The following is a 71,661-nucleotide window of genomic DNA, read 5'->3' as shown; positions in this document are numbered from 1 at the left end:
TTATGTAAATAATGGTTATTATTTATTATATACCAGGTACTGTGCTAAGTACTGCACACACATTATCCCACCAAACAGTATTAATAACCCTCTGAGAGAGCTATAAGCATCCTCATTATATAGCTAAAGAAATAGAAACTATAAAAGATGAAGTAACTTGCAAAAGGGTCTCACAGGCAGTAAGTTAGGTAAATAGGACTCGACCCCAAGCAGTCTCATTCCAGAGCCTCAAAAAGGATGGGATCCAGAATCCTGTGAGATTCTTTTAGATGGAACATGGATGAACTTTAAAATTCTTCCAGCACAGTAGTTTCTCCTTATCTGAGTTTTTGATTTTCTCAGTTTCAGTTACCCATGGTTAACCAGAATCCAGATACATTACAAGGAAAATTCCAGAAATAAACAATTCATAGGTTTTAAATTGCAGGACCTTCTGAGTAGCATGATGAAATCTCTCAATAGTCTGGCTCCTCCCCACCCAGAACAAAAATCATCCCTTTGTCCAGCGTATCCATCCTGTATATGCTACCTGCTCCTTAGTTTAGGAAAAAACATGGTATATATAGGTTTCGGTACTACCCTCGGTTTCAGACATCCACTGTAATGGGGGACCACTGTAGCTGCATATTTATTTATTTACTATTATAGTTAATTACAACATAACATAAAATTTCCCATTTTAACCGTTTTTAAATGTACAGTTCAGTGGCATTAAGTACATTCACATTGTGGTGCAACTCTCACCACCATGTCACTGTCTTTTGACTTTCTATGGTGGGTTTTCCATGCAGAACATTTTTATGTCATTGAATTTATGAATATGAAGGGAAAGCCAGAATAAGGTAATGATTTTGGAGAGACTCAGATTATGGATTTTATGTGTTGTGTCATACTTAGAAAGACCTTCCTCACTCTGAGATTATATCTTTAAAAATTCTCTGAGATCTCTTCTCGTACGTCTATGCCTTTTTTTTTTTTTTTTTTTTTTTTTCCACTCTTTAATTCTTGAGGAATTTATCTGGTATGAAGTGGGAGATAAGGATCCCGCTTGATTTATTTATTTTAACACAACAGGAACTTGCAACTAGACAAAATTCATTTTAAATCCATCAGGGTTGGGGGGTGGTGGGGAGGAGAGGCAAGCAAAGAAGCCAGGAAAATTCTGAAAAAGAGAAGAGTAAAGGTACCGGTTGGGGTGTGGAGGATTAGTGCTATGAGTAATTGTAACTATTCTAAACTTACAGTAATTAAAGTAAAATGGTCCTCAGTGTTTAAACTGATTGAACAATGGAACAAAATAGGATGATCAGATTTAGAATTTAGTGCAAAGGTACAAATTTAATTTCAAAGGTATACATTTATTGCCTTCTTTATCATTTTGCATATACCTATCCAAAAACAGAGCACACCTTTTCATTCGTTCCAATCTTCTAATAGAGGTGCAATCATAGCATGAGAAACCGCTCCATCTCCCCACCACCTTCCTCTCTGCTGACAGGTGCTACTTACTGAAAAGTTACTCATGGAGACTTTGTTCGGGATCTAAATTTTGTTTCCAGAGTCATTCCTAACATATCGGTTCTCCCAGGTTCTCTACAGAAACGTGGAAAGCTGTGATCAAGTCTGATTTAATCAGACAGAGCTGTACCATATTTCCATGGGCTGGACCCAAAACACGTACTATGTGTTACAGATTAAACCATAGGTGTTAGGTGTTGGTAGAATTCTTTAAGGGTTCCTGAGGCTGAGTTTGGGCCTTGATTTAACTTGAGAACTTAGGATGGCAGCTACAAGTTATCAGCTACTCCTCGGTATTATCAGCCACCAATCTCAAAGATGGGGCTTCGAGTCACCATGGGTGCTGGTCTAGAACAGCAACGTCCAAATAGAAGTATATAATGCGAGTCACATCTATAAATTAAAACTGTCTAGGGACTTCCCTGGAGGGTCGGTGGTTAAGACTCTGAGCTTCCACTGCAGGGGGCATGGGTTCAATCCCTGGTTGGGGAACTAAGATCCCACATGCCGGAAGGCAGGGCCAAAAAATTAAAAAGATAGAATAAAAATAAAATCATGTTTGAGTTTTTTTTTTTAATTGCCTAGTAACCACACTAAAAAAAAAGTTAAAAAGAAACAGATGAAATTAAATTTAATATTTTTAACCCAATAACCAAAAATATGGTTATTTCAACATGTAATCAATATAAAAATTATTAATGAGATATTTAACACTCTTTTTCATACTAATTCTTGGAAACCCTGAGTATATTTCACACATAGCACATCTCAATTTGGACTAGTCACATTCAAGTGCTTGATAGCCACATATGGCTTCTGGATACTGGATAGCATAGCATATCCAGATATGCTGGACATGGATAGCATACTGGATAGCACAACTCTAGAAAATGGTAATGAGCAAGGCAAATGGCTTGATTTAGTAGATATCCAGAAACTCCAAGTTTGCAAATACAGTATCTCAAGGGTCTGGAACACACTTTCAAAATCACTAGTCCTAATATTCACTTGATATTTGAATCTTTTCTACAATTTCCCTATTAAGGGGTCATCCAGACTAGTGCTTGACTGGCATTTCCAGGAATTAGGACATCACTGCTTCCTGAGGCTAGCCAGTCCATTGGGGGACAATCTTAACTCCCAAAAGTCCTTGCTAAGGGCACAAGCAGGTTGGATTATGGTGGTCTGAGGAGCCTGGCTGGTTTGGGCTAACCTTAAGGGGTTAGTTGGGTTAGGAAGTATTGGGGGAGTTTAGTACTAAAAAATGGACTGTAGGTTGGACAGGATAGGAACCGTTAGACTGAAGGCTGGGTCTGGACATCTGGTTAAAATCGTCAGCCACACTGCAACAAGAGTAACGGACCCAAAAAAACTGTACATATGCTAACTTCACTAATCTGGAGATTCAGTGATTTGGAGAATAATTCGAATTATCATAAACTTTTAAAATTTTCACAGTAAAGTGAAACATAACTGGGTTATAAATTCAGGAAGGATATCACTTGTATTAGACCTGTATTACAAATAACATTATCCTAAATGGTAAAGTACTGTATCAAAAGAATCAATTTCAGACCCAGAAATCAGAGGCACTTTCAAAGTCTTAATCCCTATCTCGATTTTATTTTAACATTCTCCTTACTCAAAAACACCCTGGAAATCAGAGACAGAAAACTTTTTTTTTTTTAATTCAGTAAAAATGATACTGACTGCCTGATTTTGAAGGATTCTGACTGGGTGACCTTTGAAATAATACATTTTTGCTATAATTGTATTTCTTCTGTTTCTTTTTTCCCTTGGAAATGAGACAGTGTTCTTTTCCGGGCTACCTTCACCCTCCCGCCCTGCCCAGTTCTACCTTTCCAAGGCAGGGGAAAGGTGCATCCTCGCCAGGGCTCCTGCCAGCGCCTCCTAGTACCTCTGGCCAGCAGCCGGTGAAGCGACGCGCCCTGGACGTCCAGTAACGTTTTATCCTACACTCTGCCCCCGCCGGAGCTTCTCTAGATTGTACACCGAGGCCTCAGGTCCCCCCCCACACACGCCCGCACACTGTCTACCGCTCTTCGGGATAAAATTTGGGAACGGAAGCCCCGCCCACCCTCCTCCCTCCTGCCTTCACAAAACCAGCTACAACACCGCACCTCGGGCCGCCGAAGTAGATTTCGCCACACGAGCTGGGGCACCGTCTTTTTTACGAGAAAACAAGCATCCAAAAGAAAAAAAAAAAAAATTCAAACTGCTCTCGCGGGCCAATGGGGAAGAAGCGGGAGGGGGGCGGAGCCAGCGCGCGACGGGCGGGGCGGGCGCGGGGGCTGGTACCGCAGGGGATTCGTAAAAACGCGGCGGGCGCACGGTTTGGGTTTTTTTTTTTTTTTTTTTTTCCTCCAAAACTAGCTAAAGCTCGAGACTCCGCCTGAAGCTGCAGCTTCTCGGATCCACCTTAAATCTTCAGTGGACTCGGCGCAGGGGTCAGTGGGTGCAGCCAATGCCAATCAAGTTTACAACCACCAGCACGGGAGGGAAAAAAGAGAGGAAAAAAAAAATCTTCAAGTTCTCTGGTCCGCGCACACACTTACACGGACGCACGCACACACACACGTCCACAGGCACACAAAAGGAAGGAGGGGGTGGGGGACAGGCGCTCGAGAGAGAAGGGGGACATGTTTGCAGAACGCTCGCTCGAGGCTCAGTGCCCGTGGCCAGAGCGCTCGGGGAAGGCGCACGGGAAGCGCGGCCCGGCCCGAGCGCCATGATGGTGGCCGCGGTTCGGAGCCCATTTTCTGGAGGGGGAGCTGCAATGATGCAATCCCCCGGCCCCGCGTCCCGGCTGCGCGCCCTTCTCCCTGCCTTTTCTTCACGTTCGTTTTGAGGCGCGTCGACGTTTGGCTCCCAGCACGCCTCGATTCCTTTTTGTATTTTTCAATTGGGGATTCCTGCCTCCTCTGTGTGTGTCCCCACGCGAGACAGGCCCGGGACGCGGATGGCCGCACGGGGACTTGAGTGTACGTGTAAATGCTACACTTTCGGTTCTGCGGGGTCTGGCTGGCGCTGACCCACCCCGCCCTACCCCCCTGCGAGCCGAGATCCAGGGGGTGCCACCAACCCCCCCTCCCCGGGGGAGGAGAGGGTCTAGCGTGACCGTGGAACCTCTGACCCAGCCCCCCGCCCAGCTCTGCTCGCAGAATTTTTACCTTAATTTTGGCCGGGAGGGAGGGGAGCGAACGTAGGGTGTGGCCCAGGTGAAAGAGATGGCAAACTTAAAAAAAAAAAAAAATTCGTACTCTGAAAAACAGATCGCAGATCCTAGACGAGCTTCCAAAACACCTTTCTTTCAATTCAAAAAAGCTTCGGAAGAGCAAGTGTCTACGCTAACGAGGGTGAAGATGAAATGGCGAAGGCAGCGTTCCTCGGCAGCCCGGAAAGGTCCCGGCGCGCGGCCGGTGGGCACACCGTGGCCTGAAAGGCCGCCCGCCCCGCTCCCCTCCTGTTGATTTCCACGGTCCCCTCCGTCCCCAGTTATATGCCCCTGGACCCATAGTTTCCTAGTTCTTCCCTGCCCTGGTCCCCCGCACTGGGCAGCGGGGATGCAACCGGGGGACTTGGCAGAGCGGGTGTAAGGGAGGAAGCGACCCCCGCGAGCGGCAGTGGCGCGCGGCCCCTCCTGCGCGCGGCTGCGGCCCTCCTGGGCCGCCGGCGAGCCGAGAAGCCTTTCGAAATGCGCGGGGCTGCGGATCATTGGAGCCTTGGGTGGGGGTGGGAGCGGGCTGCTGCCCTGGAGGGTCCACGAATTCGGAAAGGTTCTCCCCTCCGCTCATATCTTCCCAGCGCCCTGGAGTTGGCGGGGTACTGATGTGCAGGGTCTGATTGTGGAAAGGAATGGGGGTTTTCGCTTCTTTCTTAGCCCAGAGGAGAGATGATGAGGGAGGCCAAGTTTCGGAGAAACCGCCCAGCCCAGCTGCGGGGGCCGAGGCGCAGCCGCCCTCCATGGCCTGCGGGCGCCCGGGGCGCGGGAACTGCGCGCAGCGATCCGGGCGGTGCGGGAGCCGCCAGCTGCAGACGAGGAGCTAGACTTGATAGCCTTTTCGTCCCGAGGCTCCAGCCAGCCTGACCCCGCAACTACCGCGGCGGGCCGGCGCGGGGCTGCGGGGCAGGGTGGAGAGACGACGGCGCAGTGGCCGGGGTAGCGGGGTAGGGGGTGGCTGGCGCCGGCGGCCGCATCCCCTCGGAGGGACGCCCGCGGTGGACCCTGCAGTCCGGGGTCGGGGAGAGGACGCTCCGAATCCCGGGGACACGTTTGGAGACTTGACATAGAACGCGTGAAGGACCGACACGGTGACTTTAGGGGCTGCGTTCCTGTGAACGTGCCTGGCGCGGCGAGCATCCACTTCTTCCTGGCCCAGCACTCCTAAAACGCAATCTCTAAAAATTCACATTAAAGATGGCTCTTCGGGAAAGAAACAGGGGTTATAAGCAGCAATTAGAAGAGGACTTTTCCCCCTATCTGTTAGAGACACTTTTTAAAGTATCCTTTTTGGCTCAGTGAGAATTTATTTCATTATTTCCTGACTCTCCACTCCTTCCTCCCCATTTTGAATTGTTTTTCTTGCTTTCTCAGTCTCTTCCTGAAAAACACCCTGCCTTCGTGTTTTGAATAGAATCACAAAAACACCTTTAGTCTTTAATTAAAATAATACCAACTTGGAAGATGTGGCCCAGCCACCAAAGGACCTACTTTTCCCTTCCTGGCAGTCGAAGAGACTCAACCCTGTTTTTTTTTTTTTTTTTTTTTTTTGATAAGCAATTTCGGGTCAAAATAAGCTGAAATTATCTTGTTTAGAGCCCCTTTTGGGGTGCAATAAATTAAATCCAAGTATTTGAGAGAAACAATTCAACCCAAATCCAGATTTTTGCATTTAACCATTTGCAGATTCCTAGAAAAAATAATTCACTCTTACACCTTAGCCACATTTTATGAGAATTTCAAATTGCAGGGATTATCTTAATAAATCTGACTTTAAAATGTCGTGTTTAATTTTTTTTCTTATTTAAATAAAAAATATTCTTGCTCTGTGGATATGGGATCCTCAAACCCTCAAATCCGGTATTCAGATTAACCAGTTTTAGGTTGTGTATATTATAACCAGGAAATTTAGAAATTGAGGAATTCGTGTGTGATGACCAGTTCAATTTGAAGAATACCTGTTCTATCTAAATTAGTGTGGAATGCACACCCATTTCTAAAGGACCTATATATCTGAATATTTTGGATGAGAGGTGTAGATTAGATGGTCTGAACAATCGCTCTAATTCCTCACAACACTGCATGTGTAAATACAGAATTTAGAGAAGTCACCATGTTAGTTTCATTTTCAATCCTGCAAACGTGTGATCGGTCTACACTTATGTAACGATTTTTGGTTCTGACACATTCATATCCTAGAGACATAAATATTTGAACTAAGGGAGACTTTGACCATCTTATTAATATGAAAATGTGGCTTGCCTACTTTCCACTTCTAAAGCTTTGTCCACCCATACAGAACTAAGTGGAAAAGAGTGACTGCTACATTCGGTCCTACATAAACATCTGAGTGGTGGGCCTGAATTATCTAGGTGTTTGCCACTTCATATTATATTTGTGGAAATATGACTACAAAGCTAGGTCAAATACCTCAAGCTTAATAGTAAGGTACATTACATACAGTTCAAGTCAACAAATAGCTATGGAAGTTTTCTTTATTGACTACTTGATGTGTAACAATAATTGGCATCTTTTTCACACATTACAAAAAATTATACCTGGCTCAGTATGCAACCTTTTAAGCACAGCCATATTATTTAAAAGAAGAAGGGGGAAAACCTAGTCTACCCAATACAGCATTTACAAATGCACAAAACATGCCGCTTTGGCTTGTATATTGTCTAGATTAAAAAAAAAAAAATCTCTTTTTAACATAAATAAGTTAGTATAATTTTCAGTGTCTTTACAGAGTTATGTACACAGGTACACTTCAAATGGTTTTGTTTCATACATACACAGGCAATGTAAAAATACTGTTTAAAGATGTAGTATCCATTTCACCTATCCACGGGTACTTTTCTCTATACGCACTTTCCTTTAAAAAACACCACTTTCCTTTGGGCAAATTAACAAATAGAATGAGCAGCTGTAAATTAAACATTATTTCATTATTTTTTATGTCAGGTTACTTACAGATCTTTAAAAATATCCAAGGATTTAGAATTATTTTGACTGTGTCTACACACCCTGAAGTGAAAAGAAAATTAAGAAATTTTCTCAACAAATCTGATAAAAATTAAATGGTCAATTCTGAGCATTCAGAACTCCCCCCATACATGCCAGATTTTTGCCCAGAGGTACCTGGAGTGATTACCAAACAGCTAAATACTTTAACTGGTAAATTCCAATTTTAAGGGAGACTGGGGAAGCGGGGGAGCACTGAGTAGAGTTTTGTTTAAAAAAAAAAAAAAGCCATTTGCTGCTACATAACGGAATCATCAGAGCTCCTAAATGAGAAAAAACTCCATGTAAAAATAAGTATCAATTATCTGCAGCCAGTGTTCAAATTTGGATGATTTTTTTAAATGAAGTATCAATTCTCACTGAAAGGGACGTTACATCTTTAGAGAAAACAAAACCTTCCCCCAAACTGCTTCTCTTAGTGCAAGTCAAATATTTTTCTCCTTGCTCTAAATCAAAGCAAGCTCTTCATACCCCACCCCCCATGCCAATTCCTCAGCCCCCCCCCCCCCCCCGCCGCCCTCCCTTCCCCAAAGTTTATGTGCTACATAAAAGGTAAAAACTATATACACAGGTAGTACAATGAAGCAAATAAGGAAAAACCTAATTGCACAATGCTACATCCAATGCTTTTAGAGGCAGATGATTTAAGAGTGCCTAAAACTTTAGTGTTATTGGGTTGTTGCTGTTCAGTGCTTATAAGGGATGTCCACTCCGTGGAGTCAGCGATATGTATTCAAAATTTTTAATTTATATCTTCCTTGCTTCATCAAGCAGTGATGTATCCGATAAACAAGGAAACATACTCTCAATTCTGCAAAAGAAACAAGAATTAGGAGAAACACACTAGAATAACATTGTCAATATATTACGGGAATTATTTTGTTACTGTCTTTGTTGGGAAATATCTGAGCAATGGGAAAGAAAGAACGTACTAAAAGTTGGTGCTGAGAGTCATCTCCATCCAACATCTCCTTCACTGGATTTTTACTCTCCCCTGTGCTGTGGACTTTTGTCTAGAGCAGTGGTTCTCAACAGTGGGTAATTCTGCCTCCCCCTCCACCCCCGGGGGACATTTGGCAATGTTTGGAGACATTTTTGGTTGTCACACTGGGTGGGGAGGGGGTGCTACTGGCATCTGCTGGGAGAGGTCAGGGATGCTGCCAAAACATTCTACAATGCGCAGGACCGCCTCCCACGACAAAGAATTATTCGGGCCCCAAATGTCAACAGTACAGAGGTTGAGAAACCCTGGTCTGGAGAATCGGGGGTCAAAGATAGTGAGAAAGGACAGACACAGGAAAATTCAGAAACTATAACACTTAAGAGTAGCAAAATTTTCTAAGTTTGAAAAATAATTGGAAATCACACTTATGAAGACTATCCAAAGAAAATTCTATTCCCTTTTTTTTTTCTCAAAATATTTTAGTCTTAGTCATATATAGAATATACACACGAATGCTTATGAATAGGTCCTTACTACTATTTCCTGTATTCTCTGAACTGGCAATATTTACTAACAAATGCTTCTCTGTATGTCAGAATGGGGCCAGATCAAAATCCAGTAGGTCTGATTTGCTGTGGCTCTTCTGATGAGCTAGGCCACAAGTCACAAACCAACAAGAGCTGCAGGTGGTAAGGCTGCTTCAGAAAATTTTTTCAACCAATTTACTCACTTCATATACAAGCTGTGATGGAGAGGTTCAATAGCGCCGTTTTGTATAAGCTCTGAAAAATATGTATGTAATGAAATCCTATATATGACGCTGATTTAAAAATTCAACAAACTTGAACCCCACCTTCATCCCTTTTTTTAAAAATTTTTATAGATGAAGATTTTAAAAGTTAATATCAACATCTCTTAGGATCTCTTTATATGCTAGGCTATGAGGGTGTTTTGGAAAAAAAAAAAAGAGGACACGGTCGTTGTCTGTAAGAAGTTTACAAACTATTAATATATGTAGTTTGATCATTATGGAGACCAATCCACGTAAAGCTGGGGGCTGAATTATTCAAATTAGCTTTTCATGTTGATCATATTTTAGTAGATGGCAAAAATCTCCACTTCCCTTGTTTGGGGTACACCTACCCCTGCCAGCCCTGATATCTACTATCCATTTCCCCTACAAATATCCAAATTCCCCTGTTATAGCACGATTGGCATACACATGCTGACGTGTTCCTGGATTGCTTACTCTGGCAGTTACTTTAACTTTTGCTTTGCAACTTCAGTGTTATCAGAAATTCCGTCGGAACCTTAGGATTTTTGAGCCTTCCATTTTGGTTTTTTTAAATACACACGTTCCTTCTCCATCCCCCAAACTTATCAGAAGACAGGGAAAGTGAGAGTTTGTGAAAATGATAAAAACCAAAGGAAGTCACATACCTCTCTTGTCACGTTTCTAACCATTTGAACAACCAGCTATGACCCATATGTGCCTCACTTTTCCCTCAAAGTTTGAATTAAATCATTTATTTGAATTAAATCATTTTTCCATGTACGGCTCAAAATCTGAGTCAACCTGGTCTTCTGGGAGATGAATTCTCATGAAGTGGGATGGAGGCAGACCCCCGCTCTTGTTCAGATGGAAAAAGAACCTATTGTTCCCAACATGTTTTGATGGGACTCTCAGAGAACTGACCTTCCTCCCCACAGGGCCTTGGTTACAAGTACTTGCCTGGGACACTTGCTCTAATCATTTGGTACTTCAAAGGAAAATGATCTCAGGACGTAGAAACTGGGAAGAATTACAGTACCTCCACACTAATTCCCAGTCTTCCCTATTCCTACTTTTTTTGACCTCCAAAATATAAACCAAACAAACACCCACAAGCTCTAATCTGCCAGCCACCACTGAGATCGGGTTATCTTGGGGCTTGAAAGCCCACGAGTTCCTGCAGCCCAATTCGGGTGTCACTTCTTTGCTCCTAGTAATCAACCCACCGAGTACTTTACGTTTGACGCCTTCTGAGGCCGGGCTTCTTGGGCGTCTGCTCCACTGAACCCGCGTTCGGGGAACCGTCTGAAACATTTTCTTCTGTTCTGTTTGCTCTTTTGTTTTGAGGAGAGGAATCTAAGGGCAGGAGGGAATTTTAAAAAGAACACACAAACAATCTTTATTAGAAAAAACAATGGCTGACAGAAGTGGACCCAAGAATCAGAGGACGAAAAACCCACCACCTACACCCACAATCCTGGATCCGTCATTCCCAGTGGCCTTTATGGGCACAAAATGAGGTTGTTTTCACATAACAGAAAGTATATTCTACGCCCCCAAAGCTCTCTCTCCAAAGCGAAGAGGGAGGCCGTTGATAAACATCCCAACGTTGTCACATACCTACCGCTGGCGAGCGGGGAGGAGCCGCGATGCTTTCAGTTAGAAAAATTACCAGATAACACAGTCTCAGGCTTCTGACTTAAAAGTCATAAACAGACAAGCAGTCAGCTAAATAAATAGCATTTAAAACCTAAGATTAAGAAAGTGCGCTCCCCCAAAGCTAAATCAGAATGCGCTGAAAACAAAGCTGAGGTTAAAGAGCCTCAGGCAGGCAAAGCAGTGCCGCCAACACAGACACACAGAAAGACATTTCACTCATTTGAAAGGGTCATTACCGTCTGTGGCAGGTCGCTTCCTTATCCCAGTGCACTGCTCCGCTAACCCCGTCTGGCTGTCCGGTGCATCAGTCTTCTGGTCTACCAAATGCGTGTCCTCTGAGTTTGCCTGAGACCCAATTAAAGGCACCGCCTGGCGGGTCCCACTGACATCCTGGCCCTCCTGCGCCGGCACCTTGCAGGCGCCTTTGGGTGGCCGCGGGGGTCTGTAGTAGAACTCGGGCAAGTTGCCCTTTTCCACCTCTTGCCACTCGTACTTGCCCTCCAGGGGCTTGTGATTCTGAAAATCAAAATTCCACTTGCGCTGGCTGGCCTCTTCCATGTCTCTGCAGTGCTTCTCCAAGTCCCGGGTTAACTCTTCGTGATTGACCGGGCCGAAGAGGTTTCTGCAGGCCGAGGGCTTGGGGTACTCCGCCTGTCTGGCGTCCATCCGCTCCAGGCTCGGGCTCCCGTTAGACACTCGCACGTTTGACATCTTCCTCCCCGGGCTCGGCGACCGCCTCTCTTGCGCTCTCGCAAAACAAAACGAACAAAACAAAACGCCCCGACCCAGCCCGAGCCCCTCTTATAAGCCCTGCGACTGCCCTCCGAGCCAAGAGAAACAAACACGGACGAGTAAGTGCCCGAGCGTCAGGAGCGCGCGGGGCTGGGGGAGGGGGCGAGGGGCAGCCCCGGCCAGGCAGCCCCGAGTCCCCGCCGATCAAGTGGACAGGCGAGCGGGAGGCGGGGAGGGGAGAGGAGCGCAGCGGAGAGAGGAGGGGGCAGAGCCAGTCCGAGTCCGGGCAGCAGCGAGCCCGCGGGTCCCGCCGACCGAGCGGATCTCCAAACCTTGCCGGCGTCGGAGTCGCGGAGCGGCGAGAGAGTGGGGACAGGGGAGGGGGAGAAAAACACCCCGAAAAGACGAGCCCCCTTTTTTTAGTTGCCCAATATGGCGGTGGAAGGGAGGCTGACGAAGAAGAAGATGATTGACACCGCAAGTCTATTTAAACAGAGGAGGAGATCATTGGTCGCGGCGCCGGGAGCCGCCCCGCCGAGGCTGGCGAGCGCGGCCTTAAGGTGGCCCGGGCGCGGCCGCGAGGCCTCCCCGCCTCCCGAGCGCGCCGCCGCCGAGCGCGCGCCCCGGAGATGGGCTGGTCGCGTGACTGCTGGAGGCGCACGGCTGCCAGCAAACCTGCTCCGGCTGGCCTCGGAGAAATTAAAAATAAGACAAACAAGCTCGCCAAACGGCCGGGGAGCCGGGGAGGGGCCTGTGCAGCGGGGCCGGCGGGGCGGCGGGTTCTGGTCCCGGCGCTGCGCGGGCCGGCGCGCGGCTGCTCCGGAGCCCCGACCTCCCGCTCCTCGCCCGGGAAAGCTGGGGAGCTCGAAGGTTGCCGGCAGCTGGTTGTGCGCCTCGCTGGCGATCTTGTTTTCCCCGCACTCGCCCAGCGGGGGATGGGGGCGGGGGCGGGCAGCTGGGGGGAGGAGGTGGATGGTGGGAGCTCGGCCCCCAGCTGAGCTCTCCCCCGGGGCCCCAGCCGCTCGCACGGCGGGGGAGGCGGGGAGCCCCTCGGCCTGGTGCCTTACTTAGGTGGGGGTGAGCAGTGGTTAGCTCACCCTTAACCTAGAAGTCTGTGCTGTTCTAGCGGGGGCAGGGGGCTTAGGGGAGAAGCCACGGCGAACGTCTTTCTAGAAATTAGCCTGGAATAGACGCAGCACTTCTAATGTATTCTGAACCCAAGCTCTCCCTCAGTAAAAATAAGAAAGGATTTCCAGATCAAAAAGTCGACTTGTCTCTCAAGTCCCCAATAAACTTTGTAACTGTCTTAGACACATTTAGTTTCAAAACAGCGAGATTACACCCCTGGCCCAGGTTCTTGCTTCCCAGTCACAGTTAAGGCCACTGACACGGGCTGCGTGTGGGAACTCGTCTTCTCTTTGTATTTTTCAATTCTTTGCCGGGTTGTAGCAGTTTCCTCAACCTGAGTCCCGCCGCCAAATACAACAGTTCCTTCCTTCCTCCACCTTTCTCTCCCACCAGACTCACTTCTCGGAACCCACCCAGAACACCATTCAGATGCAAGTGACGTCTTTAGAGGGCTGCAGGTCGTCGAAGAGTGAAAGTAACCGGAAAGTCCGGATTGTGAAGTGATGTATAAAACCACCACCACCGTGTTCTCACGTCTGATATGATTACTTAGGCATTTCTCTGCTCCCCTTTGCAACTTGAAATTTACCTAAGCAATATGATCTTGAGCAAGGTGATGGACGTTAAAACAGGATGGACAGGGCTGTCATATCTGAAACAGAGCTCAGAGTCTTTAACTGCCTCCCCCCAACCCCCGTATATGATCTTGGTCTGGGTCAAAGTTACACACTTTACTGGAAACTAATCTCCAGTTCTAACAGTACACAACAGCAATTGTACACAACAGTCTTCTCGGGCATATATGCTACAAATGAGTTTGACTTTTAACTTGTTTTCTTAACCACGTATTATTCGTCCACTTTGTGTGCCTGCCTTGCTTCATACACTCCAGAATGTAAGAGCTGGGGGGGGGGGGTACCTTGGGAACCCTGTGGTTCAACCCTCTCTTTTTTACCACTGAGGAAATAGAGACCGAGAGGATTCCTGTCCAGGGACACATAACCAGTTGGTAGCAGACTAGAGGCAGGTCTCCTGGTTCATTTTCTGTTCCTTTCCCTCCTGATAACCCCAACTGGTTTGGGTTTTCGTCTGGATTCGCCTATGTCCCTCTCCTACAAATGATTCAAAATGGCTCCTTTTCATGACCTGGGCTGCCTGCAGATGTTTCCTTGACGCGGCCTGTGGTCCCTGATATTTTAATACAGCTGTCACTGGCCTTTGGTATGACCTTGGCACTAATTTGACTAAAATGCAGATGCCAAAAGGGCAGGGTGAGACCCAGAGAGCAGTGAGGGAGGCAGTGCCCAAAAGTTGTTTCAAGGTCGGGACTTCCTACCTGACTGACAAAAAATATTTCACCTGGGATCAAAGTAAAAGGTCTCATCTTTATTTTTTTACATTGAATGCCCCACTTAGTTTGCTGAGTTGGAGAAGAGGGGGAGAGGGACAGGAAAATTAGGGTAGGTCTCAATACCATAATTTATACCCTATTCCTGAAATTAGATCATTGTTGTTGAAATTTTTACACAATTGCTAGACTACACCGGAATTCTATATTATATATAAGCGTCAATTCAGATGCATAAATACATAAACTACCACCATATATAAATGGAGATATTCTAGAGTATTGCACCTTGCCACAGATGTTTGATTTTATTCATGGAATTAATATCTTACAGAAAAGTTAAAAATGAATACTTCTATCCCCTCCACAACCTGAATATTTCTTCAACTAATATGTAGGACCACCATTTTGTCGCTTTGTTAATCTTGAAAAGTAAACGAGTCACAGTCACGCCACCTTAAGACGTCTGGCTGCCAGCAGAAAGGCTGTGCTTACTCCGACCTTTCTATGATCTAAAGTGTTTTGTTTACAGTCAAGGCACCGGAGATCTGCACAGCAAATAATGAGAAGGCAGGCGTCTGCTGTAGTAGCGACGAAGCGTGAAAAAATACTATGGAGTCCCCGGGGGAAGAGGGAACTGGGAGCTCAGAGCGCCATCCTCCTGCGGAAAGTAGGCGGCGGCTTTAAAAGACTGAGCGGGGGAGAAGAATTTCCAATAAACAGCGTAAAGGCGGAGCCTGGGTAGAAGACAGAAAGTTCCACTGGCACTGCTCTAAAAAGGGCTCTGCTGGCCCAAGACCCAAAATCTAGTCCTGGGTGATGTTTTTCCTGTCATTTTCACTCCTGGTAGTTTTCTCCTTAGAGCTGAGAAGTGTCCCATAAGCCACCCAAGATTGCGTGTCCTTCACCAGCTGAGCGCGAGGAAGACCAAAATAACTTAAAAGAAAACACCTGTGTCCCGGCGGGGCGGCAGGGCAAGCTCGCCTCCCAGGTGTGGTCCTCGCAGGGGGGAAGTCAGGCAGCCCCAAATTTCTGCGAAGGCGCGGGTTTCCTTGCTCTGTTGCCCCTCCCACCACAAGCACACAATTTTAATCCTTCCTCCAGGATGTTTACGGTGAGGCAACGTTAACTCAATTTCACTATTCTTCTAAACCGACATATTTTTAGAGTTTGGAAATTTCACAGTCGTCTGTTTCTGACACTTTTCATTCAATTTACTAAATATTTATTGAGCATCTTCTATTAATTTGCTTATTCCTTCTTTCAACAAATATTTGTTGAGTGCCTTTGATATCCGAGGCCCTGGGGATACAGAAGTAAACAAACAGATTTAAACTAGGATGAAGTTTACACTCTAGTAGGGGGAGAGGAGACAGATGATACACAATAATACATGAGTGAAATATATACACTGTGTAAGGAGGTGATACATATTATGGAGAAACAACAAGCAGGGGAGGGAGAGAGTGTCGTGAGGTCCCAGTGGGACTAGAGTGGTTGGGGAAGGCTTCATTGAGGAAGTGGCCTTGGAGAGATGCCCCGAGGACTCAAGAGAGAGCAGCCATGCGGTATCTGGGGAGAGTGTCCCGATAAAGGGAACAGCAAACACAAAAGCTCTGAAGTGTGGTCTTGTGTGATGTGTTCAAGGAACATCAAGGAGCAAGGGGAGAGTAGCAGCTGAAACATCTGCTCATACAAGACCATGCAGGCCTCTGGAGGGTTTTTATCAATGACTGAGTGATAGGGGAAGCCACTGAAGCATTAGGAGGTTCTAAGCAGTGGAATGATGCGCTCTTACCATGTGTAAGGTGTTCCCCTAGGCGCTCTTCTCAGCAGCCTAAGGATGACGAAGTCACAGTCCCTGCCTTTAGGGAGAATACCTCCTAGATGGGGAGACCACCATGTGCACAAAAACCCCCGAGATAGAAAGCAAAACCTGGAAGAATGTGGTCCAAAGATAGAGTACAAAGGAGGGAGAAAGAGGAAGCCTTCAAGGATGTGATATGAGTCAGGTCTTGAAGAATGAGAAAAATGTCAAGAAAATTATAAAGATGTATTGGCAGGGGTGGTAATTGGCGGATGGGATCAGACAGTGGCAGGCGTATGGATGACATGCTAAAAAAAAAATGTTTTATTCAGTAAGCAATGGAGCGTTTGGTGAAAAGAATATCGTGATCACTGTCCAAACTTGTCTCTTGACCCGGAGCAAGCCTGGGCCCTGAGAGACAGTGTCTAGGGACAGAGCTAAACGAAAGCTGGGTGGACTGTCCCATTATGGTCTTAATCCAAAGGGAGCTGGTTGTTGGACAGAGTACGGGTGTGAGGCAAGAGGGTAGGAGCACGAGCCACGAGACCACAATAAGAGGGTTTGGAACAGAGAATAGGAGACTGTCTTGTGTGAGCTACTGAGCTACAAAGGCACAGCTGCAGATGCTTTGTATGTGGTGCACACAGCCTTGACGGGAAGCGGAGGCAACTGTTAAGAAGCCCACGCCATGTTGGACAATCAGATGTTTGTGTTCGGGAGTGGCATCTGACAGCAGAGTAGAGGATGGGTGTGATGAGCCTGGAGGGGCTGACACAGGGAGGTGACTTTGCGGGCTGATTGCAGTTGCTCAAGCAAGAGATACAATGGCCTTAAGCTGTACTGCAGAGGAGGGAATGGAAAACTAGGAATGAATGTGGGCTTGCTTAGGTAGTCAGAACAGATACAGGGGCTGGAGAAAGATGGAGAAATGGAGGATGGCTTTAAGGACTCACGCTTGGGTATTTGAGAGAATAATGCCATTAAGAGAAGTAACACAGAGAGGATGTCATACAGAATGCTAGTTGTCCACCAAATTCCATTCTCACCTTCCTCAGTATCAGAATTGTAACTGGGCATATATAGCTGCCCAGCTACTCTAAATTTCCCAGCCTCCTTTGCAGTTGCATGTGGCCTGGTGCTAGGTGTTTTCCAACAGAATGTAAGTAAAAGTGATATGTGTCTTTCAGGCCTAGTGCATAAAACCTATCACATGACTCCTTCCCTTCTGCTTCTCTCTTCCCCCTCCCATGGGCTGTAAGGTGAATATTACTGTAACCTTGGAAGGCACATGTTGAAGATGATAGGGCCACCATCAACCTGAGTCCCTGACCTGACCCAAGAGAAAAAATGAATTTCTATTTTGTTGAACTGTGATATTTTGGAGGTCCATTTGTTATAACATTTTAATAGTCAATCCGAACTACTACAGAGGGAAAAGTTTGGGAGATAGGGAATAAGGAAGATTAAGAATTTGATTTGATGCAGACAGTATATGCATTGAAATTAACTAGATCCCTGAGGGAAAAAAGAATAAGAGGTTATGTTCCTTAAGAGGGCAACTGAGACAATACTGGAGACATGAATCTGACACATAATGTGAAAGGATGCTATGGTGGGCGGGGCTCTCTGAGACCTGTCCATATTTACAAATGTGCCAGTAATCATATGGCCAGATCAGATCCTGAGTAGATTAAAGCTTTCAAAAGTGTGGGAATAAGGATGTGTGTGGTGTTCTCGATATTTTTCATCACACTTGAGCTGTGTAACACTTATTGTTTCTTCACTGCCCCATCCTCCCTTCTCAGAAAGTCTGCTCCCTTAGGCTCTTCTGCTGAGAGATTATATCCCATCGTTCCCATTCTCTAGATTTTTTTTTTTTTTTTTTTTGCCAAGCCACATGGCTTGCAGGATCTCAGTTCCCAGACCAGGGATTGAACCCGGGCCACGGCAGTGAAGGCCCAGAATCCTAACCACTAGGCCACCGGGGAACTCCCCCCTTTCTCTTTCTGAAGGTGACCAGAGGAGGGGAGAGGCTGTATCTATCTGACCCGAATTTGGCCAACCAAATTCTCTCTTCTGAAAATTTGAAACCAGGTCTCAGAAACTTCAATTAGTAAACCGTAAATTAGAGATTAATAAGGGAATGTAGATTTGGAATTCAAAGAGCAGTTTTAAGAAAGCTATCTTTGGCCCATGTGTGATGGAGATGCAGATTAAGATTGCCTGCAGTGTCAGAAGAAAGAAAGGGACATTCAAAGTGGGGCAGAGAAGAGAGACCACAGGTTTTAGAAAGACAGGTAACACTTAGCGCCCCCAAACTCCCCAGTTTCTGGATCCTGCCGCTCAGGAGGTCCAACTCCCTGGATTTCAGTTCTGTGGGACAGCCTGTGTTTGTAAAACAATCCCCCTCATTTTGCTCCAAGCTAGTTTGTTACTGGTTTCTATTAGAACCCAAGACATCCCTGATTAACACAATACTTTACATACTTGAAAGCAGCTTCTCTGGTGTCATCACATTTGACCCTCACAAGACCAGGGTTGCCAGACGAATGCTATTATCCTCTCTTGCAGATGAGGTCCTGAGATAGAGAAGGCTGAGTGCTCCAAAGCCACAAAAAAGAGCAGACAAGGCGCTAGGACCAGTATGCCTGCTCTTCGGAAGCTGAGTCCAGAGTCCACTGTTATGACTCTTGAAGAGGTAATGACGTGGTGGGTTTGTAAATTTCATCACTGAGGCTCATTGGCTTAAATTACCCACAGTGCACTATTCATAAAAAGAAGGTTCTGGGGAAAATGAGATTCAAATTCCTAAAAAGAAAAATAGCATCTTCGAAAGAAACTGGACTCAGAAAGGGTTTGAAACTGATCCAGTGGGGTCAGACTTTAAAGAAAAAAATGCATCAGGCAATTTTAATTAGAGAAAAATCTTCATTTTCAAGTAAAATGTAGTAAGCAAATGCAGTATTGCTGGTTTCATAAGAATGGGAAATAAATAGCAAACCCTGGATCCATGACCTTAATTTCCATGACTGAAACATAAGTGGACAACCTCTGTGGGTAGAATATGGAATTTGGAACAAAAGAACATATTCACCACCAACTCACCATTTTCAACTACATTCACTGAGAAGATACAAAGGGGAAAACCTCCCTCAATTATGATCTCAGTCTTCAATTTACGCAAACTTATACCTAAAAAAAAAACTGGGGGCTTCCCTGGTGGCGCAGTGGTTGAGAATCTGCCTGCTAATGCAGGGGACACGGGTTCGAGCCCTGGTGTGGGAAGATCCCACATGCCGCGGAGCAACTGGGCCCGTGAGCCACAACTACTGAGCCTGCGCGTCTGGAGCCTGTGCCCTGCAACGGGAGGGGCCCTGATAGTGAGAGGCCCGCGCACCGCGATGAAGAGTGGCCCCCGCACCACGATGAAGAGTGGCCCCCGCTTGCCGCAACTAGAGAAAGCCCTCGCACGAAACGAAGACCCAACACAGCTAAAAATAAATAAATAAATAAATAAATAAATAAATAAATAAATAGAGTAGCTATTAATTAAAAAAAAAAAAAAAAAAAACTGGAAAGTGCTCATTTTTTGCTCCGGACCACTCTCTGAATAACTGTTCACATGAATATTTGTTCATTCCTTCATTCACTAAATTTTTAATGAGCTCTTAGCAGATGCCAGACACTCTGGGGACACAGCAGAAAAAAAAGATAGCCAAAGTCCTGCTTTATGGAATGGAGTTTACACTCAAGTGTGGAAGGCAGACAAGACACAAATAAATAAGCATAGTATGTCATGTTGTTATAGGTGCTAAAAAAAAAAAACAACTAGTGTAGTTGAGGATGCAGAGAGTAATGAAGGCAGATGCTGTATTAACAAGGAAGGATTCTTTGATTAACTGACATTTGAATAGAGACCTGAATGAAATGAGGGCATGGACTATGTCATTTTCCGTGTTCCAGGCAGAGGAAATAGCAAATCCAAGAGCCCTGAGGAATGTGCCTGGGATGGCTAAAGAGTAGTAAGGGAACTAGTAAGCCAGACACAGTATGTAGGGGCTGGGAGGTAGGAGATGAGATCAGAGAGAAAGTAGAGGTCCGGATCATGTATATTATATAAGACATGATAAAGACGTTTGATTTTATTCCAAATGAGGTAAGCCACCTTTGAGCAAAGAGTTTTGATCAGCTAACTTTGGTCACTTTCCTGAGTGGGAAGTACTTCAAAAAAGCAAGAGAGAAGTAGGGAGACCATTTGGCAGACCATTGCAGTAATCCAAACCATACTGGTTCAGACCAGGGTGGTAGCAATGTACGTAGAAAAAGGGGTAGAGTTATTAATAGATGTGTTTTTAAAGATACAGCCAACAGGATTTGCTGAAGGATTGGAAATGGAATGTGTGTATGGGAGAGAGGAGTCCGTAATGATTCCAAGGCTTTTTCGCCTAAGCAACTGAAGAAGGTTTGGCCATTTACCGAAATGGGGTTGACTGAGGGAGGAACAAATTTTGCTTTGAATGTGTTAAGTTTGAGATATCCATGGACATCCAAGTGGAGATGCTGAGTGAGCAGTTGTATATATGAGTCTCTCTTAGGGGAGAGAGGTTTGTGCTGGAGATACAAATTTGTAAATTTTCAGCATTTAGATGACATTAAAGCCATGGGACTAGATAAGATCACAAAGGGAATGAGTTTAGACAGGGAAGAGGCCTGGCCATTACAACTTTTAGAAATCAAAAAGATGGAAAGGCTCTAGACAAAGGAGAATATAAAGGCGCCACTGATGGAGTGAAGGAGAGCCAAGGAGAGGTGACTCAGAGGCCAAGTAAAAGAAAGTATTTCAAGGACGAGAGAGAGATCAGATGGTTCAAATGCTGCTGATAAGTCAAGTAAGATGAGGACTGAAAACTGACCATTGGATTTGGCCATGAAGGTCATTGGTGATCTCGATAAGAGTAGTATTGGCCAAGTAGAGGATATGAAAGCCTGACTGGAGTGGACTAAAAGGAAAGTCACGTACATACATGCTGTAAACCCACATGAACAAAATGTGCACACATACACCTTGTCTAAGCGGAGGGTGGCTAGGTTCTAATATCAGGGAGCCAGTCTGGAAGCAGGCCTGGGGTGGGGTCTGTGCGCTGGCAGATGAGGAAGTAAGCATGTGAAGAAGGTGCCACCCATTGACTACCTTAACTTGTTTCACTGTATGCTTTCACATTCTATGGTTCCTTCAATATCTTTTCTTAACTTTCCTAAGAATTGTCATGTTGACAAATTACCTTAAACCTCTTTGAAAGGAATCCCTTTTGGAGACGATGCTAAGAGAGTTAGCACAGAATGAGCTTTGCTTGTGAGTCTCGTATTTCACCCAGCTAAGAAATAGAAAATCATCACAGAACAGCAAATTCTCTTCCCACAATAATAGACTGTCCTATTTAGCAAATTAAGAGTGTAAGGCTTGATTGTAAATTCTTAGCATAATAAAAGGACATTGAGTTGCATTTCTATTTATTCTTGACAAAAAGCCTTTCCTGACGTTGTCATAATGGTATTCTTCTCCGAACCTCAATAATCTGCTTAAGATCTTCCTGTATCAGTGGACCAATTATACAACAAGTGTCTAGTGCAATTTGAAATTTGTTGCCTTTTTCCTTAACTTGGGATTTGATTCTCTGACCTAGAATGTTTCAGAGTAGTTTTCCATTCTCTTCCTTTACCGTAGAAACAGAAACATCCAGAATAGTTAGGCCCTCTGTGGCCACATGAGGACAGAAGAGGGTAAGTAATAAGATAGAATTCCCCCGCGGAGCATTCATGAAGCAGGAATGTAATCGACCTGCTGAGCTGTTTAAACAGCAGAGGAGGGCAGCACAAGGCCAGAACTGTTGGCCCCAATCTGGCAAATATTCCAAACCACAACCATACTTATGGTCTACTTTTCTGAATGCATACACAAGAGTTTTAATCCCCACCAAATTTAACTGAACTCTAAATCTGTATAGACTCTACCTATTAAACATTTTCAGATCATTTTCATACATTATTCACATAATAATCTGAATTTAACATTTATGTATTTTACCGTAGCAGAGTGTTTTAATAATTGTCTGTGCAGTCAAGGTAAGTGTTACAATCCTTAACAAGTGAGGAAGTAGAAATAAAGATAAAAGGTGATTTGTCTATGGTCATACACAATTAGGTGCAAAGATAACAACCTAAGCCTGATCCTTTTCCACTAAACTTAGCTCTTCAGAAAGATACTCCTCCATCCCCCAAACACACACGGATACATTCCACTGCCTTCATGACATCTTCACTTTGACTTCAGATATAAATCTACAGTCTTTAACCTTTTCTGTATCCTCCAATGAGGCCAATTTCCATCCCCTAAACAAAATAAATACAAAGTAGGTAGCACCTAATAGATATTACTGGCAAATATACACAGTTGCAGTGAAGCTCAAAGAGACATCCCCTAGTGAAGTCTTTTAGGTCCTCGATATGGCAGTCATGGAACCCATCAAATCTACAGCTCCTTCCAAGAGCAAATGCCCCACCCCTAGCATGGGCCACGGCATGGGCTCCTGACCAAGAACTGTGGTTTATGATAGGGCCTGGCATGGACACCTCTGCCCAAAAGGAAGATGATTATTAGCTAATCCAATCTTAAACTCTCACTCAAGAATTAGAACTGGGAGGTATAGTAAAAACCAGAAGGTCACAGTGAAAAGAGCATAGGCTGATGCAGAGAGAAGACATGTAGGGACATAGAGTCACTATGTGCTGGACTCATAGGCCATGGACGTCTATGGCAAAGATGTCTAGCGCTCCCAACACTCCAAATGAACTTATAATTCCTGTTTACATGTGACTCTTTCAAGGCCCCATAGTTTGGGTTTCCATGTTCTAAGGACTTGGCAGTATGGCTAAGATTCCCATCACACATGTGAACACACATTCACACACTATTCAAGGGAACAAATGAGACTGTTCCTTACAACCAAAAGAACTTAGCCAACCACCACCCATAGATAACACTCCATAACCAAAATAAGCAACATTTAATCACAACGAAGCTCACATGGAACATACGATTGTTTGATCAAAGCTGTACTTCATTCACTCATTATGTATCTATTGATTACCTATGTGTCAGGCATTAGGTGGGAGCTGGAGTTATAGAGACAAATAAGCAAGAGACAAATAAGACAAGGTCTCTGTATTTGAGGGGTTCCCACCTCAGTGGGAAAGGCATCATACAAGAATGGAAACAAATTGAGAAAATTTAGGGAAACTGTATACTGATGGCGTACATGGTAGATCCTTTTTTGCTTGTAAGTCATTCTAAAAGAGCTCTTCTAGCGAAGTCCAGTTTATCAGTCAACATGAGATTTGTGTCAGCATACTGTATACCCAAGTGAAAAGATGAGAACAGAATCATATCATCATTCTTGAGTGCCCTGATGACTGGGATGTACAATGGTGTAACTAGATGGACAGGGTTAATAATTACCACATTCATCATGACCATTGCTTCCTGCTGGCTTCTCAGGACTTTAAATGTGGTTATGATGTTTTAGACTTAAAAGTTAGACATTACTTACTGATTTCTTGATTTGAGCAATTATCAAGACAGATAATTAAAGAAAACATAGGGAGTTTAAAGTAGAGGAGGAAAGGGGAAAGGCCCTGAGAAATGGGAGAAGGAGGGAGATCTAAAAAACCAATCTTTTAAAACATGTCATCAATATGTGGATCCAGATTTATCATAGGTCTATGTTAACTGTGGATTCAGTCTTAATCACTTAAAATATTAAAAAAAAAATCCACCAGTACATACTCTAATATGTTTAGTTTGATTTCTAATAGGCAGAGGGTTCTCTTGTAGTTGTTTTAAGCACTAGAGATGTAAGTCAAGACCAACTCATACTTTAAATTTTAGAAATATTCTATTAAATAGTAGATCTATTAAATAAGTCATTTTAGGATAGATACAGTACAATTAAATTCGACAAATACTTAAGTGTGTCTCATTTGTATGAACCGTAAGGCCAATCGCTAGAGAAAATTTGAAAAGTAAGATACAATTACCATCTTCCATGGCAGGAGCTTTATTCTATACATAAAAGTTAAACAAAGAGACAATAACATTAATGCATAGCCAAATATATGTGCTTTAAAAAGATGGTACAAGCAAAGTGCTATGACGTTTCTAGAGGTGAGATCAGGGAAGGCTTCAGAGGTTGCTTTTGAAAGGGTCTTGAGAATTCAATGGATTTAAGTTGGGAGAGGCAGAGAACTGCATTAATTAAATGGGAAAATTTACTAAATGTAAACTTGGTAACGAGAAGAATCATCTTATTCCCCTGTTATTGTTCACTGACACTGTCCGAGATAGCTCATAAATGTATACCACCCCTTTGAAAATATAGGATTGGAATTCTCTCTCCCTTTTGCCTACCAGCAGTCCTATCTCCCACAATACGAGCTCTGTATGCCAGATATAGTCATTTTTAGCTCATATGCAATTGATACAAGGGGAAATAATGTCAATATAATTCAGAAATCACATTGGTTCATTCATTATTTTTCCCAGCACACTTACATTTTGAAGTGATCAGGGGCAAGTCTTCTTACAATTAAATACAAAGCCTTAGCAATATAAACACTTTAAGAAAAAAAGCAGGAAATTCTTCAGGAATGCCTTCCTTTAGTACAAATAGAGGCTTGTTTGTGGCTTCAAAAACCTTTAAGATTTTTATGACATTGTTATGTGGTAAAGCTACAAAGTGTGAATGAAGGCGTGAAAGTGTTTTGTCCTGTGTGTGGGGTTGGGGGTTGAATTTTTTAAAAATTGAAGTATAGTTGATTTACAACGATGTGTTAGTTTCTGGTGTACAGCAAAGTGATTCAGTTGTAGATAGATATACATATTCTTTTCCATTATGGTTTATTACAGGATATTGAATATAGTTCCCTGTGCTATACAGTAGGACCTTGTTTATCTATTTTATATACAGTAGCTTGTATCTGCTAATCCCAAACTCCTACTTTATCCCTCCCCCACCCCCTTTCCCCTTTGGTAATCATAAGTTTATCTCCTATGTCTGTCTGTTTCTGTTTTGTAAATAAGTTAATTTTTGTCATATTTTAGGTTCCACATATAAGTGATATCATATGGTGCTTCTCTTTCTCTTTCTGATTTACTTCACTTAGTGTGATAATCTCTAGGTCCATCCATGTTGCTGAAAATGTCATTATTTCATTCTTTTTTATGGCTGAGTAATATTCCATTTTATATACATATAAATATATACATAGTTTATATATATATATATATATACACATATACATATACACACACACATACATACATACCACATCTTCTTTATCCATTCATCTGTTGATGGACATTTAGGTTATTTAGGTTGTTTCCATGTCTTGGCTATTGTGAGTAGTGCTGCTATGAACATAGGGGTGCATGTATCTTTTCGAATTATAGCTTTGTCTGGGTATATGCCCAGGAGTGGGATTGCTGGATCATATAGCAGCTCTATTTTTAGTTTTTTAAGGAACCTCCATACTGTTTTCCACAGTGGCTGCACCAATTTATATTTCCAGCAACAGTGTAAGATAGTTCCCTTTTCTCCACACCCTCTCCAACATGTGTTATCTGTAGACTTCTTAATGATGGCCATTCTGACCGCTGTGAGGTGGTACCTCATTGTAGTTTTGATTTGCATTTCTCTAATAATTAGCCATGATGAGCATCTTTTCATGTGCCTATTGGCCATCTTTATGTCTTCTTTGGTGAAATGTCTATTTAGGTCTTCTGCCCATTTCTTGATTGAGTTGTTTGGTTTTTTGTTGTTATTGAGTTGTATGAACTGTTTGTATATTTTGGAAATTAAGCCCTTGTCGGTAGCATCATTTGCAAGTATTTTCTCCCAGTCCATAGGTTGTCTTTTCATTTTGTTATGGTTTCCTTTGCTGTGCAAAAGCTTGTAAGTTTGATTAGGTTCCATTTGTTTATTTTTGCTTTTATTTCTATTGCCTTGGAAGACTGACCTAAGAAAACATTAGTATGATTTATGTCAGAGAATGTTTTGCCTATGTTGTCTTCTAGGAGTTTTATGGTATCATGTCTTATATTTAAGTCTTTAAGTCATTTTGAGTTTATTTTTGTGTATGGTGTGAGGGTGTGTTCTAACTTCACTGATTTACATGTGGCTGTCCAGCTTTCCCAGCACCACTTGCTGAAGAGACTGCCTTTTCTCCTTTGTATATTCTTGCCTCCTTGTCAAAGATTAATTGACCATAGGTGTGTGGGTTTATTTCTGGCCTCTGTATTCTGTTTCATTGATCTGTATGTCTGTTTTTGTGCCAATACTATGCTGTTTTGATTACTGTAGCTTTGTAGTAGTGCCTGAAATCTGGGAGGGTTATGCCTCAAGCTTTGTTCTTTTTCCTCAGGATTGCTTTAGCAATTCTGCATCTTTTATGGTTCCATATAAGTTTTAGGATTATTTGTTCTAGTTCTGTGAAAAATGTCATGGGTAACTTGATAGGGATCACATTAAATCTGTAGATGGCTTTAGGTAGTATGGCCATTCTAACAATATTAATTCTTCCAATCCAAGAGCATGAGATAATAGATCAGATTTTTAATTTCGACAAAACTGCTTTCAATTGGAATCAAATGCCCTCAAGGACCTATATGTCCAAGGAGAAAGCACATGTCCCAGGTTTAAAGGTTCTAAAGCAGCATCGTCTGATAGAAATACGAGAAACACATGCAATTTTAAGCTTTCTAATAGCTATATGTTTAAAAAGTAAAAAGAAACAGGTGAAATATTTCAACATATAATCAATATAAAAACTATTAATGAGATATTTACATTATTTTTTCATACTAAATCTTTGAAATCCGGTGTGTATTTTACATTTACATCACATCTCAATTTGGATTGGTACATTGAAATTCTCAAGAGCCACACTTGGCTAGTGGCTACCATATTGGACAGCATAGCTCTAAAAGATAACTGTGATGTTGAGTACAAATGCCAGTGGAGGTTTAATTGTGTTAGTATTTTTTATTAGCCTAGTAACTTTTATGGTCCTAGGGTAACAAAACTGCATAGGCTTTCAGTGGTCTGCTCCTAAGCTTGTATTTTCTATAAGTCCTATTATTTTTAGTGCACCACTTAAAAGAAAATACTTGTTTCTTCTGTATGTATTTCCTATCCTTCCTCCCAGCTAGAGGTAGTCATGCGACAAGGTTCTGAGCAATGAAATGTGAAGGGAAGTCTGTTAAATCATATGGGAAAGATTTTTCACCCTGATAAGAAGGGAGGCCACAAAGAGAAAGCATTTTTCTTTTTCTTCTCCCTCTATCCCTTCCTTTCTGTTTGAACATTTCACATGAGAACGTGATTTTTGGTGCTGTGGCAGCCATTCTGTGACTATGACAGAAGACTCTGGTACATTGAAGATGGCAGAACAGAAAGGCATCTTTCCTTACAGAGATGTAAATGCCATGAAGAAGCCTGCCAGGCAAAGACGGGGGTAGGAGGGAGGCGGGAGAGGAGTTCCCTAGCAGCAGGAAGAGTGCTTCAGCAGATATGTCCTTAATGGGCATTGCTTAATATTCACAACCAAAGTTCACCCTATCTTCTCCCATATGCCCCCATCTCCTTGCTAATGATTCCCTTCCATCTGACTGGAACATTCTTTCTTCAGGTGTGACAAGAGTGCTGGAATTACTCCCAACACTTGCAAGAGAGCAGAGCTAGAAGCAGGAGCACAGTTTTCTTGAAGTCCCTTGTTTATCATTAAGGATTCATGCATAAACACTGCAATTTGGCTATAACATGTTTAATACTTTAAAAAATGTTTAAAATTATCTATCTTGAAAAAAGTTCTATCACTCAGTTAATAAGTAAGCTTATACTGTGTTGATTCAACCAATTTTGGGTAATTGGGAATGCATATAAGATTCACTGATCAGCAATTTCTTATCTTGGGGTCACAATAATTCAAGAACCCAGGTTTACATAAATATGTGGACACAAATGGCGGCAGTTTTTTCACTGCTTTACAATGTCAGGGTAATTACAGGAGAGCATGCTCAGAATGCTGCTAAAGAAATGGTATGGATAACTTTTTTAGCTACTGATTGTGGAAATTCTGGAAGTCTATTTCCTGAGTTGTATGACAGACTGAATGGATAACCAATTCAGTAGTGAGTTTCTTTTACTCATCAAAGGATTTTTTTTTCAGTGAACAAAGACCAAGTTTTATTTGACCACTTACCAGTCTTACACTAACATTATCATCACATGTAAATGAACCAGTAGTCTCAAAGGATTCATAGTTCTATATCAACTCTTCATCCAATTCCCATTCTCTATTTCCATTAGAACCATCTCATCATGTGCAATAAAAGCATTCAGTTTCTTTTACAGTTGTTGACTGCCTTGACAAAGTAAGTAGTGTTTATGAGTCAGTCTTAATCACCTTAATAGGCGAACAAAGAATCAATTCAGCTTATCTACGTTTCTTTTCCTTCAGGAAGAAAATGTCAATTCAGTCCTGGCTTAGAAAACTGGCTATCACCTTACTTCAACCAAATGAGTGTACCTCTAGATAACGGAGCAGGATTTTAAAGTTCCTTGTGACTTTGGTACAAATTGTTGCCTTAAAGGGTAAGTATCCAAATTGCTACATTTACTAAATTTTACTATCATATCGAACATAATAAGAAAAACCCAGAGGCTGATTTTTTAAGGTGAAGGCTCTGTGAACCATGCTGGAAGTGTCCAGAGCCTTCAAAATCTGGCCCCATCTGCACACATGTCCATACTTTTCGTCTACTTAATTTCATGCTACCTAAAAATTTCACCTTCCTTTTGTAGAAAGTTTCTTCTATTACAAATTAAAGTCTTCAAATCCATCATTTAAAACCTAACAGAGTCCAACAAAATTTCCAAATTGTTAACATCTATGCTATTATCCAACTCTAAGGTAAACATCCAGGTTTAGCTGAGTCTACCAGTTACTTAAGGCTGTTTTGAGCACATTAAAACGCATCACTGGAAATTCTTCCATAAAGACAGTTTTTAAAAATCAGCTTGCCTGCTTTTTCTTTGTTTTCAAACGGATCCAGTCATATCTATAACACAAAGTTTCACCAGATCTTCTCATTTTGTAAGTATCATAGCCTTCTAAGCCATCTGAAACTGATTCTTAAGGGAACTTAAAACCATTTAAAAAAATTTGCTTGTTGGTTTGTGCTTTTTCTGGCTATTGCTTCTAGAGTCATCTCTGTTTTTAGTTTCAAAATTTGCATGGCTCCCTTTTTGACTCTGCTTCGAGAGTCTTTTTTTTTTTTTTTTTTTTCGATAGTCATTCTTAACGACGCAGGTATTGCTCGAAATTAGAGCAAGATGGGCTTAGGGTTAGGGTTATTTGCATCTTTTCCACTACAGGAGTCCATATTTTTAACAGGTACCTAAATACGACCTACGCTTTTGGGTTTAGTACTGTTGGTGCTTACCACTTCTTAGTTATGGTCAGAGTGGTGCTATCACCTTCATTACGTTGATAATGAAGCTCTTCCACGACAGATCTGAAAAGGCAACGATTTCTGAGTGATCAAGACTGGTTTTCATTACGGCTCGTATTTTCACTGGTTTCAGGTTTACACTTAACCTGTCCTGTTATTAACCTCCCACCCGTGTTCCCGGCTGAAAACGCGACTTTCATCATAAACTACACACCAAGACCTTAGATTCCGGACTCTGAAGTGGGTACCCAGCGGCCGCCCGAGGTAGTAAACAAAGCCCCGCGCAGGCGCAATAGCAGCAGAAGGGGAAAACTTGGTGTGCTGTCAGCCAATGGGATTTTTCGTACAGTGAAAAGTGGAAAAACAACAACAAAAATCCCCACACCGCATTCTAAGGTGATAAACTGGTTGGCTTTTTTCCATTTTTACATACTTCTGGCTTTTGTTTCTGAAGAACTTGTGCGGCCTTCGGGGCCTCGTAGAGAAGCCCTTCCTCGGCCCCGGAGACCTGCCGCTGGCGTGTCGCCTACTTCTAGCCTCGTTTGTTCTCGCCCCGGAGCCTTGATCTTTTTTATTTGACGACAGCATTAATCCATCGGGGCTGGAGGAGAGGGGGGGCGTAAAAAGGCCTCAAAGCACCCCAAAAACATTACTACTCCCCAGACTGGCCCAAACATCGCGAGATCTGCCTGCGCGAACTGCGGACGGCCTCCTCACCCTCCGGGCGTTTGCTCATGCGCTTGACTGATCGTTTTTAGCGCGAAAACATTTAGAAACGTTTTGGCTGGTAATAGTCAACCAAATTTGACCCTCGAGAAAGGTCGGAGGATAATTCACGTGGCCGCGATGGATTCGAGCACACAACACTACATTCTTCGAGATTTTGCAGTCACAACTCCACATGCTTATACGGTCGTCACTCCTTTCCGTTGCTCTGTTTCGGCCGTGAACTCTGTGAGGAGGTTTCAGCGAATCGAGTAGTAAAGGCGTGGGCGTGGGAGAGCCGTCCAGGCTTTAAACCAGAGTGGTGAGCTTTCTGTGTTTGGAAAGATAACCCTGGGAGCGACATAGAGGAATAAATCTGAGGGGCCAAGAAAGAAAACGTTGTTTTTTCTTTGTTTGTATTTTTTTTCTGGAGACCAAGAGAGGATGTAAATGTCAATAAGGTAGTGCAGTGGGAGGGAGAAGGTGGGAAAATTGAAGCGGTGCGTGAAGGCAGTAGCTATGCAGCACAGTGGAGAGGGGAAACTAGGAAAGCAGAACTCTTGGCAGCAGAGCACGTCTTCCTTCAACTAGTGTGACCCTGTGCGTGTTTGTAAACAGAAAGGCAGAAATGCTCCACATTTAGTCCCTCGTGGGTAAGGTGGAAATCGGGGAGTCCCTAAGTGAGTGGGACGAGGAGGATTCTAAAAGCCAGAGTCCTGAGCAAGGGCTGAGGTTGGGATGAGGAAGAACAGTTAAGGTAACGGGAGTCAGGAATTCTGCAAGTGTCTTGAGAGAACTGACCCATCTGACCTCTTTCTCTCTCAGGGTATGTGGGACACCTGCGCAAGCACTGGAGTTTGCCCTGCAGCGTCTGAAAGGTACCACCCGCAGTGTCCCCTCCCAGTGGGTCCCCTGGTCCCTCGAAGCATCCCTCAGGCAGAATGCAGTGTGGATTGCATGGAGTGAAGTGGTGGAACCGAGCTACCAAGACACTGGCGCGTTACAAAAGTACCGGCTTGTCGCCGCTAGCCTCCCAGGTCACTAGGTATGAGAGTCCCATCTTGATTGTAGCAGCAGTCGTATGCAGCTTAGCCAGTATATTTTGACTCTCTGTGTACTGTCTGGAGTACAAGGCAGAGGAACGGTGCAATACATGGTTTTAGTAGACCAGCAAAGGAATGGCTTGTAGGTAAGCAGTATAGCTTCATCTGTAAGAAAAACTCAATATAGAAAGCTGCAGGGTTTAAGTTAGCAGTGAGGGAGAAGGATCCAGGTATCGGTCAATAGAGTGGAAGTACTTTAATAAAGGCCCGGACCTAGTAGTCCCCTATCAAGAAGTTCTGCCCGGAGCACTTCACCTCATTTTGGCAGCCTAAAGTATAGCCTAGTAACTGGGCTGTATGTGTGGAGTTCATAGGAAAATGTTCCAGGAAAAAAAAAAAAAAAAAAATCCATGGATGCAATAGAATAGGGTTTCTGCGTTGGAGCCTGTTTTTGGGGGGAGTGGGATTGTTACCGAAACGCAAGTCCTGTGTGCCCGACGCACAGTGAGGCCACACAATACCAAAATGCTGGAGTCTGGAACACAGAAAGGTTTATTGCAGGGCCATGCAAGGAGACGGGTGGCTCACGCCTTAAAAAACCCCAAACTCCCTGAAAGCAAGCAGCAAAGCCCTTTTATAGGAAAGGTGAGGGAGGGGCGTGGTTAGTTGGTGCACACTTTTCGGTGTCAGAGCCTTTGTCCTTGAGGTCAGGTCATGGTCAGGTCACGACGTTCCTGTAAATCTCCACCAAAACAAATGTTACTCTCTGTTCTGACAAGAAAAGGGGAAGGTCCCAAGGCACAACTTTCGCCCTCCGAGGTCCAGGCCCGGCGGAGAGAAGGGGGTCCCTGCGGGGGACGGGGGGCGGTCACCCTAACCCCGGAGCGTCCGTCCAGCACCCAGTCTGACTCCTCCGGCCAGTGCCCAGGCTGAAGAGGCAGATCTCAGACGGTGGCTCCCTCCGGGCCAGGTCCCCAGACCCTGCCCAGCTGTCATCGCTGAGGGAGCCAGGCGCCCAGGGCCCAGCTGGCCCTCAGGCTCCTCGGGCCGCGTAAACAGTGGGGGCCAGGTCCCCCAGACTGTGTCCCATGCAGACTGCCCCTGCCATTCGCTCGCAGAGGCGGGGATGGGGGAGAGGGTCGCCGCAGCCTCAGGGCCTGGGCCCGGCCCGTGGGAGGGCCTGGCGAGGCTCGGGAGCCCTGCAGGGCACACCCCCAGCCTGTTCCCTGGGCCCCCCAGCTCGCCTGCCAGCGCGAGGCCGGGTGAGCTGGAGGGCCCCGGGGAGAAGGCCGGGATCGGCCTCTTACCTCACTCTCCAAGTGGCCGACCACCGCTCCGCCGACCGTGGGCTCAAAACCACCCCTCAAACGGTGGCTCCTTGACAGTTGCTCGCTTGGGGGCGGGGCCCACGGCAGCGCCGACCAATGGCTGAATGGGGCCCTCTGTGGTGCCGACCAACGGCTGAGCAAGACCTCTCGCTGAGGCTCCAACCCCCGGCATTAATGATCTCCCGGTAACCGTTGCCTGGTAACGGGGTGCGGGGGTGAGGGCGGGCAGCAACGGCGGAGGGCTAAGGGCTGTGCCCTGCGGCGCTCCGTTACAGGGTCAACCAGCTGTAAGAGGCGTGACCTCTTCGGGATGGTGTCACAGAAAGGGTTTGACCCTTGAGCATACCAGTCACTCTGTGTGCCCTCTCTGGGCCTCGGTTTCCCTGCATGTCAAATAAGGACAATAGTGCCTACCTCATAGGATGACTGTAAAGAGGAAATGAGGTACAGTTGAAAAGACTGCATGAGTTACTAGCGTAGGACTTGATATGTAGTGTATGATCAACAAATAAGAGTTTCTGCCTTGAGCTTCCACCACATTTACGCGTGCCATCTCCTCACCAAAATGTGGATGTTCTGTGTAGCATGGATGCATCCGTATTCAGAGAGCCTTAAGACAGATTCTTCACCTTGCCTCCACAGTAGACTCAGCTGGGGAGCTTTAGAAAGTCCTAATGCCCAGGCTTCACCCTAGACCAATTCAATCAGAATCTCTGGGAGTGGAAACTGGGCATCAGTATTTTTTAAAGCTCTTCATTTTGCTGCTAAAGTTGAGAACCACTGCTTTAAGCAGGAGGAGAAAAGAAGTTAGGCCTGTGGTTTAAGACCACTTGTCTGGATAGCTATATATTTGAACAATTTCTAGAGGTATAAGGGCTAGAGCTTGAGATGGGCAGATGAGTAGGGCATAGTGAGCTCTATTCAGGAGAGAGGGCACTATGATAAGGTGGTAAGCATAGTGATTTGGGAGAGGTCAGTGATGAGGTCATTAATACAGGCCCCAGGAATACACAGGATTTACTGTAGAGATGGAGGACTTTGAGCCTCCTAAGCTGGGCCTTTGATTAGCACAGGTGACACAATTTCCACTGGTTAGCTCAGTCGGTTAGAGCGTGGTGCTAATTTAACAGCGGTGACACAGACGGTGATGTCTTTATTGCTTTACCGCGCTGTGGATCTTGGGCCATGAGCGTGGCGGACTGCAGTAGTGGGGTGCGGGGACCTTTTACAGTTGCTCCATTGGTTGGGGAGGGACGTCGAGTCATCGCTGACATGTATGTACGTGGGTGTTCTCCAGTGGAAAGGCCATTGATAAGGAAGCCTCTTCCCAGAGCCTCATAGGGTTGATATGACTGCTCTGACTACACAAGTGGTCCTGTCAGTACTAACAGATGAGAAAGGCGAGGATCAAGTCTGTTTTGTAGACTTTCAGTGAGTAGAGAATCAGTTAGAGTAGGAGGGACGGCGTGTCTGGGTCAAGAATTTGAGGTTCTAAGAGACAAGGTACTTTCTTGTAGGACGACTCTGGTTTCTAGAGATATAAGTAATTTAGAAGTTGAAACCACCATACTACTTCAGTCATTGATGCCAAGAGCCAAACGTAGCAGTAATGGCCAGGAGTATCTTCTGCCAAAAGGGGAGGGGGTAATCCGTCTTTCACTGGGTCCCTTTTCTTGAGAAGCACACTAGTTTAATCCCTAGCAAGAGCGTTGGTGAAATGGCCAAACATTGTTGCCTAGGTAAGAAGACAGGATTCAGAGACTCTTCAGGGGTCAATAACTAGAGGTTACGGAAGTGAGTAGATACAAAAGTGAGGAGTGGAATGGGGTAGAAGGATAGGAGACTTGGGGTGAGGAGGGAGACCTATTGGAAGTTCAAAGTAGAAAAATCCCAAGTGCTGACAGTTTAGTTAAACGGTTATAAAAGTATGTCAGAACAGGAGTGCTTCCTGAGACCCTGTGACAAGAAATACCAGAGACAGACTGCTCTGTAGGACTCTGCAAACTGTAGGAGGCTGGGAACTGATTAGAATGCTCTATAACTCTCACCCATATCAGGGGCATAAAGGAGTCACGAGGAAGACTGGGAAAGGCTTCTGCAGAGGATATTTGAGTGGAGTTGTTGGAGTGCCAGTAGACAGACAAACCAGGGAGAGAGGGACGTGGCTCCACTCTTTGCCTGAACGTCAGCTTTCCCGGGTACAGCAGCTGCAAACTGGTGGGAGGGGGAAAGCCCTAACTGTAAGTCAGGGGGCAAATTTCGACTATGATACTGGACTGGAAATTTTAATTACTAACTTTTCTTACCTAAAAGTGACCATAAAAAGGAATGGGGCGGCTCAGGTTTTCCTTCAGGGATGGGAGTACCAGGCCCTACAGAGTGTTTTCACTGGGACAGTGGGAAATAAAAATTAAGTTGCTTTAAGTTAGTCCCTGAAATCATGCTTGTTCAGTGTGCTGGAACACTGTTGTTGAGAACCTACTTTGTTTTTGAGGTCCTAGAGGTCTAAAGATGAATTAAATGACATTGCTCCCTATAGGAATCTATGAACACAATGCAATATAATGTATGCAATAAAGGAAGTAATATGTGTGAAAATTAAAGAAGTACTATTGTAAGAAAGAAGGTGTAACTTACTTTGGAGGGGGTGGGGCTAAGAGGGACCTAGAACCTCAGAGAAGATGAAAGGCAGCAGGGTTTGAGATGGGAATAGGTGTTCCCCAGGTGGACAAGGCAGAGGAAACTGCCTCAGGTCTAAGCTGTGGGAGCGTGACACAGCATGGTGTCCATGTGGGAAAACTCAGGCAGTGTGAAGGGTATGCGTATTCAGGCGGGTGATTCACACGGAGGTGACATGGAGGCCAAAGGTGTTGTGCCTGTTGGCAGGCTCGCCAGTGGAGAGAGGTCATGGAATTTTAAAAACACATACACACACACTAAGATGCCAGTCATTTCCTCTGTCAATCACTTCCTCCCTCTGCTTGTCCTTCCCCTTTATAAAATTTGCCAAATTTGTTAGAGAGTGTTGAGAGGTAGCACAGGATCTCTGCTCCATCCCAGTGCCTGCAGCTGGTTGGATCCGCTCCGTATCCGACTTAAGCTGAGTCAAACAGGCTCTGCCTCCTAAGAATTTAGATCAGAACATTGAGAACATTGAGAGCGTCATAGGTTTTCTCCCCAGCTTTACTGAAATATGACTGACAAATAAAAATTGTGTATATTTAAAGTATGTGATGTTTTGATATACATATACATTGTGAAACGATGACCACAATCAAGCTAACACCCCATCTCACATAGTTACCATTTTTGTATGTGTGGTGAGAACACTTGAAATCTCTCTTAGTAAATTTTGAGTATACAATTATTATTAACTATAGTCACCATGCTGTATGTATATTAGGTCTCCAAAACTTATTTATCTTATCATTGAAAGTTTGTACCCTTTGACCAGTATCTCCCCATTTCCCGCAATCCCCCAGCCCTGGTAACCACCATTCTACTCACTGTTACTGTGAATTCAACTTTTTTAGATTCCACATATAAGTGAGACCATGCAGTATCTGTCTCTCTGTGTCTGGCTTATTTCACTTAATATAATGTCCTCCAGGTTCATCCACACTGTCACAAATGGCAGGATTTCCTTCTTTTTTAAGGCTGAATAATACTCCATTATGTGTGTGCGTGCGTGTGAAGTGTATTTGTATATCACATTTTCTTTATTTGTTCATCTGTCGACAGACACTTAGATTGTTTCCGTATCTTGGCTATTGTGAATGATGCTTCGATGAACATGGGAATGCAGATATCTCTTCAAGACAGTGATTTTATTTCCTTTAGGTATATACCCAGAGGTTGGATTGCTAGATCATATGGTAGTTCTATTTTTAATTGAGACTGGGTCATTTAAATAGGAGCACTGAACTTGTAAGGTCATGTAACTTTCAGAGCGAGGCCACCATTTGGGGGCCAGTAATCAGAACCAGCTGATCGCAAAAGAGAAGCAGGTGAATGCAGCTAATTAAGAGAGAGAAAATAGGAGACAATCGGTCCCGTAGCCTGAGAGAGAAAGAGATGGAGTCAGTGTCTCTTGGCTCTGACAGCTTTCTGTCCCTTCCTTCAGTCCCATCTGTGGTCTAACTGCCACTTCCTGTTCTTGAGTTCCCTGCACTTCTTCTGAGTCTTTATAATAAATCCACCTCCACCTCAGTGGCTTTCTTTTTTCCCCTTAGACAGCACTCGAATGTGGCTAGTTGTGTTCTCCCCTTCCTCCTGTTCTTAGCCTAATAAAACCACATGCTTTCCACAACAGGAACACACATATGCAGCATGGACACTTATGTAACTCACTGCAGCTCGAATATGCCAAGAAAAAGTAGTTCTCTTCGTTGTTTTCTTGAGTTTTCACCTGTGTATAAGTTACCTATTACTGCATAACAAAATCCCCCCAAACTTAGGAACCTAATAATGAACATTATCTCATAATTTCTGTGGGTCAGGAATTTGGGAGCAGCTTAGCTGGGCATTTCTGGCCTGGGGCCTCACAAAGTAGAAGTCAAGATGTTGTCTGGACTGCAGTCGCTTGACTAGGGCTGGAGGATCTGTTGCCAAGGTGGCTCACTGCCCTGTTGCTGGTTGGTGCTGGTTGGTGAGAGGCCTCAGTTTTCCCTGCGTGGACCGCTTCACAAGACGGCTTTAGTGTCCTTACGACATGGTGACTGAGTAATCCAGTAATCCAAGAGGGAGAGAGCCAGGCAGAAACTGTCCTTACGATAATCTCGCCTCAGGCGTTACAGAGAGTCACTCCTGCCACATTCTCTTCATTGGGAGCAGGTTATGAGGCTGGCCTATGTTCAAGGGAAGTAGTATTAGGTGTCACCATTTGAAGGGAGGCATATCAAAAATCTGTGGACATATTTTAAAACCATCACAACTGTTAGGTTACAGAGAAAAAAAAAAACCGGCAAAGTGTCCAATTCAGTCTCAGATCTAGTTCAATTTCATTTCTTAAGTGGTTCCTTTAAATAGTGTAAGTCTCCTTTGGGTAAAAACGTTTTCTCTTTCATAATGCCTCCCGAGGAGGCCCCGTCATCTTCTCTGAAGATAACGTCCATTTGTATGGAGGGTGGGGAGGGGTGACATACACATCCTTGTGGAATTGCTGAGAGGGGGTGTCCCCGGCTTCATTCTGGACCTAGAGTGTGCACTGGCAGGGCTCCAGCATGATGCCCCTCGCTGGCCTGATCACTGGGGAACCTGCTGGCCTGCGATGCTGAAGCCTGCAGCTGGTGAATTCATGGCCCGTTTTTGGCTTCAGGCAAATCTCCACAAGGAGAATCGGCCTCCTCCCCTCGGGGACTCTGTTTCCCCTTGGCCCCGGCTGTGGAGTCCCCTCGCCTGACCACAGCAGGCCCCCTGGCTGTTAGTGGAGCATCCATGCTTCAAGGGAACAGGAAACGCTTGGGATGGTTGACTGCTCTGTATGCCTGCGTGCACTGTGAGAAACTTGCCATTGGCCCGAACGGCCATGCGGAGTGCAGAGGATGAGGTAGGAGGGGCCTAGGCAGTGGTCCCCAGAGGGGAGCCAAGGCAGAGAGCTCTTGCCCTGAGTGCCCCTCTCAGCATGGAGGTAACTCACTGTGGTACGCAGAGTAAGGACCCCTGAAGATATTCACCCTAACACCCGGAACCTGTGACTGTGTTACCTTACAGGGCAAATGGGACTTTGTAGATGTGACTAAGTTAAGGGCCTTGAGAGGGGAGATTATCCTGGATTATTTGGGTGAGCCCAATCGAACGACTTTCCAGTCTGAGGTCAGACAAAGGGAGATGTGACTGTGGAATAATGGTTAGAGAGATACAAGGGTGTTGGTTTTGAAGATGGAGTTAGGGAGCTACGAGCCAAGGAATGTGGGTGGCACGGAAACAGATTCTCCCTCTGTAGCCTTCAGAAAAGAACACAGCCCTGCTGTCACCATAATCTTAGCCCAGTAAGACCCATGTTAGATTTCTGACCTGTAGTACTGTAAGATAATAGATTTGTGTTGTTTTAAGCTACTGTTGGTGGTAATTTGAAACAGCTACAAGAGAAAATGAATACACTCATATCCGCCTTTGGTCTAGAAAGAGGTCAGGTCCAGTGACTGGCTGCTTTGTTCTCCTCTATTTCTCTCTGAACCTGAGACCTAGAGGGAGAGACTCTTACTTTCCATGTGGCATGTCCTTGTCCACCACAGAGCAGAATTTATTACTTTTTTATTTTCATTCAGACAACAAATTTGAAAGTAAGTACAGTAAACACCCATACACTCTTCACCCAGATTCGTCAGTTGTTAATGTTTTGCCGTATTTACTTTCCCTTGCTGATTATGTGCATGCATATTTTTTGTTGTTGTTGAACCATTTGTGGGTAACTTGCATTCGTCTCAACCCTTTATCCTTAATACTTCAGCATCTCCTAAGAATAAGGAAATCCACCTATTAACCACAATTCCTTTCTCACACCTAATAGAAATAATAATTCCATGACACCATCTAATATCCAGTTCACAAGACAAATTTCCCCAATTTCTGCAAAATATTTTAGAGTTTTTTATACCAACTCTCCCTCCCTCCCCAGTCAGCATCTCATCAAATTACATGCTTTGCAATTGGTTTTCTTTAGTCTCTTTAATAATAGGTCACCCTTCTTATTTCACAACACTGACTTTCTGATAAGTCCAGACTAGTTCTCTTGTAGAATATTCTGTTTTCTCAGTTTGGTCGATTATTTTCTCATGATGTCTTTAATCTGTTTCTCCAACCCCTGCCTTTCCGCCCCCCCCCCCCGCCCCCAACTGGGTACTCTGTCTAGAGGTTTGATTAGAGTCAGGTTAAATGCTTTTAGAAAGAATACTTCATTAGTAATGTTGGGTAGGTCACCTTGCTTTATGTTAGGCACTAATTTCAGGTTGTCCCACTGTTAGGTTAGTGATGCTAAATTTGGTCACTTGGTTAAGATGGTGAGCCCCTGCCAGTCTCACCATTGAAAAAGTACACATTTCCCTTTGCAGTTTGTAAATAACGTACAAACAACCTGTTCCCAACAACTTTTCATCTCATAGTTTGAATACCTGCTGTGGTCCTTGCCTGAATCAGCTATTTCACTGGGGCCTGTAAAAATGGTGTTCTAACTATTATATTCTGCATTTATTAGCTGTCATTCTTTTGTAAAAAGAGCTTTCTTTTAAGAGAACTGTTTTAATGATTTTCTCAGTGGACAATTGGATAGTGGTTTGCTTTCAGTTTTGTTTAAAGCAATTGGAAAGCTCTTGTTTCTCAAAAGGATGCGTTAACTCAATTATTGAGTTCACTACTATCTCAGTAGCATCCTCAATATTTCCAGTTGTTTCTTTGCTTGTTTCCCAGGAGAGCTGTTTAAAATCCAGGCAGTTCACCATTGTAGGATTTGAGGTAGAGGTGGGTGAGAGGTTCACCAATCTATGGTAAAAGGGAAGAAAAACTACTAGATGGGAACCAAGAACCAGCATGACATCTTGACTGCACCAGTTCTCAGGAAAGTCAGCTTGTGGAAGTTGAGAATCTAGAAATTAATTCCGATAGAACTGCCTGCAGGCTCTGGGACCCCTTGGAAAGTTTTTGCCTGCCCCAGTGTGAAGGCCTGCTCTATGGTACCAAACAGTCTGAGCAAAGTCTTCCATATTTGGTTGATGACAAATAAAGGAATTTTGAGAATGGCTTTCAAAACAGTAGCTTGGATTTCAAGCCTATTGTCTTGCTGTACACTCCTGTTTTTAATTTCGGAAGGTGAATATTATTTCCTTCCTTCTTTCCATTACTTTTATAATTTCTGAACAGTGCCACGCTCCCTATCCCCAAGGCAAATCGATTCCCCAGGCAGGCAGAGGGGAAAAGAATCACATAAATTATTTTCAAAATATTACCCTAGCTACACAGTATTATGGGATTTTTATGGGTTTGGATAGAAGACAGCTGTCTATTTTCTTCCAAATGGCCAGGAATAAGTTTGGTGATTATAAATTTAATATTTTTAACAGAATTAGTATATTACATAACAGGTTTTGTAGCCATCCTTAATAATATTTCAGATTATGATTCCTTATAAAATCGTTTTTATTATCTTGTCACTAAGCTGTGATGTACACATGCAATCATCCTAAAAAGAATGAATAATTTGGTCTTTTTTTTTGCATCTCAGATGAGTTAAAGAAATCTTTTTGATTTCTCCTGTCAAAGGCCCATAGTAATGAATCACATCAGTCACATTAAATTGACAAGTTATTTTGATCGAGTCCATTATCCATGATACAAATTCGTATCATATAATGTGCCTGCTCTGGAGTCATATTAAATACTCCCCAATCCTAGCTCCCACACTAACTAGTGGTGTGGTTTGGGGCACATTACTTATCTTCTGTAAGTTTCCTCGTCTATAAAACAGGAATGTTAATAATAGTACCTGTTTCATGGTTTGATAGGAGGATTAAATGACATCATGTACTAAATACCTAGTGCATGATCAATATTAGCCGGTTTTGTTGTTGTTGTTGCTGTTATTATTCACTAAAAGAAGAGAGGTGATATCTAAGTAACCATCTGGCTGGCTCTCTAAAATTTTCTTCAAACACATATCCAGCTTTCCTGATAAATGAATTTTCTGAAAGTGGCAAGTATTAGAATTAACAGAGTTGAATTTCTCTGTGAGTCTTACATAGAGAAACTAGAATTAACTTGATTCTTATCCTAAAATAAAAGATGTAAACATGTCTTAAGCTGTGGATGTTGGACCAGGAAGGAGCTTCAGTTTCCTGAAATTATACTCCAGCTCCTGTATGCTACCTCTTTTCTTATAGAGTTTGCATTATTGCACATTGAAAGTCAGCATTTCTATCCCTCAAAATAAATATTCAGAATTGCCATGCTTAGGATTCTGAGTTAGAAACAATCAGCTATATGCATGCCTAATGAGACAAGTGTATAGCTAGCTTAAGTTCCTGACTTGGGATAGTCCAAATGCTATCCAAGGGATTGACCTTATTATTCAAATTTATTTATTTTTTATTTTTTATTTTTTTTGAATTAATTAATTTATTTATTTATTTTTGGCTGTGTTGGGTCTTCGCTTCTGTGCGAGGGCTTTCTCTCGTTGTGGCAAGTGGGGGCCACTCTTCATCGCGGTGCGCGGGCCTCTCACTATCGCGGCCTCTCTTGTTGCGGAGCACAGGCTCCAGACGCGCAGGCTCAGTAGTTGTGGCTCACGGGCTTAGTTGCTCCGCGGCATGTGGGATCTTCCCAGACCAGGGCTCGAACCCGTGCCCCCTGCATTGGCAGGCGGATTCTCAACCACTGCGCCACCAGGGAAGCCCCTCAAATTTATTTTTATTCAAAATAATCCAGCAAGGCACGTTAAACCATATTTATCTTTTCTGCTATAAAATTGTAAAGCATTCACAAATTGTTCCTGGTTCAGGTGTGGTTCTAAAGTATCTCCCTAAAATTAAGACTGTTAGACTTAGATAAATGGCCTCATAAAAGTCAGAAGCCTCAGCCTGAGAAGAAATACGTTTCCTGTGTTCTTCCCTATGCTCTGTGATGGCATTGCACAGTCGTTCTGTGAAGCTGGCATTTTCATTTAGTTGCACCTAAATAGATTTTTAAGGAAAGAAGCAGTGGAGGATGGAGGGAGTTACCATTGCAGTGTCCATACTAATTCCTAGAATCCTTTCAAGATTTAGGGTCAGCAACAATTCAGTAAAGAAAGGGCCCATTAGGTAAATTTGGCTCTGCAAATGCTAATTGAAAGTCCTCCTCTGCAATTCAGTCCTGTTCCCTCTTCCTTTCTTTAGTCAGCAGGGTCCCATGGTGACTGGTTCTGAACGAAATCATCCCCTTCAACAGTTACCATGGCAACCGGGACGTCAGTGAAGCAGGAAAGACCCTGCATAAAACTGCTCCTACTGGGCTCCCTCTCTGAGTTGGAGAACTCAGCCCTGCCTGAGGCCTAGGGATGGGGCTAAAGACATCTGGACGTGCACACTCAAGAAATCTTACGTTTGTCTGTCGTTGTGCCTGTGAGCGTAGATATATGGGCATATGGTAAACTGTGTAATGAGAATTTCCCCTCCCCTCCCAAAACATGGAGCATGTTTAAAGGGTGGGGATGGGTGGTGGGATGGGGCCGGGGAGGTAGACATGGGATAGTCTTTTTAGGTTTAATGATATGTAAAAATTATATTTCTGTTTATAAGGTTACAGTAAGTTGATAGTAGGGGAGGTTGGAGCCTTACATATATATAGCCTGATGTATATTTGGACACAAGACCTCAGGGGAAATATTTTTTAAATATTTTTATTTACCTGAGAGTGAAATAGACAAATGGCTTTAAGGAGCTCTGAAGGGGGTGTAATGCTGTCCGTGGTGCTGAACACTTGATTGTCTCAGATGTGCCAAGGGGGCTCCGGAGGGAGGTTAGGGAACACCTTGCCATGTTAGGGTACTGATGATAAGAAAGAAAGAGACGGCCTGGGGAGAAAGCATTCTTTCCTTCCCTTCCAAGCAATTCTGAATGCCCAGGAAAAATGTTCAGATGAAAAATAAAAAAAAAGAAAGTGGAGAAGGCTGGAGGTTTGGATGGTTGAATCTTCCCCTTTTCATGTGGAGATTTTTGGTCCGAGCCAATCAGGTCGGAGATTTCTGCTGCTATGCTCCTGAAAGGAACAGTGGGGGAAGGGAGAGAGAAGCCGGCCACATTCTCCCCTGGAGCCACATGATCCATTTCCCATGTGACACATTCCAGAGCCCTGGAAAGGAGAAGGGAGGGGCACCAAGAGAGTGGGGCTGGGGGCGGGAAGATGGCTTAACAGTCAACTCTGCACAGCGTCATCTTGTCTTCCTACCAGGAAGCAGGCTCTGAGCCAAGGGGAAGGCAGAGGACAGATATGGATGTGTTCCCAAGCTTCCCTGGTGGTTTATGGCATTCTCCAAACTCCTCTGCAAGGGTTGTTCCTGACCAAGAAGACCCAAGAAGACCGTCTCTGAAATAAAGTCCGGATGAAGGTATGTGCTAGAGATCCCGCGGTTTCGTGGCTGAAATTTGGCTCAGAGGACATAATACCTTCTGTTTTCCAGACGATTTGGAGATTTTGTCAGGGCTTAGACGCTGGTTAGGGGCTTTAGATTTGTCACAGGTCCAGAAAAGATGCCTAGGTAGTTCTGTAAAATGAATAATTCACCACAGTCGCTGCCTGTTGAAGAAAAACGAGATGGAAATTGTATATAGTGATAATTAATAAAACAAAGCACTCATTGCTGAAAAGGATTTTTTTCATTGAATCCTGGAAAGAGGGAAAAAGACAATATTACTGACACCAGCCAGATTTCATTGTCACTGCAATAAAATCCTGTTTCATCCTTTTTCAGCTGCTTATTCTGTGCCCATGTTCCCCGAGGTTATTGGCAGTGGCTTAGGGAGCCTGAGTGGGCTGGCGTGCTGTTTCTTTGTGCTGTGTGATCGTCTTCCTTCTGATGTTCCTGATACCAGGAGTGCTTGTGATTGTTTCCAGCTCTCTTAGGGACAGTAGACTGTCACCAAATTCCATATCTTTCAGAATAGCTACCAAGAAGGCTTCCAGGAAGTTCTCAAAGGAATCTTCCAAAGTTACAGGCTAAAAGAATCTGCTATGCACTCAAATCTTGATATCTTTGACTATTTCTATCCAGCACAAAGAGACGAGCTAGCAAATTTACATTTTATTTTGTCTTTATTTAACGAATACTTGTAAAGTTCTTGTTATGTGTAAAGCATCATTCTAATCACGATCAGTTATTTAATCCTTATAATAACCCTCTGGGGGAGTTACTATTAGTACCCACATTTTGGAGACGAAGAAACTAAGGCACAGAGAAGTTAGGGAATTTTCCCAAGGTCACACAGCTAGCAAATAGGAGAAACAGGGTTTGGACCCAAGAAACTTGACCCTAGAGTCCATGATCTTAACCACTGAACTATGCTGCTTCCCTGCTCCTATTATTTCAAATGATGTCAACAGTTGATTTGGCTACAAATTTTGTTCAGCTGATGCTACTAGAACATTGAATCAGCTTTCCTGGCTAAAACAGACCCCCCAGTGAAATTTATAGTAATCTTGAATTATCCCAGTAGTCACATTCTGTACCCCCGAATAACCGAGTAAGTAATTACCTGTTCTGCTCTTCCCCTTGTGCTGTATAGATGTCTGTTAGTAAAACACTGTATTGCAGTGGTGACCAAATGATGTCTAAAGGAAAAAGAGAAATCTAAAATTACATCATGGTTCATTTTTTTTTTTTAATCAAACCTAGAAACATTCTTCCATCCTCAGGACCTAGTAATAAGACCAGCCTAAGCATATTAACAGTACTTACCTGGTTTTCAAAGTAAAATAAATAGAGTAAAAACTTCTGAAATTATAAACACAAACTATGTCATCAAACTGACTAGATTTATTGCTTTAAAATAAGATTATCATACTTTAAAATAGGGAATAGATTTCTCTCTTTTTGCAAATTAATTTAGGTTTTTAAGGGGAAAAGAGGAATTTTTTTTAACTTCTGGAAATATCTGAAATATAAGGGTTACCTCCTTTTGGTCTGTGTAGTTTCCCTTTTGGCCTTTGACAAGAAAAGATGACTGATCTCGTTCTTATATGCTGTGGGAAAACTTAGAGAAGTTCCTACATCAGAGATACAAAGAGGAAGAAAAGGGGGTAGGAATCCAAAATTTGTGAAATTCCTCACTATATGAAGTGTTTCCTTCACGGTTTCAATTGAAGAATACTTTGAGAGGAAGGAGTCCCCTTGACACCTTAAACTTTATTGAACTTTAGTTCTTAGATTTGATCCCTGCTGAAATCAGCATTTCCCTGGAACAAGTACACTTAACACTACTGTAGTCATCCGAAGTCAGCTTCTGGACAGAAGGGACCATCTCCTTCCATCTCTGGGTTTCTAGCACTTAGCACCCAGCCCATTTATGATATCATCTCAATGTACCCTTGTGAATGAAGAATGGGAAGACTCAAGACTGACAGCATTCTGGGGGCCCATGCCTATTTTGTTTTGCATGCTTTTATGGGGAGGATAGTAAGGAGGTAAAAGTGTAGTAGGAGAGAACTTGGCAACAGTCAATATTATGTCTGAGATTTACATATGCTAGTCAGACAGACCCTGGAGCAATCACAGACTAGAGTTCCAGAAGGATCCATAAATTATTTCCTGGGTATTACCAATCCCCCTGACATTTTATTTATATTTAGAATGAAGTTCTCCTGATATTTTTATTTACATCTAGATGGGGGCACCCCAAATAGTCTCATTTTCCTCTGGTGTTTTGCCTGGCACCATCTCCCCGTGTTGAAATAGTTCACCTTGGGTTGAGAGTGAATGTCGTGAGAAGGTCAGTGCCTGCCCCAGGCAATCCTGCCCTAATCAGCTGTGCCTCCCAGCCCCTAGACCACGGCACCAAGAGCCCACCTGGTAGGACTACAAGACTCCTCCCTGGAGAACCATGGGATCTTCAGAGTCAGAGTGGGTTGAGCCCGACTGCCTTTTCCACACCGTGGCAATTAGGACCTGAGTACAGAAGATTGTCTCAGGGCATCTTGAAAAGGTTGCTTAGGATTTGAATTTAAGTTAGCAGGCTAACCTGGCTTAAAATAGTCACCCCTCCTGATAATATACACAAATATAACCTATTCTATTCTTTTTCCATCTGATTAAGTCATTAAGGAGCATTAAGAGTGGGGTTTGTGGTTAAGGTTTGGGTCCTTGAATCCTGTCTACTCATCCTCCTGGTCTTTAGTGTGACCTGGAGTGAATGAGGGGTGGAAAAGGAACAGCCCTGCTGGAAGCACAGTACAGCCAGGCCAGTGCTGCCTGCCCACCGCACGCTTGCCGGCCTTCTCAGATGAGCCAGGCTAGTGCACACAAGAGGCTTAGATCTGGAAGCCTCTCTGGGCTTCCTACTCATCCCTCTCAAAACTGAAAGGGGGCAGTCCTAGGAGAAGATAGAATAGAGAGAAAGTGGAGCGTTCCTCTGGAGGAGAGGGCTTGCCAAGAATGCTTTCAGCTTGGAGGCTAGGGATGAAAGAAGAAACAAGAAGAAGGACAATGAACGTGTCCCTCAGTGGGCATGTGAAAGTGATGCCTGGGTCGTGCTTTTCACTCTTAGTAACTTCCCGCTGCTAGTAAGCCCTGCCTGCCGAATTATCGGGTCCTTTGCTAGGTTGTATATGTGGGGAGGTGGAAAGAATAGAGAGAAGGACCAAACTGTGGATGCAATTTCTCCTCTGAACCCAGGCAAACAGTGGGTTGAGATGGGAGGTGGCTTCTCCAAGAGGACACTTTAAAAAGCAAGAGGGGAGTTACCATCATGACTGTATTTCCCTGTTTATAGAGTCATTTTTCCTGGGCCAAACTTTGAAAGCACTCATCTCTTGGAGCCTGTCATTCAGCATATTTCCAAGGCACTGGATGTCTGTCATGTTTAATCCTGATGGAAACTCTCTGATATGCATTATTAGCCGCAGTTTCTGATCAGGAAACTGAAGCTCAGAGTAACTAATCTGCCCAAAGTCACACACAGCAAATAAAGCCAGGATCTGAATCCAGGTCTTTCTGATTCTGTGCTCTTTCCACTATGTCACAAAGTAAAGTTCTTTCCTCTACATTCTTTAAAAAAAAAATGTTTTTGGATATTAGGGTAATACAAATACAGTTCTAGAAACTTTGGAAAATATAAAGAAATATAAAAGTGTAATGAAAATAAAAATCAGTCATGGTCTGGCCACCTAGAAACAACTTATTTTAAAATTTTGGTGTTTTTCTTCTCAGTCTTTTTCGATGCATATAATGGTAATGAAAGTAAACATTTGTTAAACACTAGCTTTTTTCCAGACATTGTTCTTAGCTCCTGTCTGTGTCATTTATTTTATTCTCACAACAAATCAAGAAGGTGGACACTGTTTTTATCCTAATTTTACTGGTAAAGACACTCAATAAGCACAGAGATGTTTAGTAACTTATATAGGTAACAGGTGATTTGAAACCCAGGCAGGTTGGCTTGCGAGCAGGGTTTCTCAGTCTCAGCACTATTGGCCTCTTGGGTCAGATAATTCTCTGCTGGGGGGTCGGGGGAAGGCTGTCCTCTTCATTGTGGAATGTTTAGCAGCATCCCTGGCCTCTACCTACCAGACGTCAACGCTTTCCTCCCCGAGTTGTGACAACCAAGAATGTCTCCTGATATTGCCAAATGTCCCCTGGGAGGCAAAATGACCTCTGAACCACTAATCTAAGAACCCGTGCTGTCAACCATGCATTATGGTTGAGATAACGTAGCCTCTTCACATTTTAAATGTGTTCAGAGTTATTTTCTTCTACATCTAAAGAAGGGAATATACACCTTTGAATTTGGAGGCAGGCTATGAAGACTCCCTGGGATGTCAGTGGCTTTAAAGAGCATAGGTAGGAAATTAATTATTTCCAGGTAAATGCTAGACTTTTGTAACAGGTTTGTCATGTCCCACCGTTGCCCAGTGTGGAGAATAGCCATGTTTCTCTCTCTTATTACCTTTTCCCTGGTTCTATGTGTCAGGCACCCTTAGCCTTCAAGAATTCAGATTTCAGGTGTACACTTATGGTATAGCAGGGCAGTGCTTATCAACCAAAGTGTCAGAATATGTCCCAAACAAAAAATGTCTGTTGCAAATAATTTCTAGCTAATAAAATACCAAAGTTTGCCGGTGATTCATTTTTTAAAAAACTAATTAGAATAAATGTAAGGATATCTACATAATTATTTTCTTTTCAACATGACTTCTTAGGTTGAAGATTGTAGGCTGAGCTCCCGGTGTTGCACGTAATTCTGGTTGTGTCCGTAGGAGTGTATCACATGTATGGACACATTTGTCACATCTGCCTCTGAAGAAGAGGTTGAAAATTGCTGGTGTTGGTGATTTTGGTCAATCATTGCTGATATGCAGAGAGGATTAAAATAAGCACTGAGAAGTGATAGCAGTAGCATTTTAACTTACAAAATGTCTAAAAATATATGCCACTAAAAAATATATTAACCATGTGAAACATATGCAAATACATGTTCAGCCATATTTTCAGTCACATCTGACCACATATATAGTTGCATAATTTGTCCATGAAAAATACATGTTACTGCAAATTCAAATCTAACTTCTGCTCCATGAACTTGAAGGTTGCTTTCTTGGAAAGCCCTGATTGAAGACAGTGGTGCAGATCAAAATTTCCCCAGAGTGTTGATGTGAACTTGATGTGAGACAGAATGTAAATGCTTTTGAAAAACGGAAGTTCTTAGTAACTCCCTGTTCGGTGCTTACGCTCGGTTCTTAACGAATCCTTCACCTTCTTTTCAAATAGCTATAAATCATATCTACTGTACAGCTCTTTGCTTTGAGTGTAATGAGTCTGGTCTTTGCCTCCCCCACCCCTTTCCTGTTTCAGTCGTACAACTAAAGATGTTGATACTGAAATCAGACATTGGACATAAAACTGAACATTTCCCTCCCAAACTTGGACTCAATGAGCACACGGCAACTCTTCAAAAAATGTTTGTTGTAATAAATTAAATTGAATTTGGCGAGCTGCAAATTCTGGGGCCAAATTGTTTTCTTCAAAATTTGAAAGATCCCTTACTAGGAGGAGAGGTGTGGAAAGTTGGTCGAGGACAGTCAGGGGTTCTAGCAAGTGTTTCTCCCTGCTGAGAAGTTTGGTGTTACATGGGATGGGAAGCAAACACAGGTGGCAGGTCTTCTTAGACCAGACCACTTCTTGCAAGGAATCTTCAGTAAGAGATTATTGGCACATCCAGGATAATTAGTGAGGAGGGCTTGGCTGGTACAATGCATCTCTCCTTTGGAGACCCAGGACTACCAATCTTGGACAGCAGAGGCTCAAGAACTGGGCCCCAGCAGCCCTAAACAGCTTCCGTGTCCTCCCATCACAATGCACTTTCAGGATGCACTCTCCGCCAGGTGAAAGTGGTGGATTAAAAGTTAAATGAAAGTGTGTTGCTCGTCACAATGTCTACCTATCAGTTGTAGTTCATAGAGCAAAAATGACCCTAGAAATCATCTAGACCAACTCATTCATGTTGTAGACATGGAAATAGAGATTCAGGGAGATTAATTTACTTAAGGTCCTTACACTGATGTAAAAATAAGACCTGGGCCTCTTGACTTGCTGTTCAGTGCTTATAATCAGAATTACAACTTAGGTTTCTTAGTCTCCAGTCTAGCATTTAAGGTGAAGTAAGCTTTTGGGGGTTTCTAATATTCTAGATGATGGTGGGGTAGTGGAAAATGATAGAATGGCTGGTATGAGTTTCAGTTTTCACACTCAGTTATATAACAGATGCTACATTGAATTAGTTTCTATTGCTGCTGTCACAAATTAACACAAACTTAGTGGCTTACAATAACGGCCATTTATTACATCACAGTTCTGCAGGTCAGGAGTCTGCGTGGGCTTGGCCAGTTTCTCTGCTTAGAGTCTCACAAGGCTTCAAGGTGTTGGCAGGACCATACTCCTTTTTAGAGGCTCCAGGGACGATTCCCCTTCCAAGCTCATTTCGGTGGTTGGCAGAATCCAGTGCCTCGTGCTTTAGGACCAAGGTCACGTTTCTTTGATGGCTCTCAGTTGTGGGCCACCGGTAACTCCCAGAGGCCTCTCCCTGGTTCTTGCATGTGGGCCCCGGCATCTCAGAGCCAGAACACCACGTTGATTCCTTCTCACGCTTGGAATCTCTCTCTGGCTTCTGCCGCATCTCTCTGCTACTAGCCGAGAAAGTTCTCTCTTTGTAAGGGCTCATTAGTTTGGGTCCCCCTGGATAATCCAGGATCATCTTCCCATTTTAAGTTTCGTAACCTTAATTGTATATGCCGAGTCCCTTTTACTATGTAATGTAACATATTCACAGGTTCCAGGATTGGGGCATGGGCATCTTTGGGGGGCCATTCTGCCTACTTCACACATTATTTCCTTTAAATAATAGCAAGGCTCCATCCTACCAGGATAATGGGAAAGTCGGTGACAGACACTCCTGGGATTGTCTTCCTCTTTCTAGGCCCTGGGGCTCTTACACACAGCACAATGTGTAGGGCGGTCCCTCTAGGCTTGGATCTCCTCTGATTGTAGCAGAGATGTGATTATGGCCTGAGCTGGTGTGTGTCCTTGAAGGCTGATGGACCTGCTGCTTCGGGACACCTCCACCCCCGCCCTGCAGCAGTGGCCTCTTCTCCAGCTGGGGAGCTCTATTCCTTGGACACGCCTCCAGCACCACCGGTCCCTTACCTGGAGCACAGCGTGAAAGTGAGGCAAGGGTCCCAGGCCTACCTTTTCTTTTTAACTGCTTTATTTACATACCATTAAATTCACTCACTTTAAGGGTACAAGTCAGTGACTTTTGTTCTATTTACAGAGTTGTACAACCATCACATAATCCAATTTCAGAACATTTTCATCATCCTCAAAAGCTCCCTTGTGCTTGTCCAGGACTCCCCTTTGCAGGGCTCCAGGGGGGCACAGCCACAGTCCTGGCTCAGAGGTCCTTGTTTCTCCCTCCTCCCCTCTGCAGAAATCCCCCCAGAGAACTCAGCTTCCAGAAGACAAGAGCCAAGGAAACAGGTTTGTCTCAGGCCCGGTGAGACAACTCACCCCTAAGACAAGGCAGTACTTTGGGCCTGGGTTCATCCTCCGAAGGGGACAGGAAAACAGTCCTAGCAAGGAGCACAGCGCACGCACATCAGTATCTCAACAGCATATCCTGTCTCTGTACTGGGCGGTGGAGTCTCCCAACTGCAGTTATCGGTGGGCAGCCGCTGACCCCATGCAGCAGTGACCTGCAGGGGAGTGAGCCAGACCTCCTCTCCTCCCCCCTTTCTTCCTCTCTCAGCAGAAAGAAGGTGTTCTTTGCCCACAGCTGAAATGACCTGATGGGCACATAGTGCGCAGTGGGGAGGGAGAATAGGGGAGCCAATCTGTGGCACAAGAGTGAAAGGAATTTCCCAGAGGCACTTTGTCCCTCCAGGCCCCACCTCGCTTTCTCTCTTCCCTACCCCCATGTGATAGGTTCTTTTCACTGCAAAGAATTCTGAGCCAACTTAAGAACAACAGCCTATCACAAGAGCAGTCCTAAGGCCAGGCCTCAAGGAGCCTGAAACATTGTTCAGGATCTGGAAGGAGGCTGGGGATCCGGGGCAGCGTGGTGACCAGATTTCCTTGTCCTGCCGTCTGTCTGCAGCAGGAGTCCTGGCGAGTCTACCGTAGGTGACCCTGTTCTCTGTCCCTGCTTCTCCTGCCTCCATGGCTTCCAGAACCTCCCAGCCCAAGAGAGGGGCCTCCTGCCAAGCTCTCTTATAACACCTCTTTTGTAGAACTTATTACAACTTACTGTCTTTATTTGTGCTTATTTCTTACTCTTCTCTCCACTCCTCCACAACTAATTAGACTGTGACCTTCATAAGGGTAGGGACAGTTTTGTTTGCCATTGTATATCCAGTTCTTAGCACAGTACGTTCTGGCACGTAGTATGGTCTTAAAATATGTTTATGGAATGATGAATGAATTAATAAAAATGGGCAAAGAATCTGAAGAGACGTTTCTCCAAACTTATATATTCAGGGGCTAACTGGGTAGCTCTGCTTGGATATCTAATAGGAATTTAACTCAGCCAAAATAGAATTGTTGATTTCCAGCTCCCCAGACTTTTTCTTGCCCCATCTCAGTCCCTCAAACCTAGGAGTCATCCCCATCCCCTAACATCAGCAAATCTTGGTGGCTCTGTCGTCTCCTAAATATTTTCAATATCTATCTACTTTTTTTCCACCTACACTGCTACTGCTCTGGTCCGAGCCACCATCATCATGTACCTAGGTTACTGTAAGAGCCTCTTAGCTGGTCTCCCTTCTTCTACTCTCCGCCACCTACACAGCAACTAAAGTTGTATTTTTAAAGCACAAATCAGGTCATGCTCATATCCCTCTGTTGCTTAAAACCTGCAATGGATTTCACTGCAATAAGACTAACGCCGGTGCCCTGCAGTGCCGTATGTGATCTGACCCCTGCCTACATTTCTGATTATCTCATTTTCTTCCACATTCATATGCTCCAGCCACGTAACAAGCTCGTTTCTGCCCCAGGACCTTTGCACTCATTGTTCCTTCTGCCTAGAATGCTATTCTAATTTCCACATGGCTGGCTTCCTGTCATTGGGGTTTCAGCTCTAGTATCACTTCTTCAGAGAATCCTTCTCTGGTGACTGTATCTGAAATAAGACCCTGTATCTGTCAGGATGCATTTAGAGGCAAATAACTGAAAACTCAAAAAGGGCTTAAGCCATAAAGGAACCTACTACTTATTTAACAAGTAGTCTGGAGGCAGGTGTCCTAGCAGTACCACAGTGTCAGGGCACTGGATGATATCTTTGTGAGTCTTAGGACCTCCCTTGACCTCATAACATACCACCCAGTGCCCTGACATCATCACGTGACAGTTTTCAAAGGCAGGAGGTGAGGGGCAGCCAGGTCCATAAGAGAGAACACTCCCCATACGCACTTTTCCTTTTATTAAGAAAGATTTTCCCAAGAGCCTTCCAGCACCCTGCCAGGAGACCTTCTCTTGTCTCAGTAGCCAGAAGCAGGTGATGTTGATGTGACCACCCCTAGCTGCAAGGAATGGTGGGAAGTGATTATCTTTCCTTTTCAGCCTCTGGAGAGAGGAAGGCAAGGAAGGAGTTGGGAATGGCCATTGGGTAACCAACCAACCATCTGCCCTCCATTTCCCATCCATTTTGGTTCCCCATTCTGCTTTATTTTTCTCCATAGCACTAACCATTTCTTTATTAATTGTGTAATTTTTCTTATTTAGCTGTGTAATATTGTTTCTCCCACTAGAGGAAAGCTCCATAAAAGCAGAGACCTTGTCTGTCTAGTTAACTTCTGTATCTCCAACATTTAGCACAATCCTGGCTCATACTAAGTGATAAAAATTTGGATATTTTGTGTGATTGAGGACTACTTTGCATATACCATCATAACAAATTAGTCATTTCTTACAGTGAGGTTTCTTGGTGTTTCTTTTTCTTTTTCTTTCCCATTTTATCTGACCACCGACTTTGTGAGAACAGTAGGGAGGGAAGTTCTGTGTTATTAAACCATTCCACACAGAACCCTACTAAGTGGCAGTTAGGGTGGGAAATACTGGATAGTGTCCTTTATACATTCCCCCAAAGAGGAGCCAGTATGACCTAACATTTTCTCCTGCAACTTGGTTTGCAGAGAATTTGGGGAGGATTGCAGCTCGTGGTCAACATAAACCTCCACATGGAGTGAAGCTCGGGCTCCTTTCTGAGATCATACATCTCAGAGATAGACGGGGTCTCAGAGGTCACTGCTCTACTGATAATATGTAAAAAAATTTACTCTTTAAGTAGTGGTTACATTTTAAATGGAACTTTGGTGCTCACTTCGGCAGCATATATACTAAAATGGGACTTTGACTTTAAAAGAATGATGCTCTGATGGTGATAGAAGCCTTCCTGGTTTCAGGAAATCACGCCAAGGATGCTGACTTTGTTTATTTCTAATATTTTAGAATTCATGTAAAGAACAAAGAAAGGTAAAGGTGATAGAAGAGGAATAGTTCCTTAAATCTAGATATCTAGAATTTCTCACCGAGAAATGTCATTATGGGTTATTTTGTGATGTTAGAAGAGGCTGTTCTGAAAATCCTTCTCTGTTCAAAAAATCATGTTCTCCTTGAAAGCATAACCAATATTCAAACAAAAAGAAAACGTGCCAAGTCTGATCTCAGGAAACTGCTTGATCCCAGTTGGGAAACAGATTGAAAGGCATAGACCTGGAAATATTACGGAGGAATATTTATATATCTTATATAACAGGAGGAAAGGGAAAAGGGCATTAGGGAAAATTCCAGGCTTATGAGTCGTGATGCTAGTGGTCTCAGATGGTGGAGAAGAAACTTGGTTTTCACTGAAAGTATGAGGTTGTTTTGCAATTATTCAAAATTATCTAAAGGAAATAATTTAAGCAGGATAGACTCTATATGCTTTTGAGAAACACATAGTCAATCCAGTTATATTACATCTTTTGGTTTAGGGTATAGAAAAAGGTTTTATCTGGCTAACATGTCACTAAAAAATCATCCCCAACTTGGAGAAAGGTTATGTTTATTTATTTGGACCCCAATGACTCTCCCCTTAAAAACAATGTTGTGAATGATGATTAGGTACCCAGGCCCCTTCACAAAAGCCATTCATCCTTAACAATGCTAAATTATGTGACTAATGTTAGTACTATCACTATAGTATGTGATGTGGTTACTAAACTTTGCTTGTCATATGGCTTAGAAGACTTTTATGGGCTGACAGTAGTAAGAGTGCTAATTTTTTCAGCACTCGCTATGTGCCAGACACCAAGCTAGGTGTGTTTTAGAACTACAGTAGGATAACACTTATTGAGTGTTTTTCTCATACCAGACAGATTGACTTGTAATAACTCATTTAACTCCTGTGCATCTGTTATCTCATTTAATCCTCATAATAATCAAATGAGATAGGGACTAATTGTCCCCATTTTACAGATGAGAACACTGGAATCAAGCGGGTTAGATAACTTGTTTTGGGTCACACAACTAGTTAGTGAGTGACAGAGGAAGGACGCATACTTCAGCTGTCTGCTTCAAAGCCTGCACACATAACCACTTTGCAATATTCCTGTATTGTGAGATGAAAAATAAATGTTTTTCAGGAGAAGATTATGTTCTGGGTGTGTAGGTTTGTCAGATTTAGCTAATAAAAATACAGGACACCAGTTAAATACTGTAGGGGATATTACATGGGACATACTTATGCTAAAAAATTATGTGTTATTTATCTGAAATTCACATTTAACTGGGCATCCTGTGTTTTATATGGCAGCCCTATCCGGGTGGCACATTATGAGAACGTGTCTCTGTCTCTCTGGTTTTCCTGTTCCCCACCACAGTCATGCTGGTGGCTACCTGGGCCTTAACGTAGTTCTGTAAAGCACATAGCTCAGTGTCCACACCAGAGCCATAGCTCAGAGCCGGAAAGCAAGATAGGAACTCAGCAAGCTTCTGAAGAGCCTATGGGACCTCCTTAGCCATTTGTAAATTCAGGGATGTGTGTAAGTTCAGGACTTAGGGATAGGTTGCCCTGTAAACTCTGCCCTACTGGAAGCGGTGGGCTGGTCAACGTTTAACAACTGGCTCTTCAGGGAAAAAACCTGTTTGTGATGTTTGTCCGTTTCATGGTGTGAATATTCCTACCATGGCTGATTCATGATACCAACATGATGTCACTGAACTTGGAGTTGGGAAGGAATGTGCACAGCTGGCTCTGAGGAGCCCCATGCAAGCCAGTCCCAGTCTACCTCTGTTCCATTCTTATTTCATATATAGGTAAATCAAGCCTACATAACAGTGAAAGATTTAAGGAAAATATCTACCACCATTATATTTCCTAAATTACAACAATTAAAATTTAAAAGAGAATTTCCTACTCAGGGAAATACTATTGATCACACTTTTTCTGCCCTTTAATCAAACTGAAGTCTAGAGTTCTGCTTACATTCCACATTTAATTAATTAATTTATTTTTGGCTGGGTTGGGTCTTCGTTTTTGTGCGAGGGCTTTCTCTCTAGTTGTGGCAAGCGGGGGCCACTCTTCATCGCAGTGCGCGGGCCTCTCACTATTGCGGCCTCTCTTGTTGCGGAGCACAGGCTCCAGACGCGCAGGCTCAGTAGTTGTGGCTCACGGACTTAGTTGCTCCGTGGCATGTGGGATCTTCCCAGACCAGGGCTCGAACCCGTGTCCCCTGCACTGGCAGGCAGATTCTCAACCACTGCGCCACCAGGGAAGCCCCTTATTCCGCATTTAAAAGGCAACAAGTTAATCATCTGTGATAATGAATTTCCAATATTCTCACATTCTTTATTCTGAAGAAAGGCTGTATTTCTAGACCAACATTTCTACTGCACTTTTGATGCTAAGCCTCTGTGCAGTATATAGTGGGAGTGATTTTTTTCCCCCAAATGTTCACTGTGTCACATATTTCTCAGCTAGCATATTGAACAGATGTATCTGTGGGTAGCAAGAGGCTGTGGGGGAATAACTTTATATTCCTATGTTTGATTGAGAAGTCCATGTACAGCCAGTTTGACTGTCTGAATTCACATCCAGCCCACTGTGGCTTTCCAACAGTATGACCTTGGGGAAGAACTTCAGTTTTTCTCAATTGTAAAACAGGGCTAATCATGTTACCTACCTCGAAGGGCTACGCATATGAAGTACCAGACACATAGTAAGCACAAAATAAATACTAACTCTTGGTAGTAGTAATGTTGTAAATACTGTCATCATTGTAATTAATCTCACTGCTCATTAGTCAACAGCCAATGTATCTGCTTAGGTGCAGCAGATACTTTCCATTCTACAGAAAATGTTTCCGTTCATTTTTATTTTCCAACCAAATCATATAAATATTCAACATTATAAAATTCTAATTTGCCATTAAATTTTTAAACAAATGTCAGAAAAAAATGGTCTTCCTATATTATGAGAACATCTGTGGATCTTTATAATTTCAGGAGGGAAAAAGAAATCCGTTGTTAGGGTTTTTTGAGTCTAGAAGAAACCTAACCAGCAAGGATATGCTTATCCAGGAATAGCCGCTGGCAAACTGTGAAGTAAACACAGTTTCTCATCTGTGCCCCTCTATTCCTCTTTGTGGTCCTCTCATTAGTTTCTAATCATTCATACATTCAGCCATCCATCAAAATACGATTTTCAAAAAGTTAAAATCATGACTGTCATTCATCATGACTCTCATTCAAATATAGAATGAACACCATGTCAAAGATTTATTAACTTATTACTGAAGGAACTGATGAGATAATAAGGTTGCTTCCAAGAGCATTTGAATAAATGGATATTTATAGGGTTTTTTGTCGTTGCTGTTGTTTGTTTCCTTAAATAATGTGAGCATAAGATTGCTAGGCGGCACAGAGCTGGTTACTGCCCTACAGGGCGAAAAGTCTATAACCTTTGGGGTTATTTTTTTCTACTAGACAGAAATTTGCATGTTAGCATGTAATGTCTGGGCGCTAGTCATATAGTAATAGCAAAATCAAGCACAGATACATTCTTCCAGAGAATTAAATGATCCTTGGGGAAGCCCATTTAACAGTGTTGTAGCATGACATTAAAATGTTATGCTATGGGGACCTCCCTGGCGGTCCAGTGGTTAAGACTCCACGCTTCCAATGCAGGGGCTTGGGTTCGATCCCTGGACAGGGTGCAGCCAAAAAAAAAAAAACTTATGCTATGCTCTCTGTGCCTTATTTTCAAGTATTGGATGATTTTTCTTAACACCTCTATCCCTTTATGTATTCAGTAAACCTTTATTAATATCTGTATGCCCCAGGGATATAAGGACACAGTCACTGTCTTTAAGGAACTCATAATGCAGCAGGGGAGACAACGTTCAAAATAAAAATTACAGTATAAAATGATAGACATATCATCTTATATATAGACCCAGACCTCTGTAATGATGGGACTCTCCAGGGTCCCATTATTTCAGAGGTCCCCCAGTCCGTAGCTCTACACCATGTCAGCCCATCCACCATTTTCCCCACCTATATATTAAAACCCATCTCTTAGAGCCCAATAGATGAATAATTCCTCTCTTAGATAATATATAGATAGAGATATATTTTAAAATAGCGGCCCTCAATATCAACCCAATGGAGTGTGTCATGTGGCAGTCTCCGAGTTGGTTGGGAACAGACAGGTTGAGCAGGAAAGAGGTGAAGACATCTTTCTTGTTGCTGCTATAATTACTGAGTATGGATGACCCAGACATAATTATGAATTCCGCAGCCCTTGCATTTCAGAAACACCCCCTTGAAGATGTATTTATTTCCAAATTAATGGAGCAGGCGAGACCTTTCTGAACTTTTACTTTGGGACCCTAGAATTTAGTTATAATATGGCAGACCATGTTTTCTGGGAGGGGGTGCAGGAGGCTGTCTGAGGTCACCTAAACTACCTTGACTGTCCCTTAAATGAGAGTTGACCTGGGTGACTTCAGTTTCACCTGCCCTGCTCTGCTCTGGAGCCATGTTTTCCCCTGTCTCCATGGTCACCAGCGTATCGGCTCTCTGAGAACACACGGTGATTTTCTGTCTCTGCATTTAATTCTCCTAGCAGAGCCACCTAGAGTAGGAGGCCTGTATTTCAGTTCTCTGTACTTATGGAGTCAACTCAGTAAATAGCTAACAAGCGATTATTAATGTAAAGAACTTCAGTGGAAGCTGTAGAGCACGGACAAAGAATAATGCCCTTTTCCCAGGACCCCATAGTTAATGAGAGAAGACAGAAACATGGAAGCCATTCTAAAGCAGTGATTGTTAGTCTGGGCTGCACATTGGGATCACCTGGGGAACTCTGAAACATCCCGATGCCCAGGCTGCACTCCAGAGCAATTAAATCAGAATCCCTGAGGGTAGGACCCAGGCATCAGTATTTTTTTTTTAAAGCTCCCTGGGAGAGTTCAGTGTGTTGCTAAGCTAGAGAACCATGGCTCTAAAGCAAAACAAACTGGGAAAAGGAGTAACAACATGCTCTATGAACAAGGAATCCACAGCCATTCTGTATATTCTTATCCACTGTGTGACCACATTTCAGCCCATGAATGTGGAAAATGTAACCTCTCATTATAACCATGGGGAAAATGTAGGTCAGTTTGCTTGTAGGGCGTTTAGAGACTGTATAGTCTGGGAGGTATGGTCTGCAGAAGACTATACCTCTAAGGGGAAAAAGGCCCAAAAAAGATCAGCCCTAGAAGGATGACCCCCAAATCATTCCACATGCTTTCTCCCTCCCTTGGAATGTTTGGAGCTTTTTAAAAAACCCCCTGTGTTCCTGAAGAAGGGACCTTCATCCTCCAGGTCCCTGGCTTACACCTCACCTCCTTTGTGAAGCCTTTCCTTTCCTTCCCCCTATCCCAAGAAAAATCGGGTCCCTATTTTTCTCTGTCACTTAGCTCCTTATCTACTAATTATAATTATTATAGAATTTAGTTATACTATGGCAGACAGCTCATTTATACATTTACCCTTTTATGAGCCTTACTTTTCGTTGTTCTCCTAGTACCTAGCATAGTTTCTTGGTGTATTGAATGAGTAAACAGAGCCGCAGCGCTTTTAGGTCCGGTCAGAGAAGTCATGCCATCGGTCAGGGGAGACCTAGACTCGAAAACTCCTCAGGCTCCCTCGTCCCATTTCTGAGCAGCGGGGTCCTGCGCTTCCAGGCGGGAATGTGTGGGGCGGGGGCGGGGCATCAGGGAAATTGGTGGACACACTAGTTGATGTAAAGCAGCTGGAGGAGAGGATGGGCGAAGGCCTCGCAGCGCTTTGGTGGTAGTGGTGATCTTGAGTTTCATCTGCAGAGTTTTGCTGTGAGAGGAAGAAGGAAACAGAAGGAAGTTCACAGGTTTCAAAGTGCGTGTGGAGCTATGGGAAAGTGCCTGTGCTACCAGCTCCTGTTGTATTTAGGCCACAGGCATCCCCCAAGAGTTTAGAACAGCTCTTTCTGTCTGGGAAAATAGCTCATCTGTTTTATTTTTAAACTTTAAATCTTTTAAAAAAATTGTAGGGTTTTTTTTTTTTTGGTTTTGGGGTGTTTTTATTTTTTGGAATTTTGTAGGTTTTACACAAATAAAGGTGAAAAGATTATTTCAATTTTGTAAGGATAACAGTCATGCATTCCAGATTTTCTAGGACAGTGCTAATTTTAGATCTTACGTCCTGTCTTCAGACCATGTATCCTAATTTTTTATATGGAAAATATGGTAGCTAGTCTTACAGTTTACTATCAACCAGTCAGCCATGCTTAAAGGTCTTTTAGTTATTAAAATGGCTAATTACCTTACATTTCTCTTTGAGAAATTAAGTAGGGCTGTTTCATGGACAAAAAAAAAAAAAAAACCTTGAAGGGAACCTGGACCTGGCCTTTATTAGTGCATTGCCCTGAGCCCCAGACTTTTGTTGAATGTGGTTTCTTGGTGAGGACAGTATCTATTAACACCCTCTCCCTACCACAAGTCATTGGGAAAACACTTCAAGGAAAAATGGGTCATTAAGAACTGTTCTTTCATATAGAACTGTTCTTTCATCTCACCTCTAAACCCCAGAAACGTTCCTCTGTGAGGTGTAGTGACAGGACCCCCGGAGAGGGACGGAAGCCCTGCTGAGCCTTTGCTGGTGTGCCCTCCCCTGCGCCACCGGCCAGGTGGAATCGCTGTGGTTATTATGGATTCAGCCGCTGTGCTTTCTCTTTCTGCTTAATAGATGCAGACCAAATTAAACCCTAATGATCGGACTGCAAGCAGTCACCTCAATTTTAATTGAATGGCCCACAATGATACAGGCTTTTTCCCTATTAAAAAGTATACCTTTTTTTTTTCCCCTCACTGAATAGTAGGGAAAAAAAAGTTAAAATAAAGGCTGGGTGAAGTTAGAGTTGGTTGCTTATAATCATCTGAATGCCATAAGGTTTCTAGTAACCTGGTTACACATTCATTAGGGGACATCTTGTATATTCCTCAGTCAGGGTCGTTTTGTGAAACACTAACAACAGAATAGCATCAAAATATGTCACTGATAGGTGGCCTATCATCTTTCGGAAAAAAAAACAGGCTATGTTTATGTGTCATTAAATGAGCTACTTCTGGCTCATGTGAAAGTGTTATGTTTGCTCCATGTGCTGCCATAATGCTTTTGTAATGGAAATTCTACAATAAGTAAGGACAAGGTCATTCCCAGTAGCCAGTCAGTCTGTATTCACAGATTTCTGTTCGCTTTTTCCATAGCTGACGCCTGTGTGTTTCCATCTGCCCGTTTTCCTCCCTTGCAGCCTCGTTACTTTAGTGTTACGACATTCAGGAACTTCTCACGTACCTCCCAGGATTCCAGCAGCACTTCAGTTGGGGGTAACGCCCTAACCATGAGCCAGATTTGAGCTCTCTAACCCTCCGTGATCCCCAGCGTATGAAGGGAACAAGGTTCAGCGTAGGAGTGGGGCTTGCTGTGAGTTCCACCACATTTGACTAAGGGTCAGGAGAGGGGGAGGCCAGGGAAAGCCTGAGCTGGGATCAGCTGAAACCGTCCTAAAATGAAAGAGAAATGGGGCCAGAGCTTTTTCTGGGTAGTAGTCGTGTTTTCCTGCCAACACACAAGTCCTACTCATTGACAGATGACAACCGATCTAAGCGTCAAATAAGATTGTTAGTCTTAGGAATCAATCCGTGTAACGCCGTTTTAACAGGAGGCCTCATTCTTCTTTTCTTATCCAGAACTAAGAGGGAAAAAATGAATATGGTTTTTGCTCACAGAATGGATAACAGCAAGCCGCCTTTGGTTGTTCCTACACTTCTGGTGCCCCTCCAAAACCACAGCTGCACGGAAACGGCCTCCCCTCTGCTGAGCCGAGACCTGACGGAGCTCTACGAGGAGCACGGCTGGAGGAGCAACGGAACAGACCTGCGCGACAGACCGAACCCCGGGGAAGTGGCCACAGCCAGCATTTTCTTTGGGGCCCTGTGGTTGTTTTCTATCTTTGGCAATTCCCTGGTGTGTCTGGTCATCCACCGGAGCAGGAGGACTCAGTCCACCACCAACTACTTCGTGGTGTCCCTGGCGTGTGCCGACCTGCTCATCAGCGTGGCCGGCATGCCTTTCGTCCTGCTGCAGTTCACCACCGGCCGGTGGGCCCTGGGCAGCGCCACGTGCAAGGCCGTGCGCTACTTTCAGTATCTCACCCCGGGCGTCCAGGTCTACGTTCTCCTCTCCATCTGCATAGACCGGTTCTACACCATCGTCTACCCTCTGAGCTTCAAGGTGTCCAGAGAAAAAGCCAAGAAGATGATTGCAGCGTCCTGGATCTTTGAGGCGGCCTTTGTGACCCCCGTGTTCTTTTTCTATGGCTCCAACTGGGACAGTCATTGTAACTATTTCCTCCCCTCCTCTTGGGAAGGAACTGCCTATACCGTCATCCATTTCTTGGTGAGCTTTGTGATTCCATCCGTCCTCATAATCTTATTTTACCAGAAGGTCATAAAATACATTTGGAGAATCGGCACCGATGGTCGAACAGTGAGGCGGACGATGAACATCGTCCCGAGGACAAAAGTGAAAACTATCAAGATGTTCCTCATTTTAAATCTTCTGTTTTTGCTCTCCTGGCTGCCCTTTCATGTTGCTCAGCTGTGGCACCCCCATGAACGAGACTATAAGAAAAGTTCCCTTGTTTTTACAGCTATCACATGGATATCCTTTAGTTCCTCAGCCTCTAAACCTACTCTGTATTCCATTTATAATGCCAATTTTAGGAGAGGAATGAAAGAGACTTTCTGCATGTCCTCGATGAAGTGTTACCGAAGCAATGCCTACACTATCACAACCAGTTCAAGGATGGCCAAAAAAAACTATGTCGGCGTCTCAGAAATCCTCCCCACGGCCAAAGCTGTAGCCAAAGACTCAAGCTATGGTTCATTTGACAGGGAAGCCAAGGAAAAAAAGCTTGCTTGGCCCATTAATTCAAATCCGCCCAATACTTTTGTCTGATTTCTCAGAATTCTTTCAATTACTGTTATGTACCAGAGATTAAAAAGTTTAACTGTAAAAACAGAAGCTATTTATATATTTTTTTCGATCAACTTTCTGAGGGAAATGTTTGATTTTGTAAAATGCACTCACTATTGATTTTAGTTTTCGTGTTTTTTATTTTAGTTGCTTTTTGTTTTCGAGGAAGCTTTCACCTTGAGCTTATGGTCAACAGTCCCTTTACTATATTAGTTACATGCATTAAAAAAAAGAATGCTTTCCTACTTTTTATTTACCATTAGGTCCAAAAAGCATAAGCCATATACACAGTCTTTGATTAATGATTCAACCTGGTTTTATTGTTTCCTTTTTCTCCTCCCTACTGAAATTTTGTTAACTATGGGCTTCTGTTCCAAATGAAATCTCCTGTGTGACACATTTCAGAGACTTGAATTTCTCTACTAAGCAACATTTAGAAAGTGTTAATATTGTATATGTTTTTACATTACCTTCTGTCCGGATCTGTTCTGGAGAGCACTCCATATATTGGAATATACTGGAACTTGCTGGGTAGGCTTCTGTGATCGAATTATAATCAGGATTCTTAGGGAAAGAAAGCTTATAGAGTTGCCTAATTTTGGTCTCTGTCTCTTTTTCTCTCTCTCTTTCATTCTCCCTTAACCTAACCAGCTGATGATGCCTTGAAACATTTGAAGCGGCCGTGCTGTTTTCCTCACATCTGTGTCCCATCTAGGCTGTGTCCAGGATGTTTACGTCTCTTCTGAGTTAAACTCAAGAAAATGAGCCAGGGACCCTGGCTGGGCAAGCCCAGAAAATGCCAAAGGGAGAAGTGCAGATGGGATCTCCCTGCGCTCTGCAGTTCAGGCAGACACCTTTGGCTGCCCGGCACTGCCCGTATACCCTAGGACAGCAAGGGCAAGGAGCACTTTCTTCTTTCTCCTGGACACTCAGACATGAGGCCGTTTCTCCAGCCAGCACTTCCTACCCCTCCTCTCTCTCCAGGATGTATCATTGTACCCTCACCAAGCTCCGACTCTTCTTTGGCTGTGGTAACTCGAGATTTTCTTCTCTGGTTGCCAGGTCTCCATTATTTCAAATCTAGGACTAGCACATTTTAAAGATGTACTTATTCAAACAATAACGGGTTTACAGACAAGACTGGTGTGCATTTTCACACCCTAGTTAACAAGAATTGCAAATAATAATATCAGTCGTTCAGTGATTTTACCTGTATTATCTCACTTTATCCTCTCAAGTATTCTGTGATGTTCATATTATCATCTCTACGTGACTTGCCCAAGTCGGAGTGTGACCGAGCTGTTTTTCACCTTCAGGTCCCCTAACTGCAAGTCTGTTGCTCTTTCCTTGACATGACAGATTTCTCTCTAGGGAATGCATGAGTAGCCAAACCCATCCAGACCTCTGTGGGCCTAATGGCTGCTGCCTGCGTGGAAATCTTGAGGTCTGGGAGAACGTGGCATTCTTAACAGGAGAGTATAGAAATTTAGCGAGCTGGCCCTCACCTTTTCCTTGGCTGTGGCTAGGTTCCTGGGCTGGTGGTGCTAAACGTCTGAAATGGGAAAGAAGCTGTACATCCCACCTCGCAGACACAGGGAAACAAGACAAGATGAGGCTTGGTATTTGGGGCGAAGAATGAGAACAATAAAGTATTCCATCCACAAAACATCTACAGAGCTGATGCATTTAAGTGGAGGTGATTTCTTTAATCAAAGTCAAAAGATAAAAACAGTGTCTTTTATTTTCTTCCTTTTCTTTCTCCTCCACATATTCTTCCTTATCCTATCAGCCAATGGCTGACCAGACAAAATGAGCCAGATGTTTATGTCACATGGCCCTTGTATTTTGTGGTTCAGAGTTGTTAAAAAACAGAAGAGACCCTGCAGTACTTATTTTTTTTTAATTTATTTTTTAAGGTTAGATTGTAACAAGTAAAATTTAATTTACTTTAATTTTATTTATATATGTATTTTAGGTCTCAGTTTAAACCAAAAAAGACTAGATGATTACAAAGCTCCATTCTGTCTTTAATGTTCTGTGAGTTTACCCCAGTGGGTGGAAATTCAGTGAGACAACCTCTTACAAACTCTTGTTATCGAGATTAGTTTTTTTTAAAAATCCCCCCAAATAATGACAAATTAAGAGTGTTAATCAAATCACAATGGAGAGAGCTCTAAAGTCTCATGACCTATGATAATTCAGCTACATTTTCTCAGCATGTGGATAATTCATTGTATTTTTTTTTTTTTAGTTTAGTTTAATATTTAGGATTCCTGTTGCCTCACTTGATCCTGAATTTGGAAGAAACTGGATGTAACGCACAGATTGATGAAGATTTGCATAAGTCCCAGCAGTACAGGAACAACATTCACCATACCTCACGTTTACCTGCCAAGCACAGGGAGGCAGGCTGTTGAGGGGAATAAGAAAACGACTCCAGTCTCCTTACCAGGCACATGACGAGGGGCATCACAAATGTGGATTCATGTAGCCTCCAAACGGGAGTTCAGGAAAGCTAACGGGGAGCAGGGTTCTGAGGAGAGCAGCTCCCCTACCTGGCTCCAGGTGCCCACAGACCATCAGAGGAAGGGGCAGGGTCCCTTCCTTTGAGGTGGAATTCGAATTTCTCCTTTTCTTCTCATCTTCAGTGAAATCATTAGTCCCACCAGCCTGCTGGTCAAAGGCCATCAGCACATCCTGCTCAGATACACTTCCCTGTGGACCCGTCACAGGTTTCCCCAGGATGCCTGGAACCAATGAATGCCCTGGGCCAGAGTTCTCAGCAAGGGCAATTTTATCCAGGGGGACCTCCACCCAGCATGTGGGGAGCAGAGTCATGTGCCAGATAAGGTTGGCACTCTTGCCTCTCCTGGTGGGTGCAGTGCTTCCCTTCACCCTCCAGCCTTGCTGCCACCTGCCAAACCCGCTTTGAAGCAACAGAAGCAAGATCTGTTGGAGCTGCTGGACCAGGATCAGCTTCAAGGTTATGCTCCTTATAGAAACCACACGTAACAGAAGCAAAGAATTAGACTTTTAGAGTAGAAGGAATGGGACGTTGGGAGACCTAACCCAAGCCCCTCACTGTTTAGAAGAGCAAATTATGTCCAAGAGAGGTCAAAGTAGGGGTACACAAAAATGCCTTCTGCCAACCAGTCCAACATTCTTTAAATTTGCCGTGCTGCTGGCATGATGCATTCACTGGAGTGAAAAAATCCTCACTGTGTTGGGAAGAATATGAAAAGAATAAACAATTCCCCATTGCTTAGTGAACCTGCTAATTCCTCTGGAGCAGAGACGACCTTAGGGGGCCGTGATTAGACAGCCATGGAAACGAACCAGCTTGGTGCCACTGTTTTGCAGAACGACCGCTTGGTGGCACTGTGGCCAGTAGGCAGACCCCACTAGCTCTTCACAGGGCCTGGCACACTGGCGATTTGGGGGAAAGTCCTTGTTGCATAGCAACAAGACAGTGAAAATTGCTGAGCACCCAGAGCAGCAGCTGCAGATTAACTAATCAGTGTGTTCAAAACACAAAGCATCTAAACATAGGAGGAAATTCCAAAATAATTAATACCCTTTACAGACATGAAATCACTAGTCAAAATATTATTTTAAACCCATTTTACAAATGGTAGCATTTCGAAAAACCCCGTCATCTCACCAAACACGCAGTTGTGCCACCCACACTTACCAGGGCCTCTCTCTTTTCTCCTTTTATTATTTGACTCTGAGAATTTATGGATTCCATAGCAGTGTAGTCTAGACTTTCCCTAAAAGTAAATGTTCCTGTGTTCCTGGTAAGTAGGCAGTTAAATTTATTTTAGGTTAAATTTATTTTTGGCCCGTCTCATTTCCCTCAGACCCTCTTTAATTTTTTGAGCCCCTACCTACAGTCTGGGCCATTCTGAATTGTTTGCTCAACTGAACACTTCTGTTCAAAAGCTCTGTCTTCATTCTCAGGAGAAGCCTCCTTATTATTATTTTTTAATTGAAGTATAGTTGATTTATAATGTTGTGTTAGTTTCGGGTGTAAACTGGACACCTGAAGGTAAAAGTATATATTCTTTTTTAGATTCTTTTCCATTATCAGATAGGTTATTACAAGATATTGAATATACTTCCCTGTGCTATACAGTAGGTCCTTGTTGTTTATTTATTTTATATATAGTAGTATGTATCTGCTAATTCCAAAGTCCTAATTTATCCCTCCCCCTCCTTTCCCCTTTGGTAACCATGAGTTTGTTTTCTATGTCTGTGAGTCTGTTTCTGTTTTTTGTTTTTTGTTTTTTTTTATATTGGAGTAGAGTTGATTTACAGTGTTGTATTAGTTTCTGCTGTACAGCAGAGTGATTCAGTTATACATATACAAATATCTATTCTTTTTCAGATTCTTTTCCCATATAGGTTATTACAGAATATTGAGTAGAGTTCCCTGTGCTATACAGTAGGACCTTGTTGTTTATCTATTTTGTATATAGTAGTTTGCATCTGCTAATCCCAAACTCCTAATTTATCCCTCCCCACATTTCCCCTTTGGTAAGCATAAATTTGTTTTCTATGTCTGTGAGTCTGTTTCTGTTTTGTAAATGAGTTCATTTGTATCATTTTTTTAGATTCCACATGTAAGTGATAGCATATGATATTTGTCTTTTTCTGTCTGACTTACTAGAAGAAGCCTCTTTAAAAGTATTGCTTTTTAAAAACTCTTCATCAACCCTAATTGAGTTATACAATTAGGATTCACCTATAATTTGGAGAAGTGTGTGATTTTAATTCTGCAGGAAAATGACCCCCAGAAATGCTGGGTGTGTGTATCTGGTTTCAGGGTTATGATGCAGGTCTGGAAGCTTGAGAACATCATCTGGTTTTCAGTGGCAGACAGTCAATACAGCAGTTTCAGCTGTTTGCCCACAACAGCTAGATATGGGAAATGAAAACTATAAGGGAATTCTGAATGAATCCTCTCTATTCTGTTTCCCTGCAATACCTTCCAAAGAGTGCTCTGTTTTAGGAGACTGTATTCTGCTAGTAGGACCCTGAATGTGCTAGACAGACCATGGCATGGATACCTGGGCAGCAAAAGAGTTGTGAAGAGTTTTATGGTGGAGAGGGTGGGGAGCACAGTGTCTGAGAAGAATGGATTTATACTCTATTCATCAGTCCAGATTCATTAAAATTCTGGGCTATCTGATTCTCCAGGTAGATGGACTATATATACTTGAATGACCCTTTAAAAATTAGTAAAAATTGGGCACAAGACTCCAGTGACACCTCCAGCCAGCAAAGTTTTCCTTAAAAACAAGCATGATGGTTGTTTTCAAGGGCTCTGGAATCAACTTCTGTGTTGAAGCTCAGGTTCTGCTTACCACCTATTTAACCAGCAAATACTCAAACCCCAGCTTCTCTATTTTTAAAATGGGGAAAATAACATGCCTACCTGTATTAGGGTTCTCCAGGAAGAGCAGAACCCATAGGACATAGATGACAGATAGATAGATGGATAGATGACAATATTTTAAGAAATTGGTTCTTGACATTAAGGGGGTCAGCCAGCTTGAAGTTTGTAGGGTGGGTGGCAGGCTGGAAACTCAGGTAGTTGCTGTAGTCTTCAGTTTGAAATCTAGGGCAGGGCAGCCCAGCAGGCAGGATTTGATGCTCCAGTCTTGAGGCAGAATTTCTTCTTAGGGAAACCTCATTTTTTTTTTTTTGCTCTTAAGGCCTTTAACCAATTAGATAACCATATTATCAAGGATAATCTTCTTTACTTAAAGTCAGTTGGTTGAAGCTGTTGAGCACATCTACAAAATACCTTCACTGCACCACCTAGGTTAGTGTTGATTAAATAACTTGGTATTCTACCATAGCTGACATGTAAGACTATCATACCACCTTATAGGATTGTAATAAAATGAGCCCAGACCCATGTAAATCATTCATTCAGTGCATTACCAAACACATGGGAAGCCCTCAAAAAAGGTTTTCTATTGTTGTTATTTAAATTTAGTTGTTGCTAACCCAATGGATTTTTCCATTTTCAAGTTATTCAGCACCTATTGCTATGTGCTAACTAGTAGAAACAGGTTTTTAATACCATTCTCAGATTGTGGCATTGTTTTCCTTCTTTAGCTTTTTTCTTTTCTTTCTTTTTTAGTTCTGCTAATATTTTGCAGACTCAACGTGGAAGGAACAACTGGGAGCAGGAACTTGAATGGGAGGTAGGTGACAGAGCTACTTCTATTCACTCACTCCAAAGGGGATTTTTTTTGAACTATTAAGAAGGCATGATCTAAATTCAGGATATGAAAACACTTGAGAATGTAGACTTTTACCATCATTCTCGTGTTGCGATTTCCACATATACAATAGAAAGAACTGATGGAGGGAAATCAGTTTCAACTGTTAATTTAACCATTCTAGTCGAATATAAAAAAACCCAGTGAAACGGGACTTAAGTCACTCTTGGCCATAGTTAATTGTAGGCAACTCTGTAGCTAAAAACATGTAACCATTATATATTTTCAGTTGAACCATAAGTGAATTGTACTGTAACTAGAAACACATCTAAGTGAAATCAAGTGAAATTGAAGTCAAGGTAGTTTTTTTTTGTTTTCTGTTTTCTTAAAGCTATTTGATAATTGGAGTGAAAGGCCAAAGAAACACAATGAAAATCCAAAGACTCAAACTTACAAACACAAATATTGTAAGGAACTTTTAAGTTTATTTTGAAGAAAAATGTAAACCAGCTAAATGGTTTATGGCTTGTTTTTTTAAGAAAAGATATGTGAGTATACTGTTCGGAGGACAAAGGGGAAAAACACTGCCTATATTTATCGGTTTTGTGGTTTAAAGAAACCCTCAACTAAAACAGGCCACATATTAAATAAAACTCAACGTAATTTCATAGACTAGGTAGAGATCTCCAATAGCACCTGTTTCCGTTTTTTGGTTTATATGAGCTGTCACACCTTGTGGAAGGTGAAAGTGAGACCTTACCCTTTGGCAGCTAAGATCACCCGCAAGCTGGAGGCACCGCAGGCTGGGTGGAGCGGCATTCATCACCTGGCCTCAGGAAACTGCTAGCGATCTTAGTGGTATTATCCCAACCTGGCTCCACCTGTCCCAGAACTGACCCCACAGCCTAAGGTTGACTCTCCGCTCCCTAGTTACCCTCACAGGAGACTGAAGTATATTAACCAGAGTCCAGTGTATTGATTTTCAAGGGGGTATATTCCTTTCCAATGACCAGAATGCTTAGATGACTTACTCAGGGCACATTCTTACTGATTTTGGAATAATTGGGAATCTGGAAGTATAATCTGGAAGTTGCTTGGTGAATATGGGATCTGACAAAAAGGAGTATGGTTATTTTTTTGTTTGTTATTATTTGGAAGATATTTTAAATGAATTTATTTTTATAAGTTAAACATGAAATCTGTATTTCACATGAAAAAAATGGAACAATTATATTCGTTATCTATTATTGTATATTACCCCCAAATTTGACAGATTAAAATAACCCCCATTTTTTTAATCTCATAACTTCTGTGAGCAGGAACCTGGATACAGCTTAACTGTGTCCTCTGATTCACAAGGCTGCAATCACAGGGTTAGGGTCAGGGTCTCATCCGAAGGTTCAGTGGAGGTAGCATCTGCTTCCAGGATCACGTGGTTGTTGTTGGAATTCATTTCCTTAAGGGCCTGAGGTTTGCGGGGCATTATTATTTACTTTTTGTCATTAACCCTATACCTTCTTTTCCTGTGGTATTGGCAAGCATGGTGTTCATTCCACTGAAGTGGTAAAATCCAGAACTCAGTGTGGGCTTTTGGCCTGCTGGTTCTGGGTTATCCAAGGCTACCTAGTGGAGGCACAGGGGTCGTCATTTCTAGCCTGCTGACTTGACCAGGTTCGGGGCTGTACAATGCTTGTCAGGCACTGTTTTCCTCTCAGGAAAGGGGCACTGGGCATGGCAGGATTGAATTGGGTTCTGTGAGATCTCAGGAGATTTTTCCTGCTCAAATACTTATCTAACTGCAGAGTCAAAATGGCCTGTAAGCCAAAGCTGACTGTCCAACT

The 71,661-nt window shown here is 43.3% G+C and overlaps 2 protein-coding genes across 5 annotated transcripts; one reads left to right on the top strand and one right to left on the bottom strand.

Moving 5' to 3' along the window:
• Positions 1-8,305: 8,305 nt before the first annotated feature.
• CDKN1B (cyclin dependent kinase inhibitor 1B) lies at positions 8,306-12,356 on the bottom strand. Its single transcript, XM_068561234.1, has 3 exons — positions 11,394-12,356; positions 10,725-10,854; positions 8,306-8,594 (listed from the first exon to the last, which is right to left on the bottom strand). The coding sequence occupies exons 1-2, from the start codon at positions 11,866-11,868 to the stop codon at positions 10,733-10,735; spliced, it is 597 nt and encodes a 198-aa protein (XP_068417335.1). The 5' UTR covers positions 11,869-12,356; the 3' UTR covers positions 8,306-8,594; positions 10,725-10,732.
• Positions 12,357-30,489: 18,133 nt separating this feature from the next.
• On the top strand, positions 30,490-63,601 carry GPR19 (G protein-coupled receptor 19). Of its 4 annotated transcripts, none has more exons than XM_068560031.1 (4): positions 30,490-30,766; positions 31,270-31,322; positions 43,736-43,892; positions 62,339-63,601. In XM_068560031.1, exon 4 carries the CDS (start codon positions 62,340-62,342, stop codon positions 63,567-63,569), a length of 1,230 nt encoding a protein of 409 aa, XP_068416132.1. In that variant the 5' UTR covers positions 30,490-30,766; positions 31,270-31,322; positions 43,736-43,892; position 62,339; the 3' UTR covers positions 63,570-63,601. The 4 variants fall into 4 exon arrangements, with proteins under 4 accessions (XP_068416132.1, XP_068416129.1, XP_068416128.1 ...); XM_068560028.1 differs by having other exon boundaries at positions 62,300-63,601; XM_068560027.1 differs by lacking the exon at positions 43,736-43,892 and having other exon boundaries at positions 62,300-63,601.
• Positions 63,602-71,661: the final 8,060 nt, after the last annotated feature.

This window comes from Eschrichtius robustus, chromosome 13 (genome assembly GCF_028021215.1).
Source record: "Eschrichtius robustus isolate mEscRob2 chromosome 13, mEscRob2.pri, whole genome shotgun sequence".
Classification (NCBI taxonomy): domain Eukaryota; kingdom Metazoa; phylum Chordata; class Mammalia; order Artiodactyla; family Eschrichtiidae; genus Eschrichtius; species Eschrichtius robustus.
The sequence above is the reverse complement of the archived record's forward strand: the minus strand, read 5'-3'. Positions and strand labels throughout refer to the sequence as shown.

What these genes read in the sequence shown, in the direction of transcription:
- GPR19 (XM_068560027.1), top strand. Translation starts at nt 31,273, where the DNA reads ATGTGGGACACCTGCGCAAGCACTGGAGTTTGCCCTGCAGCGTCTGAA. An exon ending in TGCCCTGCAGCGTCTGAAAG is followed by an intron (nt 31,323 to 62,299) that starts GTACCACCCGCA and finishes TTTCTTATCCAG; the next exon opens with AACTAAGAGGGAAAAAATGA.
- CDKN1B (XM_068561234.1), bottom strand. Translation starts at nt 11,868, where the DNA reads ATGTCAAACGTGCGAGTGTCTAACGGGAGCCCGAGCCTGGAGCGGATG. An exon ending in GAAGCGACCTGCCACAGACG is followed by an intron (nt 10,855 to 11,393) that starts GTAATGACCCTT and finishes TCCTGCCCTTAG; the next exon opens with ATTCCTCTCCTCAAAACAAA.